General features: G+C 37.5%; 6 protein-coding genes and 1 pseudogene across 9 annotated transcripts in view; 3 read left to right on the forward strand and 4 right to left on the reverse strand.

Moving 5' to 3' along the window:
* The first annotated feature begins 5432 nt into the window (after nt 1–5432).
* Nucleotides 5433–9170, forward strand: LOC132095925 (protein crumbs homolog 1-like; annotated as a pseudogene).
* A 1886-nt stretch (nt 9171–11056) lies between these two features.
* Nucleotides 11057–13645, forward strand: LOC132096810 (alpha-2-HS-glycoprotein-like). The gene is made up of 7 exons (XM_059502420.1): nt 11057–11329; nt 11638–11748; nt 11829–11913; nt 12011–12165; nt 12251–12355; nt 12639–12701; nt 13094–13645. Exons 1-7 carry the CDS (start codon nt 11120–11122, stop codon nt 13427–13429), a joined length of 1065 nt encoding a protein of 354 aa, XP_059358403.1. The 5' UTR covers nt 11057–11119; the 3' UTR covers nt 13430–13645.
* Nucleotides 13646–15356: 1711 nt separating this feature from the next.
* LOC132095926 (uncharacterized) lies at nt 15357–18207 on the reverse strand. The gene is made up of 6 exons (XM_059501016.1): nt 18133–18207; nt 17878–17996; nt 17643–17802; nt 16042–16157; nt 15504–15960; nt 15357–15382 (listed from the first exon to the last, which is right to left on the reverse strand). The coding sequence occupies exons 2-6, from the start codon at nt 17884–17886 to the stop codon at nt 15357–15359; spliced, it is 768 nt and encodes a 255-aa protein (XP_059356999.1). The 5' UTR covers nt 17887–17996; nt 18133–18207.
* A 12139-nt stretch (nt 18208–30346) lies between these two features.
* LOC132096811 (profilin-2-like) lies at nt 30347–35228 on the reverse strand. Of its 2 annotated transcripts, none has more exons than XM_059502423.1 (3): nt 34866–35217; nt 33635–33827; nt 30347–32331 (listed from the first exon to the last, which is right to left on the reverse strand). In XM_059502423.1, exons 1-3 carry the CDS (start codon nt 34992–34994, stop codon nt 32234–32236), a joined length of 420 nt encoding a protein of 139 aa, XP_059358406.1. In that variant the 5' UTR covers nt 34995–35217; the 3' UTR covers nt 30347–32233. The 2 variants fall into 2 exon arrangements, with proteins under 2 accessions (XP_059358406.1, XP_059358407.1); XM_059502424.1 differs by lacking the exon at nt 30347–32331 and adding an exon at nt 32381–32661 and having other exon boundaries at nt 34866–35228.
* A 3122-nt stretch (nt 35229–38350) lies between these two features.
* Nucleotides 38351–53547, forward strand: LOC132096818 (TSC22 domain family protein 2-like). Of its 3 annotated transcripts, XR_009422621.1 has the most exons (5): nt 38351–39987; nt 48153–48227; nt 51425–51476; nt 52265–52649; nt 52757–53547. XR_009422621.1 is itself a non-coding variant. In XM_059502444.1 (4 exons), the coding sequence occupies exons 1-4, from the start codon at nt 38582–38584 to the stop codon at nt 52532–52534; spliced, it is 1803 nt and encodes a 600-aa protein (XP_059358427.1). In that variant the 5' UTR covers nt 38351–38581; the 3' UTR covers nt 52535–53547. The 3 variants fall into 3 exon arrangements, 2 of the variants coding, with proteins under 2 accessions (XP_059358427.1, XP_059358429.1); XM_059502444.1 differs by having other exon boundaries at nt 52265–53547; XM_059502446.1 differs by lacking the exon at nt 48153–48227 and having other exon boundaries at nt 52265–53547.
* Nucleotides 53548–54483: 936 nt separating this feature from the next.
* Nucleotides 54484–59145, reverse strand: LOC132096931 (UAP56-interacting factor-like). Its single transcript, XM_059502616.1, has 8 exons — nt 58984–59145; nt 58583–58690; nt 58121–58305; nt 56878–57084; nt 55886–55941; nt 55335–55409; nt 54978–55083; nt 54484–54622 (listed from the first exon to the last, which is right to left on the reverse strand). The coding sequence occupies exons 1-8, from the start codon at nt 59054–59056 to the stop codon at nt 54521–54523; spliced, it is 912 nt and encodes a 303-aa protein (XP_059358599.1). The 5' UTR covers nt 59057–59145; the 3' UTR covers nt 54484–54520.
* Nucleotides 59146–67573: 8428 nt separating this feature from the next.
* LOC132095886 (neuromedin-U receptor 1-like) overlaps nt 67574–71378 on the reverse strand; it is a 5014-nt gene continuing 1209 nt past the window's right edge. The window contains exon 2 of the mRNA XM_059500979.1: nt 67574–68017. Coding sequence (XP_059356962.1) covers nt 67668–68017 — 350 coding nt within the window. The 3' untranslated portion in view covers nt 67574–67667. The remainder of the gene's footprint in view (nt 68018–71378) is intronic.

A 71378-nucleotide genomic window follows, 5' to 3' on the forward strand; every position in this document is an offset into this window, starting at 1 on the left:
TATTGAGACTATTTATATCTGTATCTATTTTTAGGTGTGCCAGTTGCCACTGTGGGTGGCACAGGCACACCCTGGCACACCCGTGGCTACGCCACTGGTACACATAGCTTCAATGGAGGGACTGAGAGCTCTCGGACTAAATCTAAAATATCTTAAACTGTGTTCTGAAGATAAACGGAGGTCTCACTGGTTTGGAACGACATGAGGGTGAGTTATTAATGACATAATTTAGATTATTGGGTGAACTAACCCTTTAACGCTGTTGAATAAAAATGTGTACTACTGTCATGTTGTTTATTATAAATATTGATAAGTCTAGTCATTCCACTGCTTTATGAATGAATTGAGAATACATAATGGTTTCAAGCAGACTATTGTCTCCATCAATTTAAGAAAATTGTTTATGAGTTTATAGTGCTGATAAAACCTAGTTTTGCATCCCACACATGTATTCATTTTATTGCCATTTTGTTTTTGTGATGTTTCTACTAACACAAGCATCTTAAATGAGGGAAATTATCTAAAAATCCCGAACAACTTTTAAAGAGGAGCTTCAGGACTCTGATATCATCTTTTTTTTCCCTGTGCATCTAAAGCAATTAGGGACACTACTTGTGAAACTGATGTATATGTATATATTCGTTTAATCAAGAAATAGCATAAATGTTTATTTAAAAAATGCATATTATTATTATTTAACTTTAAATTATAGTGTCAAAACTTTTATAAAATAAAGTGTAAATACAAATAAATGTCACATTTATGTTAATAACATCCTAATGGAATCTTGGTCATTTTAAAAGGCAAAATGTTGCTTTACAAAACCATAAAAACAATGAAATATTGGCTTTAACTTGGACTAAATAACTAATGCTCTGTCATTTGTTAGGTCATAATAATGTAATTGGGTCACGCGCATGAATTTAGTGACATGCAGCCTGTAACTTCAGACAGACAGAAGAGTTGACAGTCACATTTTGATTGCAGTTTTGCACCGGGTCGAAGGCAACGGTACAACAAAACAAAACAAACACATACGATCATACGATTAATAAACCTAGCGCCCTGCGAATGAGGACAAAGCAAATCTGATGCGAACTCCCCCTTTCGGCCCCCCATCACAGGGCCCCTACACGACAGGAGTGCGTTGACAAACGACACTAAAATGGCCCGTGGAAAACTGCAAACAGCGACTTATTTTGCAGTTCCAGTCTTACCTTTGAATGCATAGAACATACGGTGGTGTTTTGAAGAGGTCACTTATTTTGCTTTTGTGTACAAATAACAAAATACACATTTTTTAATTATAAGCGCATTGTGTGCTTGTCCCATCGTCCAGGGTTCCGACGTCTCAACAAGCTATTTAGTTATTGGCTAAGAGCGAAACGTCTTCCTGTTTCATAGGTTAAAATATATAGCTCCAAAAAAATTAGCATTTATATAACCTGGAATTTAATTTAAGCTAATAGTGTATATGTTTTAGTTTATAAAAAACAACAACAACAGTAAACACGACGTCGTCCGGTTGAAGCATAGCATTGTGGGTAATGTAGTTGTCTGAATAGCGCAGGTGTAGCCACGCAACTTTCCCGCCTGAAATATCCCGTTCCAGAATGATTCTTCTTTTTCTTTATCCACACACATGATACTTGTTGCATTTGTAGCAGCAGGTAAATATGTTTTCTGTGTTTACTGTCATCTACAAGCGAATAACGATGATTATATGCAACGCTGAGCCTGTAGATGGTTTATTTTGTATTGCGCAGTTAACCTGTTAACAATGTTAACAGTTAACAATGGCGTTAACCTTTGAACCATTTGTAGGAAAATTATGAATACTTGAACACTAGTGAGGGAAACGCTCCCATGAAGGAATGTGTAATTATTTTCTGTGAAACAAAATATATAATAGTTTTAGTGACAAAGACATAAATTGTTAACCAAGTATGAAAAATGTCCACAGGTTTCATGTTAGATTTTTAACAAAACAATTATTCCTACCAAGGGGGCGTCAATTTGCTTTATACATTTACAGAAAAAGTAGAGTACAGTCAGTTTTAGCTTAAAAAGAATATAATAATTAATTATGAATTGCGAAATTATAGGCCAATGGCCAATATTTGTATTTAACCAACTAGTTAGAATAGCCTATTTAATGGAAAAAAACCTAACGATTTGATGTTCAGAACAAAATAACTATCTTTGAGAGAAAAAAATAATAATTCTGAAAGAAATATTATATATTTTTTTATTAAATAACACATACTCCATCTACAGGCCCTGTGATGTGATGTTCTACGAAACAACAAGCTTTAATACACTTTATTTTAATTAACTGTGAAATGGGTTTTCTCTCAGGTACGTGTAAGCTTCATTGTGAAAGTGTTTACCTCACTCCTGTCAACATAGCTCATAGTTAACAATAAATAAATATATATCTTGACTTTATCACTATGTTGGTAAAAACAGTAGGGGGGCGTACCTGCACAAAGTTAGGTATGAATCATTGACAGTATGTCCTGAAGCTGCCTGACAAGTTTGAAAACGAACATTCCAAAAGATTTTGACCAAAGTTCTTATAATTTATTCTAATTCTGATTCTATTCTTCACATTTAAAAATAATCTTTGAAGTCTCAATAGTGGATGAAGCCTTTATAGTAGAGTTCTGCTGTCTAAGAATTGCTCTTGTTGTTTCCGTCCATAAGGTGAGGATCGAGAGCTCTCTCAGATTAGCCGTGGCTCCTGTCTCTGGCCTCACACCAGTTCATTACACATGTAAGTGCATTACCATAATCCCAAAGGATGTGTGAAGCCTCTGAGAAGTCAGTCCATCCTAAACACAGAAGAATGAGGAAGAGCAAAGGAAGTCTGTGAGGGTAATGGTGTTTTACAAAGCTTGTTTTAGGTCTCCTTTCTGTTTAGTCGGTTTATAACGAAAATCATGTCAAGAGCAGGCATTTCTTTCTGGATTGTGCTGTTGCTCTACACAGGTAACAATCCATAAGAGTTTTATTTTGTGGCATAGTCATGAATTACATTAGAAACTTGTCTGTGCTCTTTTGTAGGAGGTTATTGTTAGTAGGCCTGTTAATGTCTTTGATGAAACTACTTGTAGCCTATGAATGCATATTGTTTTTTTTGGTCCATAAATCCTCACATATGTGATTTTAATAGTATTGGAGAGTATGCGATTGCAGTGCTTCTGTTAAAGCAAATCATCATATTTTGCCCAAAATTTCAAGTTTATGAAGCACAAAATCTGTAAAAAAAAAAAAAAAAAGAAAAATCAGTTGACAGAACAGTATTCTTAAGGGTATACATACTGTTGCATTTACTGACTCGGTTAAAGTTGATCTGTGATTTCATTGGACTAATATAAACACAAAAATAATATTGTTTGTACATGCATGTGCAATCATTAAATTGAGTTGATTAAGCTAATTAAATTAAGCGAATATATTATGTAATCATATGATTTAGAATGGTTATAATTTTGGGGCAGACTGAGAAAGTTATAGGTACACCAAAATAAGCTGTATGTACTAATTTAATTATTTATCTTTTATAAGTTCATTATAAAAAAAGGTTTTCAAAGTTATAAATAAAACAAAGAATGAAATGTATTTTACAATAAAAATACAGTATTTTTACTTCAAAATTTGTTGTTGAATTCAGTGTGTTACTTGCATTTTTTCATAATTATTTGTGAATTTTACAAAACATTTCTGAGTTAAAACAAACTAAGCATGTTCAGCAGCCAGTTAGACCCTCAACCAACAAACCTAACATTGTAAACACAAACGGTTTAATATTTTGAGTTGCTATGTTAAGTTTAAGAACATTCCAAATACTATTAAACCATTTTTGATTTTTTTCATACATTTCATTTAAATTGTTATGATCAAAAACAAATGTAATTGAAAAAAATAATAACAAAATCATCATTTGTTGTTCCAAACCAGCATTCAGACTTCTTTCTTTTTTTAAAACACAAGTAGAGTTCAATGTTATTTTGGACCTCACTGACTTTCAATGTATGGACAAAAACAATTGGGAATTTTAGGGTGTGTGTTCCAAGATACACGAAAGTAACACTATTTTTGAAATGGCATGAGGATGAGCAAATGATAGCAATTAAATTTTTTTTACTTTTGTGTGAATGTGATATCTCAGACAGATATAAAAAATCAACTAGTTTTCGTCAATAATGTTGTTTCTTCTCTGCCTCAGGAGTCTGCAGTGAGGAGAATATCGATGATTGTGATATGAACCCATGCATGAACGGTGGTGTGTGCGAGAACCAGGATAGACAATACAAATGTCAATGTTCCCAAACGAGCTATAGTGGACACCTCCTGCTGTAATCCTGCTTGGCTGTGAACGTCATTGGTGCCAGAACGGTGCCACTTGCTATCCATACCTAGACTAAGGACGGCATCGATACAGCTGCATCTGCCCTGAGGGTTACACAGGAACAAAATGCCAGACGTCCACCACCTTCTCCTTTGAAGAAGGAGGATTCATGTAGGTCCAAAGCAACCTCACTAATGCTTTGGAGCCTTTGAATGTCACTCTGAGTTTCCGCACGTTTCGAAACATTAGAAAGATTCCATGGATGTTTAAGAGCAGTGGTTCCCAAACCTGTCCTGGAGTAAAAACATCTGATTCAACTCATCAGCTCATTAACCCATGTGATAATGAGCTGATGAGTTGAATCAAATGTGTTTAATTAGGGAGACAAAGAAAACGTGCAGTGTTGGGGGTACTCCAGGACAGGTTTGGGAACCACTGTTTTAGAGTATAGGACTTCTCTCAGAACTAGCTCCACTTTTGGAACCAATTATTATTCTTTTTTATATATATTTTTATTATGATTTTCACAAACATACAGAAAAAACAAACAACAACAGACAAACAACCCCTTCGTATAAAGACAATCTGTGCAATGTTTAAAATAAAGCATAAAAAAGGGGAGAATGACAATATACAAAAAAATGTCCTACAGAGTGTAATTACCATATAGAAAAATACTGTTACAGATCTGGAATAACCGAATGTCTTTTAGTCCTTGTGGCTTGAACCAATTATTAATGATTACGTTATTTACAATGTTCACAATTCTGAGATAATAATGCTGGACTTGAACCATATCTTTCTTTTTTTGTACAATTGGCTAATCTATCTAAATAATTAAAAATGTTTAAATATTGAAATTTAAAATTATGAAAAACATGATGAATTTTCATATATTATGAATTATACAAATGCTATTTTGTTTGATATTATTAATACTATTACTACTAATACTTAACTCTATATTTAGAAATATTAATTTTTTTATATTTGACTTTGGCACATTATAATTGCACACATTTTGTTGTTGTTATTGATAATAACTGAATAATAATTGAATTAATCTTTATTGTTTAAAATGACAGTATGTACTGTGATGAGTGATTGTGAGTATCTGTTGTAGAGGAATCCCTGCTTGCATGGAGGTGTGTGTTACTCCATGTGGGATGATTTCACGTGCAGCTTTCCACCCAATACAGCAGGACAGCGCTCTGAGGAGGTCCAGTGGTGTGAGCTGTCCCCATGTCCATCCACTGCCGCGTGTCAAGCCCACGCTCAGGGCTTTGAATGTCAGTTTGAACATGTTGTCCTTATTTTAACTATGAATCTTTTTCTTATTGAAAGAAAAGGTTGATGATGTCTCGGCAATACATCTGTGATCCCTATCCAGAGTTCAGTTATGTAATTGATAATTGTCATAGCTATACTGGGGATTTATGAAAGCTTGAAAGATCATCCTTTGTTGGATTTGCCACACCATATGTGCTTGTCCTGAGACGTGCATTTGAGCGTGTTAATGGCATAAACATATGCTGCAGGAAAGAAATTGATTTTGAAATAGATATTTTGGAAGAATTGTTTAATCCAATTTTAAAGTAAAAACTGATAAAAGGGAAGTAAGATATGTAGTTGGTTTTGGAAGCAGCTTCTGAATCGGCTGAGGATTCTGTTTGTATGCTGTATGTGCTATGATAGATCTATGATGAAAAAGCTTGTAATCTTCTGTTTGTGAGTTGCATGCATATTATTATATTTTTAGTACAGAAAAATGTAAGAGAAAAAAATTGCTATAGCACTGATGCTTATGCTTTTACCTGTCTGCTCTGCAGGTTTGGTCAATGTCAGCCTACACAGCAATGGCGATACCTCAGCAGCATTTCAATGCATTTCCATACCAGGCACCAGAACGCGACTCTACTGCATGTTTAGCGCGATTCTCAGTTCATTACCATTTCCATTCACGATGGACACATAGTTTTAGAGCTGCAGGGACAAAAACAAACTTCCTATGTGTATATCCACAGCCTGTATCTGGTGAATGATGGTCAGTGGCACAGGGCAGACTTCAACATGGACAACCCAGTCCTCCAGTCATCCAGATGGAGAATAGTTCTGGACGAGCGCTGGGAGAAACCCTCCGTCTCCTTCACAGCCTCAGGAGATCTGGATTTTCCCCCGAGAAGATGTGGACATCATCTTAGGAGGCTTGGGACCCCATTCAGAGGGTAACTTTGCTGGCTGTCTCGGTTTGGTGGAGATTGGAGGCCTTGCGTTGACATATTACAGTGACATGGAGATGAACCAGCCCAGACCCCAGGAAGAGCAGTTTCTGAGGACTTCTGGGACTCCATACTTTGGCTGCTGGGGATCTAATGTCTGTGAGCCTGATCCTTGCTAGAATGGAGGGGTTTGTGAAGATCTGTTCGACCTTTTCATGTGCCATTGCCCATCTGATTGGGATGGCCAGCATTGTGAATTTACTGTAGATGACTGTGCATCAAACCCGTGTGTTCAGGGAGCCTGCAGAGCGATCTCAGCTGGATACGAGTGCTGTGAAACAGAAGTGGACGTATGCGCCCTCCACAAATGCAGCAATGGTGGAACGTGTCTAAGAGGATTGAAACGCTACTCATGTCTCTGTCCAAGAAACACAACGGGTCCTTTCTGCAGGTGAATATGTTTCCCATGCTCTTAAAAATAAAGGTTCTTTAATTGCATCGATGGTTCCATGAAGAACCTTGAACATCCGTGGAACCTTTCAAATGCAGAAAAATTTCTTTAGATTTTTTAAAATAGTTTAAGAACTTTTCACCGAAAGGTTCTCTGGGAAACCAAAAACGGTTCTTCTATGTAATAATCACTTTTGGTGCCTTTATTTTTAAGAGTGCTGCAATGCATCTCGACAGATGAAGTCTTCAGCAATATCTTGTTAGACATGCATGCATGCATTTAATGTTTCATTAATGTTTTGTTTTAATTTCAGAGAGAGAGTTCCAGAGCTTCCATGGTATATCGACAGGTTTCCGTGAGTTTGATTTCTGAAAATAAATATGAATTATCAAATTGGGGGCTAGAATGAGATTCTTGGAGGTCTGGGGGGAAAAGGCATATTACCACATTACATCTACTTACTATAGTAATAAGTTAAGGGATAGTGTACATCCAGCCAGTAGTTATTGCAGAATAAACCCCAACATGGTGATTGCAAGTAAATAATTACAAATAATACTTATCACACAAGTAAATAATTAAACATGAAATATTAATTTAAATGTAAAAATATTTTATTCGCTCTTTAAACGCAAAGCTTTCACAAAAGAAAAACAGTTCCTAATAAACTAAGTTCAGACATGGCATAATGTACAGTCGAATCACTAATTGCACAACTTTTTTTTACCACATAAATAAAGATGAGGACACAATAAAATATTTGTAAAATCCTTTAGTACCAATAATAAAATGTATATGTCACAATGCACACAATGCAGAGAGGACTCAAATGCAAAGGCAGGTAATTTCTCTTTAATTAACTCAGCAGGTTTTCACAAGGCAAAATAACTCAGGATGCCATCAGGCGACTTCTCAAACAAAAATGTCTTTATAATCAATAACAGAAGAAGGCCGTCACTCCGCCAGTGACGGAGAATCCCGGGAGAGCAGAGAACAGGTCCAGGTCAACGGATGGTGCTACTGGCGACAGTCGACTCACGTTAGCAGGACGCTGAGTAGAGGTTTAGCGGAGAGTCGTTCAACACGCACCAAACAGGACACGACAAGACAGAAGGGGAGAGAGCCAGGCTCAGGTACATATGGGAACATGAGGTAATAATCTGGCGGAGAACAAAGGGGAAAGAAGACTAGAAATAGAGAGTCTAATCAGCGAAAGAAGGTAGAGGTGCAGAGAGGGAATAGAGGGAATAGTGGCCTCATGGGATAGTAAACAGTCCATCAGATGTGTACTTCACTATCTCACTTGAAATAGGTCACCCAGGGACTTCTGGCCTGCTGTTTTATGAATAACTATTACTGTGAATTCAGACATACTACTCTGTTCAAATACTTCACGTCTTTCTTGCTTATAGTATCTCATGCTATATGTTGAGGTTTGCCGTTCACAATCATTACTTTTTGTTTGATCATGCTTTAGAAGTTAGGTGTTAATAGAACAAGTTTATTCTAAGTGTTTTCCTTTTATCTAATTTGTCTCTAGATTCCCTAAACTTCCTGTGTCTTTCTGCGGGAACGAGAGATGGAACTACAGTTGCTCTTCTGTAGAGGATAATTGTGACTGTCTGCCTGGATTCACTGGACAGTGGTAAGAATATGAACCTGCAGAAGTTAAATTGTGTGATATTATAGTAAATATACATGCAAATCTTCCCTAAGCGATCAGACTTAATGGTAGATGATTAAATAAAGGTAGAATCCCATAGACTTGTATAGGAGGCGAGAGCTAGAAAAAAAAGAATTCTGTTTGCTTTTTGGAATGTGTCAGATGGCCTTCAATCGCTGCTGTTCATCGTGTGAATCTCTCTGTCTAAAACGACTGATTTTCTTTGACAGGTGTGAGCTGGAGCTGGACGAATGTGCATCTGACCTCTGTATTAATGGAGGCTTTTGTCACAACCTGATCAACAGGTTCCAGTGTGTGTGTGAGATTAGCTTTGCAGGAGATCACTGTCAGATCGACGTCAGCGACTTCTACGTCTATGTGTTACTGCTCCTGTGGCAGAACATCTTCCAGCTATTGTCATACCTGATCTTGCGTTTAGATGATGATCTAGAGGTTGATTGGAACGTAGCCAATGATGACTAGGACTAAAAATGTTCCTTCTCAAACACTCTGAGGAAGATGTGGGCTAATGTTGAATGGACACAATAGGCAAAGGCCTATACCCTTTAACTGTCACCCCGTCTTGAATACGGAACGCCTACGTTAACTTCACTATATTACAATCAAATCTAATCTAATTTTGACAAACTATATATCGTTGGAAAGGTCTAAGACTCTGAAAATATTTATTTTACCAATGTTTTTTGTTAAAAATTATGTAGGAAAAGTAATAGATTAATTTATGACCAGAATGCACCTTCAATAATCTACATTATAACAGGAGTTTTGACCTTTGTTTAAAAAAAAGACTTCTTCGTTGCCTTTTTCTCTATCACATTTTAGAAATCATCAGAACTTATATATTTACCGAAAACTTAAAATCTCAAAATTCATCCTTTAAAACCCATTTTAAAATCAGAATTTGCATTACCATGTAAATGGTACATCAATATCATGTTACAAAATGTTTTCAGTCATGAATTATACAAATTTAGGTTTGTATCATGCACATTCAAGTCTATCTTCAAAAACGTGAGTGAAAGTTAAGGGGTTTAAATGTTATTAAACGGGAAAGTTGCAATCCATGGTTTTTGGACGAAGAATCAATCTTGAGATGAAGAATCATTCAGTGAGAAAACCGGTATGTGATTGGTTGTTTGCTAATGGAGCACTATAAACAGTGGCTTCTGAAGAATAATTCATAGAAAATTGTTTTGAATAATAGTGATATACGAGAAAGAAAACTCAGATCTGTGCATTTAATAGCACCTGAGAGTGAAAGGCTTTTCATGTGCCTTTCTTTTCCTCATTAATATCTATGCTTGAAAATGTTCTCATACATATATATATATATATATATATATATATATATATATATATATATATATATGAAGCCCAATGTTATAACATACTGTCATATTCTAATGGTAATAAAAGCAGTTTAATATTCATGTGTTTTCACATCATCAAATGTTTCTTTTCTGTCAATATTTAATCCTGGACTTTTAAACCTCAATGATCGATTTTCCATTATCTAACCCTTAGCAGATTTCTTTTGCACAACTATTTACAAAAATTAGAGCATCTAAATAAATATTTCTTTAAATTAATATCAGTTTCAAACTGAATGAACGCCTGTTTTCTGAACAAAAATGCTGAATGTATTTTGCTTTGTTGCTGAGATCAGAATATCACAAATTAAAAGTTATTAAGGTAAATGATCGGTGTTCTTTTTAAAAATGGAATTATGTGGTAATATACACCATAAAATAGCATATTACTTCTCTAGATCAAATCAGGTTTTCAAGCATCCTTTATATTGTTGACCACTGTACAGTATTTGAACTGGATTTCCGCAATAGTCAGGCAAATAGAGTCCCTTCAGAAAAACAAGTTTTTGCATGTAGTTTTGTTTGCTTTTCATTGTGAGGAGTTTGATAAGCACAGCAAAAACACTTGTAGAAGCACCTTTAGAAGTAAGTGGTTGAAATCTAACCAAAGTTAATCAAATCAAAGACTTTTACTTTTTGGATTATATTTGTTAAAACAACATGCATTGCATGAGCACATTCAAATAAATAAATGTAAAAAAAACCCCATTAAATATTGACTGGAGAGGAAGCTGGATGTTTTCAATCCGGCTCCATTCATGTTAGTTTTATCACCAAGGACATGGTCAAAGTTTAAAAGCACCATAGCTTCCCCAATCCAAACTTCAATTTGAACTCCCACTCAAATTGCACAGTTCCATTTGTTTTGGCACCCAAAGATGGTTCACTGGTGTCATTTATGTAACAGAAGCCAGAATATCTTTACATTGACCATGTGGTCAAGACTAAAGTACAATGTATATATCTACCTGTATATATATACAGCAAACCAAACACTTTCTGTCCGCACATTCGCTTCAGGAGACAAGGTTGTTGTTCAGCATGCAGCTCTGTGCTATTCTCACTGTTCTCGGGCTCCTGGTAACAGGGTCATGGTCGCAGGGGGTGATGCCCACCGTTAGCTTGCCCCCCTGTGATTCCCCTGAGGCTGAAGCAGCGGCTCTGGTGGCACAGGGATTCCTCAACGCTCAGCACACACACGGTTACAAATATGTCCTAAATCAAATTGATGAAATCAAGATAGTTTCCACGGTAAGATAAGGGATGATCGTGAATAATGCTTGTGTGATGTGGGTTGTAAAAGTCATGTAGTGTGTGAGAGTAAGTAACATTGGTTTTAAAAATGTAGAGTGTATTATATGACTATTAAATGGTTTAAGAATCTGAATACACTTTACAGAATTTTTTAAAAAAATTTTATAAAGTTTTTGTTGCACACTTGTGATGCGCTTCTGAATATGTAACACTGTGTTCTATACACTTTTTTTAATTAAAATCATCACATAGCACATTTTATCACTTGTATAAATGGGCTTTAAGATTCAAATGTATTTTCGTAGCCACTTCAAGCGGACATATATCATTTGGAACTAGATTTTCTTGAAACTAGTTGTCATGTCTTGGATCCAACACCTGTGAGCCTTTGTCCAGTCAGACAAAAAATTAATACGGTAAGGACTAACTTCATTCATGTGTACTGTCATAAATGTTGTATTGCAGTTAATTAAGTATATTTCTGGTTCTCTTCTAGGCAGTTGAGGCAGATTGTGATTTTGTGCTGACAAATACAACTCAAGGTCTGTCTGTTGTTGCATTCAAGTGTAAAACTGAGACAGGTAAGAGGAAAATACAAATCATTGTAAAAACAGATGCATTTGTTGTCACCTGATCGCAGTGCAGAAAGGAGACGTTTTGTTTTTTTGTTGTGTCTAGAATCAATAGATGAATGCTTAGGCTGCCCTCAACTCGTTCCTTTAAATGACACCGATGGGCTCCAACTCATTAAAACCTCTTTAGATTATTTCAATAAAAATAATACTCTAAACACAAAGTTTGCACTCCTTGAAATTGGACGCATGGGATCCCAGGTATCGTGCATGGAATACTAAAAATTATCCTCAGACATTAAAGCTTCCAATAGACAATATGGTACTGTTTTCTATTTGTTTGCAGATTGTCAGTGGCGGAACCAGGTACTTTGCAGAATATGCCATTATTGGGACGAACTGCACAAGTCAAGATGATGATATATGCATCCCTCAGAATCATGGTGTTGCTGTAAGAATATTGAAATATCTTTGAGTGTGGGAGACTTTGGCTGGTGTGCAACTGTGTAAATGTTTGTGCATCAAAGTCAACATGAAACCAAGTTCTCTTTATTTTTAAACCACACCCCATCCATTTGCCTGACTCCATTCTGCATGCCCACTTTTCATGTCCTACATTTTTCTCCTGTTGAATATCCTTTTTATCCTACAATCAGATTACAGACGCAAAATGGGTTGAACTGTCTTTTGTGTAGACTTCAAAGTGTCTAATCCATATTTATGATTATTTTTAGATTCATGGACTGTGTCTAGCTGAAGGTTCTGCCAGTGGTGTTGACTGCAAAGTATTTGCTCCAGTAAATACCACTTTATTATTCCACATGAATACAATACAATAATTGTAAATATTGAAAATGTAATGGCTTCCTTTAATCAGTATTTGATTTGTGTTTAATCAAACACACAAACTGCAGTGGTAAGTTTATTGTGTTTTCAATTCATCGGAACTTAATTACTGCTCAAAAAATGTAACCGATCATAAAATCGTGTAGACTTGACAGAAATTGCTGGGACAAGTAAAATTGATGTAAACAAAGATGTTATTAAATGTGGTAAAAAAAATCATTCCATTTGGCACCATTATTGGCACAGAAATTTTGTCCCTGATCTATAAACCTCAAACTCAGATTAAGCTAAAGCAGAGTTAAAAACACTATACAACTTTATTAATTCCTTTTATTCATGACAGACCCAAGCAACCAATGCCACAGTGCCAGTCCAAAAGCTTCTGCATGCACACACCTTTGGACCTCAGCACAACCCCGCCATTCATAGCCTCAAACATCACAAGCTGACAGCCCTCCATGACCCCTCAGGAAGTGGTCTGCTCTCTGAAGAATCCATTGAATTGGGGGAGGTCTTGGCAGTGGCATCACCAACGGCAAAGGTAGTTCCTGTTGTAAAGAGGGAAGTCGCTGCACCAGAGGTGCCAGCAGTACCAGCAACACTGTCAGAAAAAGCAACCGTTCTTTCAAAGCCGATTCTCCTTGCTCCCGTTTGTCCAGGAAAAAAGAAACATTTCTGACCTACTCAAATTTCATGAACCAACCCAGATGATATAAACTTGTCTTGAGTTTTGAGGTTGCCACCAAGCTCATAAGTGCAGTCATTCAGGAGTAAATGTTTTAAAACAAAGCAGGTACATGAATAAACAAAACTAGCCTTCTTGTTATGGAAGCAATCAAGTCTGTGCCTCTGTTGTACTGTGGTGCTATAATAAAGTGTTTCCCAGTCTAACATAGATGTTTAGTTATCTGTGTTCAGTGTGTTTTTTCTATAAATAATCAGTTTTCACCTTATAGAAATATGAAATAGTATCCCGCATTAAAAAAAAACCCTGAATGCGGTCACATGATTGATATTGTTCATATATATATATATATATATATATATATATATATATATATATATATATATATATATATATATATATATATATACACACACACACACACACACACACACACACACACAGATTTGTATTCATGTTATCCTTTAAAAATAAATAAGGACTCAACACAAAACTTACAAAAACTGAAAACAAATTAGGGTTTTAAAAAAGGCAGATAACAGTTTTTCCCACTTAAACACTTTATTAGCTGGCACCGTTTCCAGCTCTCCAGAGTCCTTGGTCTACAGTTGATTGATGCCTTATATAACCTATATATAAAAACAAAAATAAAAAGGCACTTTAACAATGGTTATGCTGCACCATTTTGGTCAATGTACAGTATACTGAAAACTGGTTCACCTACCATCTGTTTGAGACCTGGAAAGGAATGAATCCTTGCTGTATTGCACAGCAGGAACCCAGTGAGCGTTAAATAATTTTAGGCCCCTAAAAACAGGATCCACAGATTTTCCATTTGGAGTGAAATACAGCTGAGGGTTCTTTGCTGGCACAGAGTTGCGAATCTGCATCAAGGGATGAAAACTCAGCTGTGGTGGAGGTTTCTCGCCAGGAGTTTCTTCTGGTTTAAGGGATGCAGTTAACGGCTCAAATGGATTGTGTTTATTGGGTGGCTGAGGTAATGACATCTGGGTGAAAGAGTATTTTGTAAGAGAATTAGACCAAGGGGGCTTAGCATTCAAATTAGCAGCTTGATCCCAGTAATTCATAAATGCATTTTTGCTATGAGTTGGCAGCATAGTGAGTTTTAAAGAAATGTCTTGTTGGAACACTTTCTCAAAAGAGGGAGCTTTATTCGGAGCAACTAACACTGGCTGTGTGTCACGCCCCAATGGTGAAACAAACTGCTGCATCGCAGCCTGGTTATCTACAGTGCTTGGGCTGTGGTTTAAATAGACAAGAGGTTCAGCAACTGGTCTATTTTGTGAACGCTCCAAATGACGTATAACAGAAGCAAAATTAGCAGGTTTCATTGTAGACTGTGGAGAGGCAGAAGTTGATTCCAGCTTTCTTAAAATGTAGGGACGCATGGTTGCTTTGAAGTATCAGGGGCATCAGTACTCTTAATGGGGGGTTTCTCCACCAAATATTGCATTGCTGTATGATCTGAAGCTGGTTGTAGTGCTGTTTTTGTGTAGAGTGGGCCATAATTATAACCCTTGCCCTTAATAAGGGAAGAGAGGTTTAAATCTGGATATATAACAGGAGATGACAGCATTTGGCCTGTAATTTTAGTTGTACTAGAAATTTCAAAATTAGATATTTGAAGAGGATTACCAAAATGGTGATGGTTTTGGTGGTGGTACAACACTGAAGGGGGTCCAGGGCAGAAAGCTTGATGGTGAACAGAATGTGCATGGGACGAACTAATTAGAGTTGGGGAAGCCTCTATTGGGGCAGGAGTGTGAACAACTTCAGGAAATGTAGGGAGTGAAGGAGTAGGATGTGTGTTTGGGGCAAAATCAAAGGGTAAGGGTTTATAGGAGGATCCTTAACAACTGTTCAGTATGGAATCTCAGATGTTTGTGGCTTTTTAACTCGTTCAGACCTTTCTGAATATACGGTATACTTGGAAGCAACAGCCTCAGAGTTGAAACCGTATTATTTTTGAGGACAGGTGGCATTTCTAAATGATGTGGTGGGGAGGGTCTGTACCATGGATAGCGGAGCAGTTGTGGCCCTGTTTTACTTTTAGGGGCAGGTGTAAGTGGTTCAGGCTCTGGTTTTGGTAGAGCATGTGGTTCAGAGGGTCTCATTTGGGAGTGATGAGTCCAGTAGGGGACCTGAGGATGTTTTGTGTCAACAGGTGCTTGTGGCCTATGGCTAATAGCAGTTGGGGGACCCACAATTTTGGGACCTTGAGGAAGAATCATTGGTGGTATATTTGGAGGAAAAATGAGAAAAGGGTATCTGGGAAGAACAGGTTTAAAATCTGGCTGGCCATGAATGTAATAAGGGAGGAGAGGAGTGGGAGTGGTTTTAGTAGTTGTAACAGGAGGGAGTGCTGAAGTAAAAGCATGAGGTATAGAAATACGTTCATTTTCATGTACAAAATTAGTTGTATCTATAGGAAGACTAAGTGACAGTTCTGGGCAGGACAGATTAAACTCTCTCTCCACTGCCATGCTGAGAGTGAACATGCCATCCTATAAATCAAGGCAAAATATTAGTGCATTCGAGATGAGTGACTAGGTAAAATTCAGGTAAAAATTAGGATCATCGCATACCTTTGGCTCGGTGCATGGCATAAATGGTGCATTGATGACCACACCTTTTGAATGTGACACCAAGCTGTATCCACATCTAGCTGACCCTTTCAGAAGAGGCTGCCATTCATTCATTACTAGATTTAAGCATTATTATTCAAATTTAGACCTGTAAAGCTCACATCAACCTACAGTCATAGCCAAAAGTTTTGGCAGTGACAAATTTTGTGTTCTGCAAAGTTTGCAGCTTAAGTTGTTGTGGTTTTCATTCACATGGTTTATAGATTATTTTGTAGAGTGGTCAAATGCATTTTAAATAACTGCTAAAAGCTTCATTGGCCAAAAAAAGTTAACTTTTCACAAAAAAAAAATTGCACTGTTTTTGATCCTGACACAAATTGACCAGTCAACACTGATATCAGCAGCACATGTGAAAGTGTGAATGAGTACTAGTCAGGATAAATCATGATCCTACTAAACCGATAGTAAGAGCAGACTGATTGCTATAAAAGGAGGGAGGAAGCACTACCAATCATTGTGTTCTTGTTAGCAATGGTCATCTCAAAAAGAAACCTACAGCCATCATCACTTTGCATCAAAATGGCCTTACAGGCAAGGAAATTGCTACAAAGAATATTGCACTTCAAAGAACCATTTACCAGATCATCAAGAACTTCAAGGAGAGAGGTTTGACTGCAGTGAACAATTCTTCAGGAGGTCCCAGAGTGTCCACCGAGTGCCAGGACCATCTACTCATGAGGAGTCAGCTACAGAATCATGTCTCCAGCAGTGCAGAGTTTGCTCAGTAACTGGAAGCAGGTTGGTGTGAGAGCATCTGTACGCACAGTAAGGCAAATACTTTTGGACAGTGGCCTGGAGTACAGAAAGGGAGCAAAGAAGCCACTTCTCTCCAAGAAAATAATCTAGGACAGACTGAAATTCTGCAGAGCGTTCAAGGATTGGACAGCAGAAGACTGGTGCAAAGATATTTTCTCTGATGAAGCGGTCTTCCGACTGTTTGGAACATCTGTAAAACGAATGTTCTGAGAGAAATAAATGCTACCATGAGTCCTGTTATGTGCCAACAGTTAGGCATCCTGTGACCATCCATGTGTGGGGTTGCTTTTCAACCAAGGGAGTGGGCTTGGTCATAATGCTTCCCCAAAACACTGCCAAGAATAAAGAATGGCATCAAAAAGTGAAGCTTCTTCCATCAATCTATGAGCAATATGGTGATGATCCGTGCAGTTTCCATTTTCAATTACATTGAAATTTTGGATTCGTGGCCAGGTAACTCCCTGGACCTCAATTCTCTATAGAACCTGTGGTCAGTTCTCAAAAGACGAGTGGACAAGCAGAAGCCTACAAATTGTGATAAACTCTGAGAACTAATAATGAAAGAATGGATCACAATAAGTCAGGATTTGGCCCAGAAGCTAATATCCAGCATTTCAGAGTTTATGAAGAACAAGGGTCAACACTGTAAAATGACTTTTGTCAATAAAAGCTTTTAAAACTTATGATACGCTTATTGTTTTTCAGTATGCCATAGAAACGCGGGACTATAATCTACAAATATTGAAACAGCAAACTTTGCAAAACAACGTCACTGCCAAAGTTACCTTTGATCTTCATGTTCTCAGAGACTTTGCCATGCAGCCTCACAATCATGCCATTAGTGTAGCAGGAGACCGTTGGCTCACTTTTTGCCGAGATCAGTGAGGAGCAAGACATTTTGACATGCAATCCCCACCAAAGTAAGGGAAGAACAAAAATGTCTTTCTGAAACCACCAGGGGAATGGTCAGAAAGGATAATATGCGCTATACTTGATTTACATTAAAATATAAATGCAAACCTCATGCATTACGTAACATCCATCATATGGTATAATTAAAACGAAGTCTCTCCAAGTTCTCAAGAACCTATGGCCACATTCTGAGGGCAACTGTGACAATGGAATTGGTGGGACGCTTCCTAAAAGAAATTATAAATAACAGAAGTAATCATTTTGGAAAGCATAAAAAGTTTGAGACACAAAAAGTAAGGCAATGGAGAAACAAGCCTCTCTTCCATGAATCGTCAACGTCATTGAATCTCCATCACAATTCACCTTGGGTGTCATTCCATGTAGCCTTTCCACTGTTGGTGTATGGAGGGTGTTTAGACTGTAAACCTGTCCCCAAAGACAGTGCTTAAAGTGCTTTTAAGGGTTTTGAATTTTAGTGGATAATAGTGGATAGATTAATGAATTGATTGTTGATATGGACTTGATATCAGAAAAAAGTTTATGCGGGCAAAGGACTATAACACTAGCCGAGAGGCACCTGCTTTTGTATACACCCGGCAAGAACTACTAGACCTGGTACAAGGTTCAAAATTCGTGATTAAACATGATATTCCGAAGGATATATTAAGGAGGAGAGACCGCGGAATTAGAGCTGGGGTGAAGAGAAATAAGAAGAGTAGAGAAAGAGCTTGGAAAGAAACCTTTAAACCAGCCCTACCATCTATCAGCATGGGAAATGTTTGCTGTTTGACAAACAACCTCGAAGAACTAGAGACACTTGTCAGGAGCCAGAAAATGTACCGGGAAAGCAGTCTTATATGTCTGACCGAGTCGTGGCTGACGGACAATATTCCTGATCTCGTGACCAGCTTTATTCATTTTTAATGAGGAAGTGGCTTGTGACACAGTGCATTCTGTTGTCGCGCGACTCCAGGCGAAGTACACAGATGCGTTCATTTTTCTTTCTGGTGATTATAACCATGTATCCCTTTCTAACACCCTGTCCACATTTAAGCAGTTTGTTGATTGTACAACACGGGGAGATAAGATCTTGGACCTCTTGTATGCTAACGTGAAAAATGCATACAAATGTGTTGCACTGCCCCCTCTTGGTCGATCTGACCACGATATGGTACATCTTTCTCCCTCTTACACGCCAGTTGTTAAGAGGCAGCCTGTCATTAACAGAACATTAAAATACTGGTCTCCGGAGAGAGAAGAAGCCCTAATGTGCTGTTTTGAAACAACATGCTGGGATGTTTTCTGTGAGGATTATGGGGATGACATTGATGGATTAACAGAATGCATCACCCATTATATTAAATTCTGTAATGATGACATCATGCCTGCCAGAGAAATTCCTAATAATAAACCATGGGTAACTAGCACTCTGAAGCAGGGGCGTAGCCAGAATTTTATTTTTGGGGGGTCCCATCTTAAAATGAGGGGGCAACTCATTATATACACACACACACACACATACATACAGTACATACATGCATATACACATACACATATATACACATACACACATATACACATATATATTATATAAATATACACTATATCTCTTAACACCTATAAATAAAAACAGCTTAACACCTGTTCACATTTAAAACAGCATATTTTTTATACATTTCAGCAGAACAGTCATAACAGCCCACAACATAGCTCGGTGATTATTACCTTTTACATGAGTCTAACATTACGTCGTAGAATCTACGAGGGCAATTATTAAATGATGTCATCATACTCAGTGCAGAAAATCCACCAATTTACGATCCAAAAACAGCTGAATATATACAGCATAAGCAAATATATATACCGCATAAAATCACAACATTTTTACTTAACGGTTTCAGCAGCATACAACATTGCAAGCCATGTGAACTCACTATACCATTTTGGGGAAAAGCAACGATTCTTTCCGGCAAACTCAGTGTAAGTAAATGCGGTCATCACTGGTTGTGAATGCGGTTCATCAATTGTAGACAAATCATTGGGCATGTGTCTGTGTCGTGGAAGTCTTACCGCTACACTCATGTGATGAAATGCGTTTCTGTGTCCTCCTGAGAAGCCTCAGGTGCCACTTCACTCGCTGTCGCAGTGCTGTTTTGAAAAAGCGTAATATTGTACTTTGCGTGACAGCTGCCATTGTCACCGAATATTAATGAACTCTCAAGCGAAGATGACGGCGTCAGTTACGCACAACACGTGACATAGGCTAATCAAATCAAGTTTGTAAACAGCCGCATTTTACCGTGCAGCATTTTGATTGGTCAATCTATCAATCAGACTGACAAATCAACATTTTCTAATTTTACTTATTTTATTTTAAGCAATCGGAAATCTGAGGGGGCCGGACATGTAAATGAGGGGGCCAAGGCCCACCCAGGCCCCCTCGTGGCTACGCCACTGCTCTGAAGGTACTGTTAAATGAAAAGAAAAAGGCTTTCAGAGAGGGTGATAGGGAAAAGGTCAAAGAAATCCAAAGAGTACTGAGGGTGAAGATTAAGGAGGGGAAAGAAGCATACAGGTGCAAATTAGAACAACAATTGCAGCAGGATGGAGTGAAGCAAGATGAGGAAGATCACAGGTATGAAGCAGAAGGGGGGTTCGCTACTTGATGGTGACCAGAACCTGGCTGACGATCTGAATGGATTCTTTAATAGATTTGATAACCCAATGCCACATCAGCCTGCCACACCTGGTCTGCTGCTGCCTGGTGTTGTTTCACTTCCCTCACTCATCCCATCTATGACATCATCCCCCCATTCTCCTATTGGCGACATCACCTCCCAAATGACCTTTCTCTCCCCCATCTCTTCTCCAACTGTAACCCCACCAATGATGCTACATCAATCTCAGGTCAAGGGTGAATTGGACCGTCTGAAGTCAGGGAAAGCAATGGGGCCTGATGATATTGGGCCGAGACTGTTGAGGACATGCTCTACCCAGTTGAGTGGTATTTTTACATACCTGTTTAACCTAAGCCTGTACCTACAAAAGGTCCCGAAATTGTGGAAAACATCTTGTTTGATCCCAATTCCAAAGAAGAGATATCTATCTAACCATAACGATTACAGACCTGTAGCACTCACCTCACATATTATGAAGACGTTTGAGAGACCGGTCTTTTTTTACATCAAGGCCAGTATGACAATTACTTGGATCCTTTGCAGTTTGCATATCAGTCCAACATGGGTGTGGATGATGCCCTTATTTACATGCTACAAAGAACCTATGCACATCTGGACACTCCTGATGCATCTGTGAGGTTCACTTTTTTTGACTTCTCAAGCGCCTTCAACACGATCCAGCCCCAACTGCTGTGTGAGAAGATGAGGAGGATGCAGCTGGATTCATTACTGGTCCAGTGGTGTATGAACTATTTATCCAGTAGACCACAGTACGTGTGTCTGCAGAATAGTGTCTCTAATACTATTCTGAGTAATACGGGGGTGCTGCAAGGAACCATGCTGGCCCCGTTACTGTTTACTATCTATATAGCAGACTTTCAGTACAATAGTGGCAGTTGCTTCCTCCAGAAATTTTCAGACGATACGGTCGTTGTTGGCTTAATTAAAGGAGGTGAAGAGGAGGAGTACAGGAGAACTATTACAGAGTTTGTGTGTTGGAGCAACCACAACTACCTCCAACTTAACATCTCAAAAACAAAGGAAATGGTTGTGGATTTTAGGAAGAGGAAGAAGACACCGACAATCCCAATCACAATCCAGGGCAGTGAAGTGGAGATGGTCTCCAGTCACAGATATCTCGGTGTACAGCTAGATGATAAGCTGGACTGGAAGAGCCACATGGAGACAGTGTATAAAAAGGGTCAAAGCCGACTTTATTTTCTAAGAAGGCTGAGGTCATTTAACATCTGCCGTCCTCTATTGTGCAATGTCTATCAGACAGTGGTGGCAAGTGCTCTGTTCTTTGCTGTGGTGTGCTGGGGAGAGGGTGCTCGCATGGGAGATCTAAATCGAGTTAACAAATTGATTAAGAAAGCAGGCTCGGTTGTGGGAACTGAATTTGATGTGATCGAGCACGTGGCTGAGAAAAGAATGCTATCTAAGCTAAAATCAATCATGGACAATTCCTCACATCCAATCCATGTGCTGGGGTTGATCAATAAGAGCACCTTCAGCCATAGGTTGATTGCACAAAAGTGCAAGTCTAAACGTACCAGGAAGTCCTTTGTACCAGCGGCCATCAGAAGGTTTAATGTGTTATGAATATTCACGTTATTGAATATTCTATTACTTCTGTTATTGAATATTCTGTACTGAAAATGCATCTGTTACTGAATATTCTATATAGGTATTATTATTTATTTTTATTGTTGTTGTTTAACTGTAGATTGGTTGGAAGTAATTTGTTCTGTTAAATGTGGTGTCTGAGTGTTAAGCTGCCGTGACAATATAATTTCCTGTAAAGGATCAATAAAGTATCAACAAACAACAAACAAACAAACAAGGTTGTAGCTTCATCCAGTCTTTTGATAAAACACACAAAAAACGTTAACAGAAAAACAAATTCAGCTTGGAATGGTTAACAGCATGCTATTAAAATGAATATGCATATTCTTTGCACGGAGATTGTATTCAGCAGATCAGAGGGCCATCATTACTACCTGAATCTGATTGGTATGCGTCCTCATCGGGTTGACTGCGTGAACTGAGCTCCGACGAAACACGGACACTATCACCACCCTGTGATTCTGAAGCTTGGTCTTGCCAAATAAGAAGGCACCCGACATGTGCTCCAGGTTTCAGCTTCTCGTCCCCTCGATCAAATGACTCGCTTGTCCGTGCATTTTTATTAAAGGTGCCATCTGTCATATCTGGCAAAAAAATCAGGTCATACTCCACATTCCATACCAGATGGGGGCAGTATGCCTCAATAAAGTGAATTGGTCTACTCTAGAGTAACAAACGAGAAACAGCATAGTCTCTATGCTCCGCCCCTACCTTCACAACAACCCTAGAGCATTGCCGAAGCCTATAAGACAGCGGTTCTCAATTGCAGTCCTCGCGCCCCACTGCTCTGCACATTTTGAACGTTTCTCTTAGAGCTTCAGACATTTGTTCTATTCGAACATAAGTGCCCTGCGAAGTGGTCATCACAGGATATTCACCCATGATTCCAGTTCGAAGTGAACGTAGCTATATGTTCCAATCAAAGTGCATTGAAGTGTGCAAGACGTGAATTTAAATTGTATTGATTTACAGAGGTATATGATGTCACAGTTGTCCATGTTTAAAGACGCTGCACAGCACAAATCAGTGAATGAATGTTTCGATGTGAGGTAAACTTCAACAGATTTCCCCTGCTCAGGGAGTAGGGAGCAATGCACATTTGAAAAACAGTTCATGCACGGAGTTCATTTCTAACGAGCTGATTATCTGAATCAGGTGTGTTAACAAAGAGAAACATGCAAAATATGCAGAGCAGTGGGGCGCGAGGACTGGAATTGAGAACCGCTGCTATAAGAGGACGTTTTGCCTCCAGAGGAACATTGGGTGATGTCAAGTGATTTTGAAACATGACATCTTCAAGCTACTCCCCTTCACCTTTACCAGTGAATATGTTCATATTCGTTTTGTTCATATTACATTGAGTTGTATATACACATTATTGGAATTAAATTAATTTGACAGACAGCATTCTGTCAACATCATTGGTCAACATCAGACAGCTGATGTTGACCAAGCTAGCGTAACCAGAGCTGCCAACTCTCACAAGCATTCACCGTGAGACACACGCAATTGACTCTTTTCACACGCTTTCACGCCACACATCAATTCTCTCACGTACAGAAAAACCACGAAGCAAAGAGGACACGGAGACCAACAGACTAGACAGAGCAGGTTACTTATGATATAAAAATATGGGTAAGTTATAGCTAGCTAATTATCAAACGCAGCTACGGTTAGCCATCGCTAACATTAGCACGTTTATAGAGCACGTTTATTACAGCCTTCGATACATTTCTATGTTATATCTTCCCGAAAAAAATACACAAACATATAAAACAAACTTCTAGCGAAATACTAACAGCATCTAACTTACCAATCCAAAAGAAATGTTGCAAGTTCGGTGTCGAACCTCATTTCTTTCAGGTCCATCAGTTGTCTCCAGCGATTGAAAGCAGTGCCTATGTTTACTCTGGTTCGGCTCCTTTTCTTATCGGATTTGATTTGTGTTTCCGAGCGCGGTTGTTTCCCTGTAGCGGGTGGTGGTCTCTTGCCAAGGGCTTCAACCATCCTTCTGCTTGATTGACATCAGGTTAGATTACGCCCACAAGCCGTGCGAGTTATTCGTGTATTGCAGGTTGGCTGGTGGTTATGTTGCCCGCATACCGCCTCCCATGGCCGAAACTGGTATTACGACACCTGTCGGGCCGGGGCTAGTAATGCTACTGCTAATTAAGGTTGATATCTCTGCAGCACTATAACTTTACATTTTTTTAATGACATCATCGCCCTTATTTCTTCTCATACTTTTGATGAGTGTAGGTAATTTGTTTAATATTTTTAGCTCAATTTTTGCACATGGCACCTTTAAAAGAGCCCGCTGAATCAACACCTTTTCCCTCATTAAATATCACAAAACCACGAACTTTAATAAAGCCAAGCCAAATGAAAACACGTCCGGAATTGTTTCTCTTTAAACACCATTCGCAGGGGCGGATCTAGAAAAATATTGATGGGGTGGCAAGAAGGGGGCAGGAATTTTTGAGGGGTGGCACTGGCAACAAATGGCAGACGTATATACAGGTGCTGGTCATATAATTAGAATATCATCAAAAAGTTGACTTATTTCACTAATTCCATTCAAAAAGTGAAACTTGTATATTATATTCATTCCTTACACACAGACTAAAATATATTTCAAATGTTTATTTCTTTTAATTTTGATGACTATAACTGACAACTAAGGAAAATCCCAAATTCAGTATCTCAGAAAATTAGAATATAACTTAAGACCAAAACAAAGAAAGGATTTTTAGAAATCTTGGCCAACTAAAAAAGAAAATGAAAATGAAAAGTATGATCATGTACAGCACTCAATACTTAGCTGGGGCCCCTTTTGCCTGAATTACTGCAGCAATGCAGCGTGGCATGGAGTCGATCAGTCTGTGGCACTGCTCAGGTGTTAGGAGAGCCCAGGTTGCTCTGATAGTGGCCTTCAGCTCTTCTGCATTCTTGGGTCTGGCATATCACATCTTCCTCTTCACAATACCCCACAGATTTTCTATGGGGTTAAGGTCAGGAGTTTGCTGGCCAATTAAGAACAGGATACCATGGTCCTTAAACCAGGTACTGATAGCTTTGGCACTGTTTGCAGGTGCCAAGTCCTGTTGGAAAATGAAATCTGCATCTCCATAAAGTTGATCAGCAGCAGGAAGCGTGAAGTGCTCTAAAACTTCCTGGAATACGGCTGTGTTGACCTTGGACATCAGAAAACACAGTGGACCAACACCAGCAGATGACATGGCACCCCAAACCATCACTGACTGTGGAAACTACACTGGAAATCAAGCAACGTGGATTGTGTGCCTCTCCTCTCTTCCTACAGACTCTGGGACCCTGTATTCCAAAGGAAATGCAAAATTTACTTTCATCAGAGAACATAACTTTGGACCAAACTTTGGACCATTCAGCAGCAGTCCAGTCCTTTTTGAAGCGAGACGCTTCTGACGCTGTATGTTGTTCAAGAGTGTCTTGACACAAGGAATGCGACAGCTGAAACCCATGTCTTGCATACGTCTGTGCGTAGTGGTTCTTGAAGCACTGAATCCAGATGCAGTCCACTCTTTGTGCATCTTCCCCACATTTTTGAATGGGTTTTGTTTCACAATCCTTTCCAGGGTGCGCTTATCCCTATTGCTTATACACTTTTTTCGACCACATCTTTTCCTTCCCTTTGCCTCTCTATTAAAGTGCTTGGACACAGAGCTCTGTGAACAGCCAGCCTCTTTTGCAATGACCTTTTGTGTCTTGCTCTCCTTTGTGCAAGGTGTCAGTGGTCATCTTTTGGACAACTGTAAGGTCAGCAGTCTGTTTGATACGATTGAATGACGAGAGTTTTATCAAATGAAATGGTGAAATCCTCTCATAGCGCGCTGTGCACGTGTAGCCTACATCGTGTTGATATAGTGAAGAGCTGAAAACACCGCGCGTGCTTCAGTGTGTGTGTGTGTGTGTGTGTGTGTGTGTGTAGTAGAGCACATATTGAGCGCTCATTGTATATAACATGTATAACATGACGTGTATAACAACCAGAGATGGGACCAAGTCACACATGTGCAAGTCTCAAGTAAGTCTCAAGTCTTAACCTTCAAGTCTCAAGTAAGTCCCAAGTATTTTTTTCTTGGGCAAGTCAAGTCCAAGTCAAGTCACCTTATTATTGTAATTTTACCTGCAGAATCTGATCTTAATAAAGTTAAAGACAAGATATAAGTAACAGTAAATTAAAATAATTTGGATTTGCATTGTAAATACTCATGTTCAGTAAAATACATCATGGAATCAAACAAAATTGTAACTTCATAAAATTATTTATTTTTCACTTCTGCCAACAGAAATGTTTTACATTTTCAATATTGAGTCCATAAAACAAATAACAGCTAAACATCCAACAGACTCCTCTCTGAACACCCCCCTCTCTCTCTCTCTCTCAAACGACGTGACGTGACATGACATGACATTCGGCCAAGTATGGTGACCCATACTCAGAATTTGTGCTCTGCATTTAACCCATCCAAAGTGCACACACACAGAGCAGTGAACACACACACACACACACACTGTGAGCACACACCCGGAGCAGTGGGCATCATTTATGCTGCGGGAGCAGTTGGGGGTTCGATGCCTTGCTCAAGGGCACCTAAGTCGTGGTATTGAAGGTGGAGAGAGAACTGTACATGCACTCCCCCCACCTACAATTCCTGCCGGCCTGAGACTCGAACTCACAACCCTTCGATTGCAAGTCCGACTCTCTAACCATTAGGCCACAACTTCCCCTCAAACACAGTTTACATACAACATTAAACTTTCTTACATTTCTCCTCTCTCTCTCTCTCAAGTTCAAGTTGCTTTATTGGCATGACATTTGAGTTACAGTATTGCCAAATTTAGCATTTAGATACAGAATAAAATATGATTTCAATAAAATACAATAAAAATAGCAGCAGCAGATAATATTTCTAATATTAATAATAGTAATTATATAGAATTAAGAATATAAAATAAAACAGTTGAATACAATAAATTATCCCTTTCGTATGGTGTGTATGGTGTCTAAATATTTAGTAGCTATTGTGACTGCCGTCTCATTCTCTCCAAGTATATAGAGTAGTTTCTCTGAGTCATTTAGAGACAAGAATGAAGGATTCAAAGCTTCAAACTGTGGGAAGAATGTTTCTCTTGTAGTGCTGTATTTGGGAAGTGTTTCTCATCCTCTGTTTGATTCAGCTCACAGTGTTTGCACAGTCTCTCTTCTCTCGGTAGCCAGGATCTTTTATGTCTACCAATCTCTGTTTCCAAATCATGATCACTGAGTCCATATTTTGAAAGGATTTGTCTTTCTTTTAATTGCTTGAGTGATAAGTAATTTGCCAGCTTTGTGGTTCTGTTTAGGGCCGAATAACACTGGAGTTTGGTTTGGAGCTCAAATTCATTTTTTTTATTTTTCATCATAATTATACTTCAGATTTTTGTCAATTAGTTTCTGAATGTTGGGGTTGTGATTGGAGTCAGACTCAGTTTGGGTTTCCTTCATCAGGTGAAGCACGAGTGTGTTTCTCTCTCACTCTCTCTCTCTCTCTCTCACACACACACACACACACACACACAATCTCTCTCTCAGAGTACATCCGTAAGTCATAACCTCTATTACAAGGTATTGCACTTGCAAAATATAAGATTCGAGAGTCTTGTCTGCAAGCCGAGCACGATGTGGCCTATCCCACCATGTATGCGCCACCGGTATGCGCGCTCATAATGGAAGCAACGCGGTCGCGACGCGCACGCGGTGCGACACGCTCGACGCCTCAGGGGCGCAACTGCCCGAGCGCTTTGGAAACAATGAGAAAGCGGCGCGACTAGCGATTTCCACGCGTTTTTAGGCGCGAATTATTGACGACAAAAGCGATGACCCTCAGTACCCCTCAAGCAGAGATGTTGATGTGATATCTGATCTAAGTGGGCGTGGTCTGCGTAAGGTAGAGAGGGCATGACTGATGATGTCATGACATGACAACGCGATTCTCAGCCTGCGCTCCAGCTGAGTAATCCATTTTATTTTTTAAAAATAATTTATATATTTTATATTCAAACTGAAAACATAATGTGATTAACACTCAAGTCATTCAAGTCATCCTGTCTCAAGTCAAGTCCCGAGTCTTTAACTTCCAAGTCCGAGTCAAGTCTCAAGTATTTTATTTTTTGTCAAGTCAAGTCACAAGTCTTAAAAATAGCGACTCGAGTCCAAGTCACCAAGTCACAAGTCCCCATGTCTGATAACAACACCTTTAAGATACTAGTTCATATCGAGATTTGATTAAATGTACAGCCTACCTTTTATTTATTCCTTCAAAATGTCCGAATTCCGTGACGTTCTGCTTTATACAGCAAGTTCCATTTGTGACGGAATTCCCCAATCCGTGTCGCTTCGCAAACACAGAGGGTGAATTTATGAATGAATGTGAAAGTTCTGAAACAAAACGAAGTTGTTACGTATCCGCACGCTTTTAAAAGTGGGCAACGTATCACGTATTAGACTACACAACTAGGCTAGCACCGTCCTTTCATTATAGCTTCATTTCTTGATAGATCAATTTTTACCTCTTTCCTCCTGTGTCTCCTCGCGACTCCTGGTTCCCTCGCTTCGCGCGCACTTTTTTTTTTTAGTTTTCCAAACAAATCAGTCTTTTGCCGCTCAGGCGTACTCTCGTGCTGCAGCATTCACTGCAGTCGGACATTGGAGATTCGCGCTCGTAAATTTTCAAATTGGCCATAACTTTTAATTCGTTGCTGCCAACTGGGGTGGCAAGGCTTTCTATTAGGCCACCCGGTAGATCCGCCCCTGGCCATTCGACAAGACCGTTTTGCATACGCAACACATCACTCTAGTGTGTCGCAAAACACACTACAGTGTGTTTTGATGAGTGCGTGAGTATGTGGGCTTATCAAAACTTCACAAAATCATGAGACATATATTTGGTGTGTGTATTGGAACACCCCCTTATAAAGAACAGGTTTGATTACTTTAGTCATTTCCATGAGTACACATCTCAATGTTTAAGCATATAATGATATAATTGATTTTAAGTTTTTGGCTCAAGGTCTGCATTTAAAACACACCAGAGGTGTTCAGCTGGGATTACAGACCAGTCAAGTTCTTCCACACTGACTGAATCAATCATTTCAGTCAGTGTGGAATTAACTAGAATATCATTTTATGCATTTAGATTTGTACACATGGAAATTAGTACCATTGGAAAGTAGTCAACCCTGTTCATTAGAAGGGTGTCCCAATACTTTTATCCAGATAGATAGAGAGTGTATGTTGAGATGAAGACTCCTACGATGACAAGAAATTGTATAGTGCCATCTAAGGCTATGTAATGTATTATATTTCGACCATATTTCTACCTCATGTTTTGGTATTTTTTGTAAAGCCTGTTTAAGACAAAAGCGAGATACTATAGTTTAATTAGAACTATATGATTTTTCTCACATATATGAGCAGCATGTCCCTCTTTTCACTGCTTTTGTTTCAAATTTTGGATTTATTATTATAGTTTTTTTTCACTCAGATGACCATTAACAATTTTGGAGGGTGAACACGTCAATTAAGAAAAAAATTTTTTTTTTTACAAGACATTCTTCAACACACTGCACATATTTGTTTACATGATACTGTTAAGTTTTACGATTGTAAAATGCATTATATTGTTTTGCACTTACACAGTTGTATGACATTAGTAAACAGTACATTTTTCCGTTTAAGCCAGTTCATTGCTTATTTAGCACATTACATTTCAAGATATCTAATGTTTTAAGGGTGTTGTAATCAGATAATACATCCCTTTGTCTGTGTCCCCTCACAGAACTTAAAATAGACTGATCAGGTTTAATCGTTAGGCAAGAAAGATGATCAGATCTTGGTCTTTCATGTGAAACCAGACCAAGACCTTGATGCTGAAATTTGTTTTCACTTTCTTGAACATTGCAGACTGTAGTGAGTCTTCCTATACTAATCTATCTTCGCATTTTACACAATCTTTAGCTTTAAGAAAAGCTTTAAGGGCAATAAGATGAAACCAAGTCATCGGAGTTTGTGTACTTAATGTTTGTAATTATAGCGACCCCTTCAGGATGTCAATCCAAAGATATTCTTTTAATAGCAGTACAGAATCTCACATAATAAACACAGAAGTGCTTGGAAAGACACAATACACTGTCTGTTGACTTGATTTTCTACAAACTTATAGAAAGATGCTCGAAGACAAACACAAGAACAATTTTCTGGTAGGAATAGGTTTATTGATCTGTCTGTAAACAAGGTGGTTAAATCATGGCATTTGTTTTTTTCCCCTTTCCTTCCACGCGAATTGAGTTGAATATCAGCTGGTCAGGTGTAAGAAGGGAGAGAATTGGACCAAATTTGCTTTTAATCTGTACATTTTCCACATGGCCTGGAGGTTGAATTTATACCAAAATCCCAAAGGTGCCACTGAAGAATTGACTTCTCACAAGGCAGCAGTTATAATCCATCTCACAGTAGCAACAGATCAGATCTACATTATGGCACAGGATACACAGCTTTATTTAACAAGTTTCCACAATACAACGGACTTCGACTAGTGGTCTTTTTCCACCTAATACCACCATATCCCAGAAAAAGTTAGTGTACACAGTTTACTTCAGTATCTTTTTTTTTCTCTATTTAATGAAGCATTTGTACCGTGCTATGACAGTTTGATACATCGCAATTAAGTAGTTTACAAGGCAATGACTTCCAAATGGTTTCATTCTTGAAAATAACATTAAAAGTCAAAAATGAATTTATGTATTTTGAGGTGGCGTTAACAATAAGACTGCCATTTCATCTATTCAAGACATTCACGAGAAGAACTCTCAGGTAGTTATATATTTGATTTTTAATTTCAAACTGTTAAGAGCCAGTAATAGTGTTTAATAGAAATGAGCTTGGTGTTACATTGTGTATCTGAAGTGTTGAGAATTTAGTGTTATAAAGTCGGCAACAGATGAAGCTAGCAGTCATCCTTCACAACAACAGTTTGGAGAAATTCTGTTAATCCCACTGGATGCATCAAAAAATTGGTCCTATTAGAGAACCCAAAGTGAAATGGACAGAACCAGAGGTACATTGGGGTGGATGGCAGCACATTTTGTCAAAAAAAAGAGAAAGAAAAAATAAAAGGACAAACAAAAAGAAAAACATTTTACAGGAGCTGGCAAACAACAATTATAAGTGCCCGAGCTATTGTAGTGATGGAATGTCCAGACAGAGTCTGGGATGCAAAGACTCTTGGGTAACAACTTAACCCAAAACTTGTAAATGCTGATCTGCCACCACACTCAAAATATTCCAACATTAGACCAATGACTTACAAGACCACATCCAAATACAACAGCAAAAGCATTTGATATAAGGTTCTCAAACTAAAGAAGGTACAGGGCATATAACAGTAGCTGGGGCAAAGGTGGTGCAGTTCATGAGGGCAAGGGCAGAGGGGCTTACTAATTTGATTCAGGATCAAACCGAATAAAGGAAAAAAAATAAAAGTCTTACATGATTGGTTAACTTCATTCTCAAAGCTGAGAAAAGGTGGTGTAGTTAGTTACTGGAAAGTGATGATTTTGACCTAAAAGATATGCATGCACTTATTCCATCCTGGACATGCTGTATACAAGGAAGACCACGAGAGCTCAGCAAGGACTCTAAGCACTCGAGAGGCATCAATCTAAGCTGGTTCATTAGCAGTGCCTAAGGAAAAAAATTGGACCACGTAGTGACTATTTACTTGTGAATTTACACAAATCCCGGGTTGTCCAATTTTTTTTGAAAAAATTCTTCATTTTACATCTATGGTTATGTACAGTAGTGTTCGTGATTGAACCTTCATGAAACCAACATGCTTGATTTACTGTGGCACAAAAAAAGATTTAAATTAAAGGACATGGAGCATTGAACAAAAGAAAACCTTCATAAAAAAAAAAAAACTGGAAAGATATATCTGGAGAAAGAACGATGCATCTACTAACTGTTTCTGGTAGTGCTGTCAAGTTGACAAAAAGGGGGCGAGGATGAGAGTGAGTGGGTGGGAAGTGTGGTGCGGTGTATTAAAGTGAGCTGCTGTGTGGATGGATGGGAAGGGGCAGCTTTAGTATCCAACTTTCCTCAGGTACTCAGCCATGCCAAATGCTTTCTTGTTGAGCAATCCTCCGTGGATACCTTCCTTTCCCATGACTACAACCAACACTGGAGTACATAAGAAAAAAAAAAAAGATGACAAATGAACAAAACTGAAAAGGAAAGGAAAAAAAGTCCCCCCCCCCTCGATAACACGGGGACATTATAGGATATTATCACCACTCTTCCCTTGATTGCTATTAAATTTTTTCAAGACATTAACTGCTTGAAGGAGAAAGCTTAACAGCAAACTTCTTTCTTCTTTCTGTCCCTCAAGTGAAACTAAACAAGCTTAATTACATTAGAACCCTGAATCCCTCAAGTATTTTGCCATTGAGTATGCCTTCTTATTCAATCCGCCTCCATGGACCCCTTCTTTGCCCATTACAAGAACCAAGACTGAAAGAGAAGAAATAGAAAAGGGGAAGTTGAGAAGTGTGGAGGTTAGGAAAAAAGGAAACAATCATGAAACAAGAGGAGAAAGAGAATCACAATTGCAAATCAGAAGTGTTTGCATGCGCATGCGTTCCACCATTTAAAGCAACCAAGTAGAGGAAAGTGATTCAGAGTATTTGACAAAGAAGTCTGAAGCTGGCTGCTTGAGTTTTGTCATGACATTTTAGTGTACAGGAAAGAGGAAATAGCAAGAGGAATTTGACGCTGCCACATTCCAAAGGACCTTCGAGCCACCCCACACACCCTAAATCCCTTTGAAACGGAGTTACCTTGCTACGATATCTCTGGAAGACTTTCGTAGGACCACACTGACACTATATCATCTATTAAGCATGTGCTAAAACACACTGAGCATAATAAAACTTTGGCCATGGGTGTCAGATCTTTAAAACTTACTATTTGGATTGACTTTTGCCCTTTACCTGACATAGATAATAGGGTGTTATGGGTTGTTTACCACACAAGTGAAAAGATTGATAGCCCAGACCCCAATTCATTAAACAGTGTTAAGCTGAAGGGAAATCTCAGAAAATTGATAGATTAAGAAAAGCTTGTACATGCACAGCGCTGAAATCCAGCTCTTGGAAGTTTTTTTAGAGAGTAGGGGACCTTAAAAATATACTTTTGGCATCTGATTATTCTTATATTCAAAGAGGACCACAAAGGCAGACTGTATGAGTGGGCACATCTGAGCATTAAAAATAATTTTCCTGGTGAAAGTTGGTGAAATAAAAATGTTAAAATCGTAAGGAATTAAGACTTTCCCCAGGGTCGCCTCAGGCTAATCTATACTAATACTTGTTCTGAGCAGACTCAGATCCCTAATTAAATTAATCTATAGATTAATAATGTGCTTGTCGCAAACGATCTGAATATATCTGTGCGCTAAATGAAACATTTCATATGTACGGTTTACCTTTGCCAGCTCTGCCTATGGAAACATTGTATGTTGGCTCGCCATTGTGACTCTTTGTCCTGATGTCCATCGTCCAGTCCCCTTCCACATGAAGACTGTCTCTGATCACGGAGCACTTCTTTTTCCCTAAAGTCAGCCCACTGGTGAAGAAGCCCTCTCGGTCTTTGCCGACAATGACATCGATTTCATCAGGCTGAAAAATTAAGGACACTTATTTTAATATTCACATCTTTAAGTAAGATCTAGTATCGTGCAGGTCACACAAGCTGTATAATTATACTTCTGTTGAAAACCTGAAAGGATTATTTGCATGCATTAGCACTGCTTGAGTGCAACCAATCTGACCCACTCTGGGAGTATTCAAAGTAATTGCAATTGAGGTTAAACCCCTTTTTTCCCTTCTTTTTTACCGTAACGGCAAAACTAGCTCGAAATGTTCACATACTAAAACCGTGATCTTTCACAGGCGACAGGACGCCATCTATGTGTTCCTTTCTGGAAAACTTGAAGCACGCGCGCCTCTGTCTGAACTTCCTCCTCTCGTGGCCTAAGACTGCAGCTTATCTCAAGACTGATCAGACCGAGGCCGAGCTCTGGAACAATCCCGGGCTTATTAATAATCTAGGGAGGGCATCCATGCATCTCAAGCAATGATAAAATATAAAAACACAATGCGTGGATATTGCACAATTCGTTATTGCTGAATAATGCGAAGGGAAATGTGTGATTTAATCAAAGCCAGACCCGTTTACATTCAATTGAAGTCGTCGAAATGTACAGAAAACCTGCTTTGCGGGTTCGGCCATACAGCGGTTGCACTTTAACTAGGGTCGTTAGATAAGCATAATGTGTTTGATTGTGATATGAGTAATGAAGTCTCGAGGCCGTGGCCACAGCCCTGAGCATTCATCCCGGCCTCGATCCATTCAGCAGACACACTTAAGTTCAATCCGTCCTCTCGCTTTTATGGGAAAAATATGAGACTCGGATGTACCTTCGAGGCTTTACAAGTGATAAAACGCTAACGCTAATTAATTTAATTGTAAGATGTATGCTTGAAACGGTTATTTCGCGCTGGGCACGAGACCGGCTCCCCGTGCACGCGTGCTAAAGAGGACTAGCTTGCTAACACCCGAATCTCTCCGCTCGCATAAACACACAAATTACACCCCGTATTCAATGGAAACGAAGCTTTAACCGCACCGCGGGTGCTAATCTAGTAAAATCTTACCGTTATACCGCTAAAAGTACCACCTTCTGACGATGCCCAAACGTATTTGGCGTCCGAGTAGCCAACAATGGCGGTATCCTGGCAGCTGCCGTCGGCCATCAGGTTATCCACGTAGCTTTGCCAAGACATTTTTCTGTGATTTGAAAGGTTATAAAGGACGAGCTGCAGCCAGTGGAGTGGATTTAACGCTACAAGTGCTAAAGGTTGCGCGGATGGAGGGATTTGGCGTGTCCTGTGCTGTCTGGCTCGCTGAGGCTCGTCAGAAATCTCAGCTCTGGAAGGAAAGAAAGCCGACGGACTGAGACCTGAGACAGCGCCTGGGTGTAGTCCCGCGCTATATCCCTCCGCGCAGACGACTTACCGCCGCCACTGCGACGCTGCACGAAAATAGTCCCTCTGCTGTCAAAGCGCCAGCTCGAGCTCATTATCACTACTTTAACAACACTTAGTTTCTAAGGTAAAATTTGCAAATCGCTTAAATGTATAGTTCATCCAAAAAAGAAGAAGAAGAAAAAAAAATAGTTCATCATTTACTCACCCTCATGCTTTCCAAACCTGTATGACACACAAATAACGATATTTATTGGTATGTTTGTAACCAAATAATTTTGGTTACAGACTTCAAATACGGGTTATTATAGTTTAGAACTAAATAAATGTTCGTTACTTGAAATGAAATACGTTAACTCAAATAAAATATATATTTAAAAAAACATATTTTTGTTAATCTAATCGTCACAACAACAACATTTCTCATTTTCATTTAGTTTAGCTTGACGTATAAATATATAGACATATTTAAAAAACAACTAATGAAAATGGAAAAAAAAAAGGCCCAGTAAATAATTAAAACTTAAATAAAACTAAAATTTAACATGTGACCCTGGACCACAAGTCTTAAGGGTCAGTTTACTGAAATTGAGATTTAAACATCAAACACATGAAACAAATATTTAAATATCTGAAAGCTTGAATAAATAATAAATAATATTTCCATTGATGTATGGTTTGTTATGATCTGGAATCTAAGGGTGCAAAAAAGAAAAAAAAATAGGTCCAAATGAAGTTCTTAGCGATGCATATTACTAATTAAAAATTAAGTTTTGATATATTTAAGTTAGGACTTTTTACAAAATATCTTCATGGGACATGATCCTTACTTAATATCCTAATGATTTTTGTCATAAAAGAAAAACAGTAATTTTGTCCCATACAATGTTGTATTGTTGGCTTTTACTACAAATATTCCTGTGCTACTTATGGCTGGTTTTGTCCTCCAGGGTCACATATCAAAATAAAAACGAATGCAAAATATGAATAAAAACTATAATGTTATGCCATGTGAATGATTAAGGTCCACTGTAGTCATTTAACATCTAACAAATAAAATAAAAACTTAAAAGTAAATTTTTTTAACTCAGGTTTTTTTTCACACCACTCACATCTATTGTCATCGATGTCAGTACATGTGGTAAAACGGTGACAAAGCAAGTAAACCATGACATATTAATATTAACAAAGCCAATCATTTGGCAGGCACACCCATTGCCTAAGTCCTTTTATCTCAACTGACTTTTTCGAGAAAGCCAAGGAACATTATTGTAACCACCTGACTGTGTCACTCCTCTAAATCCAACAGATGAATTCATTTAAAAAGTAGTAACATTTTAGCTGCTTTTAGGCACATTATTAAAAAGGGAATTGAAGGATAAGGATATAAGGCACATAAAAATGACAGATTTTACTAAACTTTTGGTAGAAAACACATTTTCTGAAATTTGGTAGAAGCAGAGCTCGAAGAACCGAATATGCAATAAATCTTTGAAAAGTCCAGAAGCTGAGAGGCTCCTCACTGTTGAACTAAACCACTTCCTGCTATTCCTCAAAGTAGGTTAATGGTCATGAATTAACTGTGGGTTATTTCTATATTACACGTGACATGTGGAAAAAGCAATTATTATACTTCAGTATCCTTCGGACCAAAAAGAATGATAAAATACAGCCATCAGATGATTCCAGAATGTTCAAGAGATGACATTAAAGCAGAAGTCTGTGTGTGCAGAATGCAATTTCTCCACCTGCTGGTCAAAGTTGATGTTCTGCACAATGCCACTGCACTATGATAGCCAAAAAATAATAAAATAAAATAAATCTATCAATATGATAACAACACTGGACGATGGCAGCTAGAAAGGAAGTACTTCAGATGAATATACAATATGATATGTGTATGTCTTAGAAGAACTGAACAACACTTTTCAACTGCAGTCACACAGATAAGTTGTCACAATCTTTTAATCTAAGTAACTATTGAGTTTTTCCATTTGTAATTTTAAGTAAAAAAAATTATATAAAATTATTTAAAAAAATTATAATTTTTAATATAAAATTATATATATATATGTGTGTGTGCAAATGTCTATTTTCTCCAACTGTGGTTTTATATGTTGGTCTTGTTCTCTCTTAAATTTGATTTATTTATTTACTGCGAATTATGTTCAAAATATCCTTATATTTCAGTATTAGCTGCTGGGGGGAAAACATGAATATATTCAGACAAGAGAAAAATTTTTAGATTTTAAGAACAAAGTTACAACTGTCAAAAAAGTTGTTTTATATAAATGTTTTATGCGTCATATTTATATACAGTTTATTTTTTATACAGTTTCTATTGGCTAAAGTAGTTCTTGATAGATAGATAGATAGATAGATAGATAGATAGATGGATAGATGGATAGATGGATAGATAGATAGATAGATAGATAGATGGATAGATGGATGGATGGATAGACAATATCTACGTATAGATAGCTAGCTTACCCCATATATTGATGCTTATTATTTTTGCATATAATTGTGTAAACCCTTGAAAGCTTTTATGAACACAAGACTTAAGCGGACTTTCGAAAATAAATGACTGTTGACTAATATTTACAGTAGCCTACAAGTGAATAAAAAAAAAAGATTAAAAAAAATGCGACAAGCAGCCCTGGCCACCTCAATCATTTTGTTTATACTCACATATTTTGCGTAGCGCTAAACTAACCGTTTTATAATGAGTTTTGACATTACGAGTGTTATTTTCGCGTTTTAATCATATGTTTAAATAAGCGCTTATCGAAAAAGAAAGGGTAAAGGTGTTTACGCCACTACACTAGTTTAACGTAGGATCCGTATTCACCATCCTATTTACGCGCCATGCCTGTTGCGCTCGTTTCCCAGCATGCATCGCGAATTTACATAGCCATCTTGTCGGGAGGTAATTTTTTTTTAGATTTGCTGTTTCCGAAGTCTGGTAACGTTAGTTATAGTTAGCTAAAAACTTTAATTTCAAACCGTTTTCGTGATTGTTTTTTAACTACGCCGGTATCTAGTTGGCGAGTGTGGTGACGTATTAGGCGGCGTTCAAACAAGCCCGTTCAGGATGTGTTTGATTCTCATCTGTAGGTAGAGAAGTGAGAGGCAGCAGGGGGAGTGAACACAACCGAGCTCCGATCGCCAGCATATGAGGATAAACTAATAACCGACACGTCACCTCGCGCACACCGCTCGCAGAGGTTGTGTTCGTCCGCCACGCGCGCGTCGAAAATGCAACAGGAGAGAAGAGGAAGACGGATGACGCACGACCGTCGCGGAAAACTGTGAAATTTGGGGCAACTGTTTGCTGTTTTGTCAAGTCAGCGGCGTCTTTAAGGTGTCTCAAAGAGCTGTTAAGCATGTCTAAGATGCCGGCCAAGAAGAAGAGCTGCTTTCAGATCACGAGTGTGACTCAGGCTCAAGTCGCGGCGAACAGCGTGACCGACGACACTGAGAGCCTGGATGACCCGGATGAGTCCCGGACTGAGGACGTGTCCTCCGAGATCTTTGACACGGGCAGGAATGAGGTATGCGACAGGAGCTCCTCAGAGGAGATTCTGAATAATGTGGGGGACTCAGAGGGCCAGACCCCCCAGAACGGCGGGTTTGTCCCGCGAAACCCCAGTCAGGCCTCTGGGACTCAAACAGTCACTAGTTCAACAAGCGCCACGACTATAACCAGCTGCAGCTCTCGCTTCAGGGTCATTAAGCTTGACCACGGCACCGGAGAGCCCTTCAGGAGGGGCCGGTGGACCTGTATGGAGTTTTACGAAAAAGACCCCGAGGGCTCTGTGATGAGCAGGACTGTGGATAGTATAAGACACACCAATGTGATTGAGCCCGGAGTGGATAGAGACAGCGGCCTCGGGGCCACCGTCGGCTCCATAATGGCTCCTGATGTAAATTCAGACGGGTCGTGTTTCCATCATAATCTAGAACAGCACGGCTTCAGCGTGGCCCTGGGGTCCGGGTCACCGGAGTCCTTTAGTAATAAGCCAGTGCCTCCGTCAGCTCAGCACGAGGGAGGACACCCGGGTGCCCACCTTCAGAAATCTCCCAGCATCCCTCCGTCTCCTCAAGTGCAGCCGCTGCTTTATCAACCCCAGCCTATTACCCACCAACTGCAAAGCCAGCCGGCTCTGGTATCAACCAGTCAGCCTGATTTCGGCCAGCGCAGCCTGCCCATCACAGTCACCCAGACTCTCCCTGGGGTGAGCCTTTCTTCCGGACATGTCCTCAGTCAGGGGTCGTCCCCTCATCCGACGCCAGCCACAGGAGGTGTGCAGGTTCTGGGTACATTAGAAATGTCTGGAGTCCCTGGAGGTGTTCCCTTAGGGAGCGCACCGCTGTCGCCTGTCCCGAATCTGGCGGTGGGGCTGTTGAGCAGTGGTGCCACGATGCCCTCCATTCAGCATCAGCAGCAAATGCTGGCCCAATACCAGGCCTCAGGAGTAATGCACGGTTTATCGACTGCTCTGCAAAGCACTCAGAGCTTTCCCGGAGCACCAGTGACGCTCGCAGTAGGGTCACCCAATGCCTCCGCACACAGCCAGGCTTCCCAGGCTCCCCACAATGGGACAGCAGCAGGAATGGGCCCCAGTGTCTTCAGCCAGATGGATGAGAGTCAGAGGATGTCTGGTGCGTCTGCGCAGGTTCACAGTAAAGACATGATGAAGCCCTTAATCACAGAAGGCCTGCAGTTGCACAGTCCGGCTGTCAACACTTTTTTCGGGATACCCATTCCCATTGATGGGGAGGACGACAGGTGAGGTGCCACTGGTGATCTGAATGATTGCGGGGTCTTCACTCTCATGCAGGGTTCCCACAGTCATAGAAAACTCGTTGGAATGATTATATAGTGGATTTCATTAACTAGAATTTGTTCTGTGCAATCTCTATTGAAAGAATTAATATATAAAACTTTAACCATTGATCATGGAATTCGGTCAAAAGGTGTGGGAACCCTAATCTTCTTTTGTCTTGATTTAGTTTAGCTCTAGATGATGTATTTTTTTTTAAAAGCAATACACACAGGTAAGATTGTTTGATATTAATTGGAATATTTTTTTTTAATGGGCAAAGTGAAATGTCAACAAATGTAGATGAACAAAAATGTAGCATGCATTTTGAATGATATTCAGCAGCATAAGAGTCATTTGCTGCTTCATCTTGGTAATTTTCCATGCGGTGTTCGTAGCATTAATGTGCAGATCTCTGTGTGTGCCTGCTGTGGTTGTTTTGTGAGGAATGCAGTAACATGATGATTGATGTTTGGTTGTTCTCATGACAGTTGTGACATTTCTTGCTGTTTCACTACCAGTCAAAAGTTTGGACACACCCACTCCTTTCTTTATGGATATACATATACATCTTTTTTTTTTTTTTTGCATGATTTGTATAACTAAAGTAATTTAAAACAATTGAATTATGTGAGGTGCTTAATACACAGAAATGTTGAAGCAACCTCATATAATCTGGTTTCCAGCTCTGGGCTGCGTTTCTGGATAATGATTGGTCTTAGCGCTTAAGAGCGTTTTCTACGAGTCATTTTATGAACGTTCGTTATTGTTTCACACGTGCATTTCCCAAAAATGCACTTAACACCATCGCATGAAGCTGTGCTTTAAGTGCTACTTAGGAGTCACTTTCCATCTGTCAAGTGCTGAAATGTTAATTTATAGAATGACTCGTAATTGCAGTATACGCTGATTTATTTAACTGTTAACCTAATGCTACGTTCCAGAGAGCTGTTATAATTTTATTATATAATATTTATTATATAATTATTATTTTTTTTCAAATACAGCTATTCAAGTCATTTGGTGAATTTGTTATTTATATATATTTTTTTCATATTGCAATATATATCGCAGAAAGACAGTGTCATGCAGCCCTAGCTTAAGATTCTTTTGGGAAACGCAGCGCTGTTCATTATTTTTAGCCATCTTCATGAGTTGCATCCTGCTATTGAAAAAAGATTAAATAGACAAATATGAATCTAAGAACAAATTTAATGACCTTTTGACTGGTCATATCTTCTGATGTTCTTATCAAGTTGTTTACATTTCCACCAAAGTTTAATAGTGATGTTGGATTTTTATTTGTTGGTAATGAAGTTGGAAAATTTGGTTGGAAATTTAGCTTAATATATACACTACTGTTCAAAAGTTTGTGGTCCGTAAAAGGCTGCATTTATTTGATCAAAATACAGTAAACTGCAATATTGTGAAATATTATTACAATTTAAAATAACTGCTTTCTATTTGAATATATTTGACCATTTTCAGCATCATTCCTCCAGTCGTCAGTGTCACATGATCCTCCAGAAGTCATTCTAAAATGCTGATTTGCAGCATTTTTTATTTTTATCAATGGTGAAAACCATTGTGCTGTCAGAATTAGAAAATGAAAAGAGCCATTATGTGAAACATTTTAACATTGTAAATGTATGTCACTTCTGATAAATGTAATAATGCATACTTGCTGATTTTTTTTTTTTTTTAAATTTATTTAAAGAAAAATGCATATAAAAAGTACAAATATTGCTGACCCCAAATTGTTGAAAAGTGTATAAGACAAGTTGTTTTCAAAGTGACGTGAGGTTGCATTTTGATAAGATATGGTTACTGTACTACTATGACAATCTGTCAGAGCCCTAAAAACAAACATTCAAACAAAAATGTTTCTTGTTTGTTTCCGGATGTCACAAGCATGACAGAAATGGCAGTGACTATAAAATGCTTTCTCAATTGAAAAGCGACAGTGCATATCTGGTGACACAGTTTCAGTTGAGAAGTGTCACTGCTCGTCTTCCTCTTAGATGCTCGACTTTCGGTTCCAGCGTTGCAAGTTGTACACAATATATCATCTTGTTGGCATACTCAAGAGGAAATGGTGAACTGTCAAGAGTTTGAGATGACTCTGTGGCTTTAACTAACTTGGTGCTAGTCTGAAAAAAAGTAGATTGAGCAGGCAGTGGTCGTAAATGCAAGAGCTGGATCTCAGTGCAATTCCGCCTACGTGCCATTCTCAATCGCCCGCCCGGGCTAAAGACGCTTGTCTCTGGTGACACCTTTTGTAGCTGATATGCTGGGGGGCCTGTGATAGTGAAGGCCTATCATGTAGCGAACAGTAGTCCTTCCCCTATCTTTCACTTCTAGAGATAAGGTTGCTTCACTACATGGTTAAAAACATTTATTCTTTTCTTTCTTGATTGCTCTTTTAAAAGACACAGACAGTCATCACACCCTGTTTATGACTCTCTAAAGACATGTTTTTCTCATTATGCATCTTCTTTATGTCTAGGGGCATGAGTGTCCTTGATCATCTGACAGGCGGTTGTTCAGATAACATGAGTGATTTCCTCAAGAAGATGGCACTCCTGTTCAGGAATGACTGAAATATGCCATGCATCTGTCTTTGTTCCCCATCTAGCATCATGAAAGTCTTTAAAATTGTATATTTAGCAGCCACTGTTTCTTTTGTTGTACAGTGCTGTAGGGCTGCATGATAAATTGCATGCGATTAATTTAATTTGTATCTTGTCGGTAAAGCCGGTTCTGTAATCAGTGGTAAATCAATATCAGCAGCGCGCTTTCACATAGAGCAGCATTTACTACACAGAGCCGTTGTTCACTGACAAGCTGCGCAAAATATGATTCGTGGTTTTGTGCAGCTTGTCAGTGAACGACGGCTCTCTAGATTTGTATATTTGGTTTGGAACACGTCGCGGATGTTTTGGTTCACACCTGAAATATTTAATCAGTGCAAATGTAGTTTAATGTTTCTAGCACATTTTTTTCACATTAGTTTTTTGGGGATATAATATATTTTTTGTAATAATTAAAATAAGGTGTATAAGTTTAAACAACATTGTTTTTTTTGTTTTTTTACCAAAATCAAATGTAAACCAAACTAAAAATTACACTACTGCTCAAATGTTTGTGGTCAATAATAATAATAATAATTATAATAATAATAATAATAATAAAAAACATTTATCCAGCAAGAAAACGTTAAATTGATCAAAAGAAGATTTTTTTAAAATACGTTTTCTTTTCATCAAAGATTTCTGAAAGGAATGTTTCCCCCAAAATATTAACATTGATAATAATAAGAAATGTTTCTTTAGCACTAAATATTAGACTGATTTCTGAAGATCATGTGACAATGAAGACTGGAGTAATGATGCTGAAAATTCAGCTTTGGATCACAAGAATATATATTTTTTAAATATATTAAAATAAAAAGTTACTTTAAATTGTAATAATATATATTTTTTTACAACATTACTGTTTTTACTGTATATTTTTTTATCAAATAAATGTGGCCGTGGTAAACAGAAGAGACTTTACTCAAAAACATTAAACACTCATACTGACCTCAAACTTGAATGGTAATATCAAGTATTTCCATTGTGACATGACAACTTCATTAAAGTTAAATGCATTTATTGCTACCAATTCTCATTGCAGTTGTATGCATTTGGCCCAATGCAGTAAATTACTGTAATTACTGTTTCCCTCTTTAAAAAAATAAAAACAACAAAAAAAATTACTGTGATTTGGTGATGAGAAAGCAAGGGGGTAAATGTGCTTAATTTCAATTAAAATGTCACAAAGCAAATTAGAAAATAATTTTTTTTTGTTTCTTTTGATTTGGTTTGTGTGAAATCTGACATAGACCTGTTGTTTGAAATCCACCCAATTAGCTCAACCAACAAAACACTGATTGCATCACGCAGTCATTCACAACACAGACCAGGTCCAAGTCCTGTGGCGTAACAGTTCATAATTACTTCGTCCCATATGTGATGTTTTTTGACATTGTAAGTCTTAGGATTATGAGTCTTAACATCTGAAAGTGTTTTTGATGAATTAGCTCATTGTGCAAGTTGAGATCAGATTGTGCCCCATCTGCTGGTTAGTTTCGGTTTTTGCCTTTTCAGAGAATGATGGTGTATGTTGGCATATAACATCCCCTGACAGATCTCCAGTTATGTAAGCCTGACCAATAGATGACAACGATTAGCTTTAAAAGGTTAAAGCCTTAAGCTGACATTATCTTCAGCTTTCAGGAATAGCGTAGTTTTGTTTCTTGATTTAAAACAATTGTTTTGCAGTGAAGTGTCATACATTTGATGCATGCGTCTCAATCTCTCAACAGCAGCACAAGTCACAGTGTACCTTCTCACCCAATCTGTCCATCTTTCTCTGTCTCTCTCTCTAATGCCTCTCATACCTGACAGCGTCTTTGTATCTGGCAGGCATTCACTCTTTCTTTTAAAACACGCTTCTCTCAGCACCTGAAGCAGTACATGAGCTGTCAAACTCTTCAGTACACACTTTTCTGGTACTTCCTGTGGGGGAACTTCTGTAGGCCTTCGCTCACGTAGACTCTTGTGTTGTCATGATCTTTCCGATCTCACTTTTGTGTTAAGAATAAAAGCTGCTGCTTTCGTGTTGTGTAAGCTGCAGTCATCACACTACATTAAGCACAGAACTAATTTGAAGTGCACAAATTGTCGAAAAAGAGTCGCTAAGCTGACATCACAATACTCAAAGCTTAAAAAAATACACCGTGCATACAAATGGAGTACATTTTATACTTTTTGTTGGAATGGATCAATACCACGTTTTTTTCCCCATCCCATACTGATATATAATCCTGAGTTCTATGTAAACTTCTTGATGACTGGGGCTTCCCCTCACCACTCTCTGCTCTCAGAACTGCTTTTCTAGTTTTAATAATCCGTTTATTTGTAATGAATGCACTAAAGCTATTTTTATATTTGATTAGTCTGTTTGTTTTCTTGCTTCTGTTTAGATGTAAGATGAAAAAAAGTAATTCACAATTTATATTTTTTCTCCTATATTTGTTCTATTGTTGACTTGCATATTTTTTCTAATCTTTAATAACAAAGGTAAAATAAAAATAGCTTTATTGTGATTATTAATAAAGCAGTTCTTATTAAGAAAAGCAGTGGAGGAGATGCAAAGTTGCTTGGTGAATATGCTTTGGGATCTTTAATCTTTAACTGTACTCTTTTAAGCTGACTTTGCTGACACTAATGGTGTAGCTCAGTCATTTTTTGGTTGATTCCAACAAATCATAGATCATTTTGTAAACTACTGTTTGTAAATCTGCTTATTGCGACTCATTTTGCCAGCACAGGTCTCACACACATTTAGTTTGGAGATTTTGTTGGGGAGTTCCTGAAAATCCTGAGTTGCACCTGAAATGTTAGGGAATTTTTACTCTAAGATTTTTATTTGTTTGACTGTGAATGATTTTTTATTTTATTTTATTTTTTTTGCTGAATGATCTGGAAAAATTTGGGTGTTCATACTTTTGATTTCCTTTAACAAGAACCATCTCAAACCTCTTTTGTTAACCATTTCACAAATTTTGAGTTTTGGTAAGATGCATTCCCTTTGTTTTTGACCAATTGAATGACTATAAAAATAATAATTAATAATTGTTGTGTTTTTTATTTATATACATAATAAATACACAGAGCACACTTCCATATATTATGTAAACAAACTTATTTTGGATGTGATTAATCGCAATTAATCCTCTGACAGCACTAAATACGAATATTAAGCAAATATTTAGCAATGAAAACAATTTTGTTACTGTAAAATTAAAGTTATATTATTTATGACTTAATTTCTTCATTTAAAAAAAATAATTGTATAATTTTGGTGGGCTGTCGTCAAATCCCATTTTCAGATTGAAGCCCATGATATCAGTGTTTCACAGGGGCTCGAATCACAGTAAAAGAAGCAAGTCTTGAAGTGCATGTGTGTAAAGCACATATTCATTTCATTAAATCACAGCCTGTACAATTTTACAATTGCATTAAGCCATATTGCATATTTCAAAATATCGTGCGGCCCTGTTTAACATTAACAACAACGACACGCACAGTATAAGATGTGTTTCTGATTCGGTCTGATGAGACCCTATCTTACGAAGAAAGATTTGTATCAGACAGACACTGGTTATCGGATTGGCACATCCTTCACTTTTCAATGTTATATGAGTTGTATTTATAATGACATAACTTTGCATACATGTAAAAGCAGAAAGTACGTTGTGCTTTAGATTGCATTATAATTTATAAATAAGGTGTTAAACAGTCTTTTTGTTGGAACCGTCCCTTTAGCAATGTTGGAAGGAATTTTAAAATGACTTGTTTTGGTTGCTTGCATACTACCTTATCTTTATTCTACTTTAAACCTTGTTCTTATAACAAATCCATTTGCTTTGATCCACTTCAGAGTTAAAAATATGACCTTAGTGATAAAGCAGTAATATTTCCTGGAAGCCCACTATTATGGTTACCCTAACCTGGTTACCTTATTTTGATGGTATGTTTTTCATTGGCTCGTGGTTTTACAATCCGATCCAGCTAGCTCATGTGTAACATCATATATACGTTTGGAATCTGCAGAAAACACGTATTTGTCTCAAGTAGCTGTAGAAGCTGTCGAGTGCTTTCTAAAGCAATAATTCTGAAGTTTATTGGATCCAGATATAATCTGCCGTCCCTGTGAGGTTACATGCACGCTGAGAAGTAAAAGAGCTCTTTGGAGGCGTGTGGTTGTGGGGTCTCGGCCTCACCGCAGAGCAGAGCAGCAGGAAAAGCTGTTTGCTCAGAGTCCACACATGCGGTAAATCTACTGTCCCCTCCCATTCCTATATAGAGAGGAGAGGAGGGTCTCCTCTTGCCTCCCATCCCCATATAGTACATTCTGTCCTTTTCCTTTAAGGAAAGGTCCTGGTATTTGGGGGAGATGAAGGTAATCGCCTACTCCATTGAGACTTTATAACAAAAGCTTGAGTGATTTTTCAGCTTTTTGCAACTGACCAATATTTATTTAGATGCTTGGGGTCATAATTCATATCTTTAAATGTCAGTGAGGTTTTTTGAAATTAGAATACATGTTTTGTTTGACTATGACTGGGTTATATACATAAAAATGATCTGAATCTCTGTGCTTTTCAGTATTTTGATTGTTCTAAAATAGCTTTAATAGAGCAATATTGCACGTTTTTGCCAAATGTATACTGTGAAAATTCAAGTAAAAGAGAATTTAAAAATATAAAGCATTGTTCTAAGAGTGTTTTTATTTTATAAATTAATACTTTAATCAAGAATGCAATAATTTTTTTCAAAGTGACAGTGAAGATGTATAGAATGTATACTTGTTTTTTTACTTAAAATATGTGACCCTGGAGCACAAAACCAGTCTCAAGTAGCACAGGAATGTTTGTAGCAACAGTGAAAAATACATTGAATGGGTCAAATTTAAAGATTTTTCTTTTAACCCAAAAATCATTAGGATATTAAGTAAAGATCATGTTCCATGAAGATATTTTTTACATTTCCTACTGTAAACGTATAAAAACCTATTGTTTGATTAGTAATATGAATTAAGAACTTCATTTGGACAACTTTTAAAGGCAATTTTCTCAATATTTAGATTTGTTTCTTTTTTTGCACCCTCAGATTCCAGTTTTTCAAATAGTTGTATACATCAGTGGAAAGACTTTTTTTTTTCAGCTTTCAGATGATGTATAAATCAAAATTTTGAAAAATTGACTCTTATCACTATCTATCTAAATCTATGAATAATCTGATTCTGGCATGGTCATGAAACTTAATGGTCACAAAAGCGAATTGAAAACATAATAATAATCATGCCCTTGCCTAATTTGCATCAGCAAAAACATTGCAAATATATATAGTGGATATCTTTATATATTGCCTGGTTTACCTAAACAGTTTTTTGTTGTTGTTGTTTTAAACACTACAGACTAAGCAGACTACAAAAAACACGCCTCTGATTTCCTCTTTGGCCTCTACTTTTCGTTTCTCACGTAACCTTTTCTGTTTCTCTCTTTCTGCTGGAGGAAGTGCAGGAATCCCTCCACAGCTTTCTTCCAAGCCTTCCAGTCTGCCAGTAGGCTGAAGGACTCAAAGATGACCTGTGATAGGTACAGTAACGGGACGGCCCTGGTGTGAAGGCAAATGAGGGTTGAAGTGTGCTGCATGGGCCAGGCATGGCTTGAGGCTTAAACGGTGCTTTTTGCAGTGGTGCTCAGCGCAAACATAACACGGTGCTCAAACGCAGATTGCAATATTGATAAATGTGGGCTAAAATGTGATATTGAACCATGTTTCAAAAACATTGCTTTTTTACTAACGCAATTAATAAACTGAGTGTTGGGCTGCAAGGCTTTTATACAGCAGAGTGCCACAGTGTCCAGTCAACCCACTTTGCTCCAGAAGTATTTTATGCTTGTGTTACACTTCATTTTACAGTTTGTGTTCTTGCAGTGTACTTATCCAGGAACTACTGGTAACTACATGGGTTAAAGCTAGGTTCAGAGTAAGTACCTACAGTAGTTATTACCCAGTTGTTGTAATTGCTATAATAATAGTACATTGAATGTACATGCAGAACAGGACTGTAAAATAAAGTGCTACTGATCTAAAGGCACAATATGTACGTTTTCGCCACTAGAAGTGGCATTTTCAAAACAATAACATGGGCAAAGCTAGATGAAGCTATAAAGAAAAGAGAAACGATTGGAGAGTTCACGGATGAAGTAATGAATTGCTTTTTTTATCACCTGTACCTTCCATCTGAAATCTCAACTGGTAATGACTCATCTGAACACCTCTGATTGGCCATTGGCATTCATAAACTCAACAGACTTGTGAGTGGTTCATAATGCGCAACACTGTTAAAACGCGTAAAATTAGGGATTTAGTTTGTGTACAGCAGCATTTTTTGTTGTTGTTTTTATTAGGGAAAACCAAGGATCGTGCAGATATTATGCTATTAATTGCGACAAATATTAGGGAGTAACAGGGATGAGTCATTATTTAACATGGGAATTTCTCTTGATTTACAAATCCTTGGGCACTTTTGGGACAATGTAAGTACACAACTGCTTGAAGTATATCACACTGTGCAAGTGGCGTTTGGATATTTTATGACAAAAATTTTATATATTGTGTAAGTCTGTGTGGAAGCGTTTTAGGTTATGAGCAAAACCAGAGACCTAACAATATTATAAACTGATTTGATGGTTCGGTACATATCTCAGGTTTAAGTTCAAGGTTCAATATGGTTGGAAAATTTAAAAATGAATTGAAACGAAAATTTGCCTATAAATTACTTACCCTCAAGTCATCCTAGGTGTATGACTTTTTTTCTTGCAGACGAATCCAGTCGGAGTTACATTAAAAACTGTCTTTGATCTTTCAAGCCGTTACATGGCACTCAGCGGGTGTTGCATGCATCAGTCCAAAAGAAGTTAAATAAAAGGCACCCATCCATTAAAAACAAAGTGTCTAACACGGCTCTGGGGGGTGAACAAAGTCCCCCTGTAGCGAATCGATGCGTTTTTGTAAGAAAAATATCCATATTCAAAATGTAATAATCACTATAATCTAGCATGCGCTCACTGTTGTAAACAGAAGTAGCTCTAAGCTGATGAAGTATGAGGTCAGCGCTGTGCATGTGTCGGTGAGTCTCGTGAAAACCAACGTTTGTTTACAGGAGCAAAGGTAGCAAAGTTTCCTTTAGCAAAGGAAAACCAGTCTCCTCTTGGCTTATCAAAATCCTCCTTCTTTCCAAATCCTCATTTCGTACTTCCAATTAGTGACCGTTGTTTTGATTTCTCCGCTGCGCTTACACATTCGTCACTTCTGAGTGGCACATCACTGACCTCCATACGTCATCTGCCTGGAGCTGCTTCAGTGTACAACTGTGAGCGCAAGCTAGATTAAAGTGATTATTACATTTTAAATATGGTTATTTTTCTTTAAAACGCACATTGATTCGCTACAGAAGGACTTTGTTCACCCACCGGAGGCGTGTGAGTTTTTTTTATATGGTGGAAGGGCGCTTTTTAATTAACTTCTTTTGAACTGATGCATGCAACACCCACTGACTGCCATGAAACAGCTTGGAAGATCAAAGTCAATTTTTTAATATAATCTCAACTGGATTCTTCTGAAAGAAGAAAGTCATAAACACCTAGCATGACATGAGGGTGAGTAACTTATGGGTTAATTTTAATTTTTTGGTGAACTAACCCTTTAACAACTAAGCCCAAACTTAAATGTAATTACTATTTATTTTTAAATTTAATAATCAACAGCAGTATGAACTGAGGCATTTATACAGCGATCTGTCACACTCAATCCAAGAGCATCAAAACGGCATTTATTGCTTGTTTCCTGAAGAAAATAAATGGACAATTTGAAAGATTAAACTTTTTCTTATCAAAAGTAACACTATATAAAACTGTTTCCAACGAAGTTCTACATGAATACATGTACTGTTACACCCCTAATATATATATATATATATATAAATAAATATTCATGTTTGTGTGGCCTGAATCTGCAAGACAGCACTCAAGTTTTTGTCACTTTTGAACTTCTTGACCTTTATGAGACTTTGTAAACTCTTCAGTAGTTATGTATGCATGTGTACATGTGTATGCTTGTGTAAGTTAGCATTACAACAACTTGGAGAGCAATTTAGTCTCCCAAATTGTGTCAGTGTGTTTTTGTGCTAAATGCATTTCCTCTTACCTTTTATGGACCTTTTATGGTTGATGCTTATCTGCTTTTCCTGTGCAAGGAAATTGGAGAGAAAAGTACAAAATGTCTCTAAATCAGTGTCATCGTTTGCTGTCTTTAAAATAGCTGTTTTTCCAGTTGAATATGTTTTTAAATGTAATTTTTTCCTGTGATGGCGAAGCTGAAATTTCAGCGTCATTACTCCGTCATTACAGTCTTCAGTGTCACATGATCCTTCAGAAATCATACTAATATTCTGATTTGCTGCTCAAGGAACATTTATGATTATTATTAATGCTGAAAACAGTTGTGCTGCTTAATATATTTGTGGAAACCTTTCCATTTTTTTCAGGCTTTTTTGACTAGAGGTTCAAATGAACCACAAGTATTTACATACACTTTTGAACGTGTGTGTTTGTGTGCCACAACATAACATACGCAAAGGAAGTTTGGAGAAAGAATCCGCGAAAGAAACAGTGCTGTTTGTTTTTTCTTTAATGTGCAGGTTTTTTAACTTGTGCCAAATGGATATCATGTATTTGAAAGCAGCAGATCTTCTTAATAAGACTTTTTTTTTTTTTTTTTTTTGCAGTGCCTCTGGAGCAAGTGTGGTTGCCATTGATAATAAAATAGAACAAGCAATGGTAAGTTTTTCATTTTGTGCATTTATATACTTTTTATTTTATATATAAAATTTTTAAATTATAATTGTATAATATTTGTAAGTCACTTTGGGTAAAAGCGTCTGCTAAATGACTAAATGTAAATGTATACAAATTTATAATTTACAATCTGCTAAATATTGGAAAAATGTTCAAATGAAACATTTTTCATCAATTTGAACAATTTAAAAGCAATTTTTCACAAAATCTCTAATTTTCTGTTGTAGTACTCACAAATGTAGCAGAACTGATCTGGATCATGTTTGCATTTTCAATGGCCATAATTCTAACATTAAATTCAGGATGAGGTATGAAATAATGTTTTCAGAATCATTCATACCTCAGAGAATTGAACAAATCCTTACAATCTGGCTAAGCGGAAGATGGGAATTATGTATTTGTGGCAGTGTTTCTACCTTAAAAATGGCTGGCATCAGCAAAAAGATACATATTATCAGAAAAACATGACATGTTGGAGAAAAGCAGGTGCTGGGTTTAAAATCAGCATCCCAAAGTTAGTAAGAAACAAGTGCTGGATTTTATTCAGTAGCATCATGCACGACAATGTACACTATAAAATAAAGGTGCTTCACGATGCCATAGACAAACCTTCTTTTGTCTAAATGCTTCCATAAAGAACCTTCAGATTATAAAAAGAAAGAGATGGTTCTTTAGAGAAGTTTTGACTGAATGGTTCTTTGTGGAACCAACAATGGTTCTGTGAATATGCACCATTTTCTGAAATGTCATGTTTTGTCCCCGTTATGCAGGATTTAGTGAAAAGCCATCTGATGTACGCTGTGCGGGAGGAGGTGGAGGTGTTGAAGGAGCAGATCAAGGAGCTCTATGAGAGAAACTCTGTGCTGGAGCGAGAGAACGCAGTGCTCAAGTCTCTGGCCAACAACGAGCAGCTCTCACAGCTCCCCGTCCAGTCCAGCTCCATCGCTCCCGTCCCGGGCCAGCCCCAGCTTCAGATGGACTCCACCCAGAGCGCAGACCCCCCGCCGCCACAGACACAGCCCACCGTCACCTCCACCTGAAGCCTGTGCAGAAACCAGTCTCGTTCACTCGGACCACGCTCACCCCTCCCACCCAAGCTGGAGAAATTGTGAAGAGAGTTATTTTTTTAATAAAGAGAATCCAGCCATGAAAGAGGTGTATTTTTTAGCATAAGAAGCGAGAGTCTATTTTCAGAGCCACCGTACTTCGTGTGATTTCCATTCACCAGTCAATTCAATTGTACTGTCTGTTATTTATTATAGGGCTGCTATTTTCCGAGAGGAACAATGTCACAGAACCCTTCGATCCGACAGCGAGCGAGCGGCAGTCTTACAGTATCGATCATCAATGCAAGCGTAAACGGTGACCGAGTAGCAGTGGGTAGAGTGTAAACACTAACAGCGACGTTTCTCTGTGGATTTAAGAATGTGAACCTGGTGTGAATGTACATTTTGTATAGTGTAAAGATAAAAAGAGCGTAACAAGTTTGTACAGGTTTGTGATCTAAACTGAATCCTCAATGGTCTACCCTGATGAAGAAAGCTTGTAGGATGTTGGAAAAAGAAGTCCGTTGCCATATTCTCCTGCCCCCTACCCTGACGTCTGGTATGTTTTTGGGTCGGGATTGAAAAGAAAAAAGAAAACAAACTGTGAAGTTGTTCAGCCTACTTTGTAACCAAAGATTCAAAGCTGTGTATTGCATTTTTTTGTTAATGCACACTCTATGTAGGTTTTTTTTTTTTTTTCACAACCAACTTTTTTGTTGCTTTTAGGCATGTTCTGCATGATCTGTAAAAGTCAAACCACTTTCTTACCTCATTTGTATTGGGCACTTGTATTGTAAGTAGTGTGTGAATCGTGTCGGTGGGGGAAGGAGATATAGAGGCGATGGCGAGGAGATAAAACAGTTTAGTGTGTGTGAGACGCACTAGCCACAAAATGAAGTGAGCCATGTTTTGTTCATTTAAATGGTGTTTGAATTTCATATGCCAATAGTTTTGTTACATTGCAAATTTTAATGTATTTAAATAAATGCAATATTCAAATTACAAAACTGTGTGTATCTGTGTTTTCATCTGATCCAGCAACATAGTCAAACGCTAATAATAGATGCAAACGAGTAATATTTCACCTGTATTACACCATTTATTTGCATTGTAGTTTCCCCATTACCTACCTAAACGAACCACTATTAAGCTTCAAATGTCTTAAGTAACCAACAATACATTGTATTGGTCAAAACTAGCGATTTTTCTTTCATGCCAAAAGTCATAATCTCCAGATTTTTAAGTAGTTGTGTCTCAGACAAATATTGTCTGATCCTCCTAACAAACTATACATAAATGGATAGCTTGCTTATTTATTCAGCTTTCAGTTTCAAAATTGAGATCGCCCCTTAGGACTGGTTTTGTGGTCCAGGGTCACAACCAACAATTAATTATAAACGTTGCATGAATAAACCATGCAAAAATTGGTTTTAAGACTGGTACATACAAACAATGCATTTAAAGTTTCATCAATAGATATGAAGTTGTCATTAATTAGAATTTGGTTATCAAAAACGAGACCCGTTTCATATTGTTTTTTTAATTGAAATAATATAAAACATCTTTAAACAGTCTTTTTTTTTTTGCTCTACAAAAAGTTTCATACATCTGCTTTATGAAAAAAAAACAAGTCTAATGTTTAAAGTCATAGAGCTGCAACTTCTTTATGCATATAAAAAATAAATAAATATCAGGATGCCATCACATACCAAGGGCTGTTCAGGTGATGACAACATTAACGTAAACTCAGGGACAACAGTTAATTCTTGCTTTGTGAAGACAGAATGGCAGCTTTTTAGAAAAATAAACTAAAAAACAAATCAGTCTCTTCCTCCAGAGAACCGGCATATCCACTCTCTGACGAGTCTCCTCCATTAGGGCTAATCACTTCGAGTCATGAACAGCGTTAGTTCAGCGGTTAGCGTGTTCTGTCCTGTAGGATTGTAGTTGATCTCAGGAACAGGGTCTTAGAGTTCGACTCTAGGCCACAGTGACGAAGCGACCTCCTCTGCTGCTCTGCTGTGCTGCCACCACACGCTGGTCTTTCAGGAGCCGGAAACGCTCATTCAGGGTCACTCCAGTCTGATAGAGAAAAAAACAACTATGAAGATGGCCACCAGGTTCCCCACCGCCGAGGTAAATGTGTTTCTAACAGCTGATCTGGAACAGATTGGGTTTTGTTTCTTCAAAAACGGGAAAGCAAAACACAGACTGAAGTTCAATACTAGAAGAGTTCATATTTGAAGTGCATGTAGATTTAAATTAGTTTTTTGGATTAAAAAAATAAAATAAAAGTGATTCATGAAAATATTTTTTTTCTCTCCACCCTCAGATTTCTATCAAATGAAATCTTATTCATTCAGTTTTCGGATTATGCATCAATTTCAATTTCAAAAAAAGGACTCTTCTGACTGTTTTCATGGTCCAGGGCCACTACCTGTTTCCCAACACTGTTGATATCAAACTGCAGGGCGACTCCTTTAGGAGGTTTCCTCTCGGGCTCCTCTGGAGTCACAGGGTGCAGGGACCAGGACTGAGCCGGCCTGTGCGCAGCGAAACCAAACATTATTACTTCTGTGTTCCCAGACTCACATTCACAACATGCTGGAAAGGTCAAACCTGCCAAACTAACATGACAAGACGGAAACAAATGGATGGGAAATATGTGTGGCATCTTATCTGAGCATCTTTAAAAATACAAAACAAACACCAATCACAAATCCAAATATCTAAATGGCAACCATTGTGTGTCTTATGAAATGGTGCATCTGGTTCTAATCAAATGTAATCATACTCGGGCTGTGTTCTAACTGTGGGGTTGTCTATTGACACAGTGAGGATGCCACTGCTGTTTGTAGGAGTGCGCCACCTGGTGGAGAGGAGAGGACAAATCAGTAAGAGTTACAACAGGAACCAGCTTACTGGTGCATCTGCATTACTTTTCCAACATTTGGAAGTCTCTTCTGCTCACCAAGACTGCATTCATTTCATCAAAAATACAGTACAACAGTAATTCTGTGATATTTATATCAGAAAATATTTTAAAATCTATTCCTGTGATCAAAGCTGAATCTTAGTATTATTACTCCAGTCTTCAGTCATATTTTGTTTGAGGATTAATAAAGTATAAAAGAACACCATTTATTTGAACCGAAATCTTTTGTAACATTGTAAATGTCTTTAATGTCAGTTTGTATAAATTCAATGCAGTCCTGCCCAATAAAACTACTCTGTAAAATAAATAAATAATAATAAATCTTAATAGCCCCAGACTTTTGAACATGATGAAGTTTGACCCAGAAAAAGCAAAAAAATAAAAAAAAAAATTGAATAATGTTTACTTACGAGCGCGTTCTCTGTGTGAGTTGAGTAGACTTTGTCTTGTGAACTTGTGTATGAACCTATTAAAAAACATGAAACTATTAATAGACAGGAAGCCAAATCAGTGCTCTCATATTTTAATTGGCTTAACTTTAAATTCATATTGCTTCTAATAACAGTAGTCATTTAAATAGATTTTCATAGGAACACTGTCACTGAATGAAAACGTATATAAAACTGTTCTTGCTTTACTCTGGACTAACTTTTAACAAGACTTCGATTCAGTGAGTTTATTCAGCGAATGACTGATTTGAAATAAATAGCCTATGGTTTGAATATTGTTGTGATTCATTAAAACAATGGTTCCCAAGAGTGATACACAAACCAGTAACAGATTAATGCCAGTTCTAGGGACGAAAGGACCAGTTTCTTATTTAAACATCACACTTTTCACTGTAACAAGAGCCGATGTATAACACAATACTTGTGGCTTTGAACAGTCATGGTGTACACATTCATTAATATACCGTATTTTTCGGACTATAAGTCGCATTTATTTAGAACCAAGAACCAAAAGAAAACATTACCGTCTACAGCTGCGAGGGCCCTCTCGCGGCTGGAGACGTTAATGTTTTCTCTTGGTTCATTTCTCTTGGTTCATGTCAAATTAATTTTGATAAATAAGTCGCACCTGACTATAAGTCGCAGGACCAGCCAAACTATGAAAAAAAGTGTGACTTATAGTCCGGAAAATACGGTAAATACTACAGAGCAACCATATTCTTAAAAACTTTAACACACAACTTTAAAACACTTTAAGCATGCATGCTACCTACATTACACATTTAAGTGAAGCAAATGGCTCCTTAAATGTGAGGATTGTCACACGATCAGCACCCATGCATGCAGCTTTCTGCCCAGATTACCCCTACATGTGCTAGTGACAAGTTAACAGCTTCTGTGCTTTACACACATCTGTGTGTGAACTCTAGGCAGGAAGTTCATTCGCTTCTTACTTTGATTCCTCTTCTGAAGAGGAAGGTGGCCTGTCGTGCGTCTCTCTGCGTTTGCTGAGCAGTCGGAGTTTTCCTGTACAGAAAAGATGAACAGCAAAAGGCAATCATTTTCACACTGAAACAAGTTCGAAAAAATAAACAAATTAGTGCTGTCGAATGATTAATTGGATACAAAATAAGTTTATTTACATTACATATCTGTCTGTACTGTGTGCATTTATTGTGTGTGTATACACACACACACACACAGTATACATTTAGAAAATATTTCCATGTATAGATTTCTATTCTTTTAATTTATATTATATATAAATATATTTAATATATAAATGTAACATTTTTCTTAAATGTATACATGCATGGGGTGTATTTATATATATACACACACAATATATATGCACAGAGCACACACATATACCATGTAAACAAAAACTTTTATTTTGGATGCAGTTAATCACGATTAATCGTTTGACGGCACTAAAATAAATAAATCTTAATTTCCAATGGATAATAAGTCCCACCCTAATTTCTAAATGTAATTTTCCTGCTTCACTGAGTTACAAATCTTACATTGACATTTTGCCTGTAATATATTTGCTTCATGTATAAGTGTCTTTTTTTATTTTTAAGAAATAAATACTTTTAAGGATGGATTAAATTTATCAAAAGTGGCATTTATAATATTACAAAAGATTTATATTTCAAATAAATGCTGTACTTTTTAACTTTCTATTTATCAAAGATCTCTGGGGAAAAAAAGGATCACAGTTTCCTTTTAACTGAATTTTTTTATTTATTTTGTTACTATTATTATTTTAATGCATTTCAAGGTTGTATTTATTTTGAAATAATTTAACAACCCCAAACCTGAAAGGTATAATTCTGCCTGAAAAGATCCATCCTGGTCTCCTCTGACCATAAAATCTCATCTGAAAATGTAGTTCTTTTTGGCAAATGTATGCTTTCATGTGGACTTGAGTTGTGGCTTCTTCTGCACCACGTTTCTCATGTGCACATGCAACAACTCTTTAACTATAATCTTACCATTTTCTGTGAAGCCGAATAGGTCTGTAAGAAATCAAGCCCTGAGGTTTCTGAGAGTCCATCAGTCTGTTTGGTCTCCTCTGGATCTGCCGCTGGACAAATGGCTGAGATCTCTAAGAGAAGTGAACACACGTGTAAAAGTCACGCCTGAATCTGCTCAAACTCTGACCATGCACTAACTAACTCTCGAGTACATTACCTGGTTGACAGCTGCACTGTTTGGAGCAGGTCTGTTCTGGACGGGTCGGTTGAGTGGATTGATCCCTTTATACAGGACAGCATTTTTTCTCACAGCCAAACCAGTGATGACCCCCTGTCCACGACGCCTGGCCACTGTGGGAGGAAGCTTGCGGTTTCGAGTGAGGCGTTTGTTCACAACAGCTCCTACAGATGGCCAAAACAAAACCAGATGCAGAACATTGTCAGACATGGCTGATTTGCATACAATAATCAGAATCAGAATGAGCTTTATTGCCAGGTGTGTTAACACCTAAATCCAATAAAACGCTGAAAATATTCTAAAAACTGAATTTATTATTATATTGCAGCGGTTGTTAATTTTTTAAAAATGTTAAAACATGCTTAGAAAAAGCGGAAAAGACACTTGGGTTCAATAAAAAAATCATGTGACAATAAAAAGAAGCAAGCATCAAATCCTGACCTCTTCTAAATGGTACAGATTTCTTCCCTTGACCTTTGACCGGGACTCTGCGCTTCGTCCTCGGGGCCTGGAAGTGTTTCTGCTTCTTATTCAGCCGGATAATATCATCTGTTCAATATATTAATACAATACATTTGATCAAATCAAACACTACAGGTCACATCACACAGACTGCTGGTTTGCTCAACTTAAAAAAACAAAGACATTAGCCACTTCAAACTAAAAAAATTATTATGATAAATTAACTTTAATTCAATAAAACTGTCCTAAAATTTGCTTTAAATAAATAACACTCAGGAAATGCTGTCAATATATATCTTTAAACGCGTTTACCAATCAATAAAACACAATCAGTTAATTAGTTACGCGCACACACGGCTAGGGTTTATCTGTGTTATTACCTAAAGACATGTCAACCTTATCGAGTTCCTCTGTACTTCTACTACAAACCGTTTTATAACTAGATTTACTCATTCTGCAGTTCGCGCTGTGATAGAAATGAACACGCAAACAACACACTGACCAGGCGAGCAAGACAACACTAGCCGACTAACCAGCTTTCATTGAGCGCTCAACGGTCCTGCGCATGCGCTGAATTATACACTTTGCGCAGAGGCACTTGGGAAATGTAGTTTGATGAAAAAAAAAAAAAAACACACACACAAAAAACAAGTTGAACCATAGACTGTAAAAAAATATGGACGTAGTGTCTGTGACGTCACCCATAGACTCCTCAATAGCGGTTTTGAAGCGCAAAGTGTGCAGAGCAGGCCGTCGCCATCTTGGCAGCGCGTCACCGCGCGACTCTCCCGGATAATCGAAAATGGGCAAAAAGGCGGGAGCTGATTGCTGAAGCCACGCCCACCTAGCGCGACGGCATTGTCAGCAGCGGCAATCCACCTGTCACTCAAGTGACCACGCCCTTAATTATGCAGAATTTTAAGTCTTAATATAATTTAAACGGATGAGTTTTAAAAAAATTCATCCCCCTCACAGTTGTCATGAAGGGCAAAATTAGCAATATAGACCAAAATCATTTTTTGAACCAGGCTGTAAACATGTTTTTTTCTGCTTTAAAGTTGGGCATTTTAACATGGGGAGTCTATGGGATTGACTCCCTTTTGCAGCCAGCCTCAAGCGGCCAGTCAATGAATTGCAGTTTTTGTCACTTCCTTATTGCCCAGACAGCAAGCAGTTTCGGCCCAGAACCGGCCCACATCTGGCCCGCATCGATTTCACGCAGGCCAGATGTGGGCTGGATCCGGGCCAACACTATATTGCTGTCTGGGTGGCTTCACGAGAGAGAGCGCGAGGTTGCCGCTCGAGTTGAACACATCGCTGACAGAAGCTGCCAAGCTTTGTTAAAAACTGGAAGTTTGGAGCAGTTGTCCCTGACTTTAACCCCCTCAGGATCCCTCTCCAGTGGATTGAGTCAGTTAAGAGACTCCATCCCTCTGACATCCCTTTCATTCAGGTGTGTAGGTCATTATTATATGTCTTGTGCATGTGCTCAGTTCTTGCATGCCATGTGTTCGTGTACTGATTTGCTGTTCTGAGTCAAGGTTGATGCACATAACGTGGTGCCCTGCTGGGAATCGTCTGGGAAGCTGGAATATGGAGCCAGGACAATACGAGGCAAAATAACTAAACTTCTGCCAGAATTCCTCACAGAGATTTATCTTGTGGACACTCATCCAAACTCTGCCTCTCGTACAGTTAATGTTTGATCAAGGATTGCACAGTAGCTGTACCAGAGATGTGCTTGTTCCGTTTTGATGTAAATTTTTATATGGATTCTGACCTGAAGTATGATCATCATGTGTGACCCTGGACCACAAAACCAGTCTTAAGTGTCAATATTTTATTTATAAATTTATACATCATGATAAATGAATATGAGCTGAATAAGCTGAATAAATAAGCTTTCCATAGATGTATGGTTTATTAGGATCGGACAATATTTGGTTGAGATACAACTATTTAAAAATCTGGAATCAGAGGGTGCCAAAAAAAATCAAAATACTGAGAAAATCACCTTTGAAGTTGTCCAAATGAAGTTCTCAGCAATGCATATTACTAATCAAAAATTAAGTTTTGATATATTTACGGAAATTTATTTAATAACTTCATGGAACATGATCTTTACTTATTATTGTTGGCATAAAAGAAAAATCAATTATTTTGACCCATACAGTGTATTTTTGGCTTTGCTATAAATATAACCCAGAGACTTAAGATTGCTTTTGTTCTCCAGGGTCACATATTAATTGTATAAATCAGATTTAAAAAATGTTGATCTTCAAATACATGTATTTAACAAAATAAATGAAATAAAATTTAAAATGATGTTTAAATATGAAAATAACAAGCAAACCAAGCGAGGGGGGTGAGGTGGGGAGAAGAAAAGAAAACTGGGGTAAATGTAGGTTACCATTTCATATGTAGATATTTTTTTATTTTTCAGCTCAGTAGTTTTAGTGGAATGGTAATATTTCTTTATTGATTCATTTTCTTTTATAACTTTAATAATAATAATAATAACAAATATTTTTTTATTGTTGTTGTTAGTTGGTGACAATGCTTATTATAATTATTGTAATTATTTTTATTAATAATAATTGCAACAACAATAAAAGCAATAATACATATTTTTCAGCTTTATTATATTTCATATTTATCTAATATATTTATTTGACATTAAAATAGTATTCTTTAATTGATTTAAATTTCATAATATATAATACATTTATTATTTAATGCTACATTTATTTATAAATGGAATTATTCCCCCCAAATTATAACAATAATAATAAATTAATATATTTATTATTATTATTATTATTTAATTGTTTTTGAAGTAAAAACTGTAGATTTGGAATGATAATATCTAATTATAAAAAAAAATAAGCTACACATATTTAAAGAATAATAATTATTCTTTATTAGAATTAATTTTATTATTATTATTAAAAATAGCAATAGCAACAATAATAATATATTATTTTTGTATTGTTGTTTTATTGAATGGGGAAAAACAGGGTTTCCTTCTCTTTTTTCTTCTCCTTTGCTGATCATTTGCCTGTTGTAATCTGTGAAGCACATGTTATGTTTTGTTTATTGTTAGCATTCTCAAATGCATTATGACTTTAAACCCTGGTTCTACATAAAAGGTGTTTTCCCATCTTCTTCCTTTTTCCAAATCTGTGTTTCAGCCAGTAGATTGGGAGGAGGTGCTGTCGTCTCTCCCCATGGATCCACGCCGGTCAGTTTGCTGCTTTTGATGTTGTTCATGCAGTGCTACAAATGGGGTTCAAAACAATATTGTTGTATTGACAAAAATGTATTTTGTGACCCACTGAAGTCCTGCAGGTTTGGAAAAAAACACGAGAGTGAGAGATTGATTTTTGATCTTTTTTTTACACCATCCACCATTCACGTGTGGTGAAGCAGGTCAAACGAGAGAAGAACGCCAGCGACTCTTTTACTGAGGAGCTGGTGGTGCGCTGGGAGCTCGCTGACAACTTCTGCTTCTACAATCACAACTATGACAACATTTCAGGTGAGCGCTAATCACTCGCAGGCTTTATGCAGCTTTTTTGTGACCAGCTGTGGAACGCTGCACAGGTAACTCAACATTAGACTTTCACTTAAAACACTTTAATCGAAGTGTAGTTTATATATCATAACATTAAACATCAAAGACATCGAAGTGTGGTTTCATAGTATACTATATATCATCAGTAATAAAAAAATGTTTAAGCAGTAAATCCTCATATTAGAATTATTTCTGAAGGATCATGTGACACTGAAAACTGGAGTAATGTTGCTGATAATTCAGCTTTGCATCACAAAAAATTAATTGCATTTTAAAATATATTTTAATAAAAATAGTTCTTTTAAATTTGTGATAATATTTCACAGCATTACAGATTTGACTGCATTTTTTATCAAATAAATGCAGCCCTGGTGAACATAAGAAACTTGTTTCAAAAACTGACCTCTGACTGATTTTTATTTTATTTTATTTGATTATATGAATTATTTTATTCTTGCGGGTTGCATGTGGTCCGTCTGTGGCATCCATGACCAGGGCTGGGCAGTGGGAGCCATCTTTGGCAAAACTTGCTATATGAATTATCCCAGCTGCAAGCGGAAGTTTTAGAGACATCGTATTTAAGGGGACTTTTTTTCTGGCAGACCTTCTTCTGTAGTAAGGGGAAGTTTATTAATAAGATGCTATATTTGTGATGTTGTTTGTTGGTATAAGGGCTGGATTATATGTTTACTTGTGCTAATTCTTTTTTAAATGGATTATAGGACCTATAAGTTTGGTTTGATGTTACAAAGTTTTCTACGATCATGCATTGCAGACTTCAGAAAAGTTGTATGTTATCTGCATTTAATTTTTTTTTTAATGTACAGTGGTGGAAGAATCAATCACCAAAAATAACACATTTTTTACACACTGCCTTTGTTTTATAAACTCACTCAGAATGATCTCACTAGGGGGCCTCAGCGGACTTCTGAGAGGGCCAGAGCATGACTTGATGATGAAAATTATTGAAATGAATTTATATTCAAATACTTAATTCTTAAATGCTAAAAGAGTCAGTATTAATAATGGCTGTTATTTTATTAAAGCATTAACTGGTGGAATTAAACAGTGATGTTTAATTGCATATTTCATGGCAGGTTATAAAAATTAGTGCAGTTCTTATGAAGTGTTTTTGTCACGTCTGGTGATACAAGAAACACGGAGAGATCCAAGTGCAGGTATGTGACTTTATTAAAGGGCAAATCCAAAGGGTAAACAGTCCAGGCATGAGTCGAAACCAAAAACATCCATCCAAACATAAACCAAACAAGAAGACAAGGCAAGGGCAAGAACTGACGGACATGAATTAACATTAACATTAAACAAGGACTCCGTAACACAGACTCAGACAGACCGGGTATAAATACACATAAGGATAAAGGGGAAACAGGAGACAGGTGGGGAACAATCAATTAACTAAACAAGGAGGAAGGTGACCAAATAAGGGAACAGGAAGTGATAAGGTGACAGACACCGTGAGAAAGGAGGACATCTAGTGGAAACCCAGGGACACAACCCAGACACTGTGACAGTTTTCACACACATTAAAATAATCATTATAACAGATACAAGTGTGACAATGACAATTCAACAGATTTTTCTGTTCGTTTTAATGGATAGCTAATGCATTTGACTTAAAGATGCATATTTCATTGAAAGTGTTCGACATTAAGTTAAACTAAAATGATCAGATTTCCAAATATGAAGAAACAAAAAGCATTGAAATAAACGTTATGTAGGAATACAGATGAAAAAGCATTTAAAAACAAGAACATGAGTAACAACAGAAGATGATGAAGATGATGTCGAAATGAGTTCGACAGATCTGTTATCATCATTCCAGAGGAACATCACGATATGCAAACATCTGCAGAATCAACATGACAAGACTACAGCCCTCATCATTCCTTCATATAGAATAGATTTGAAATGTTTGACATTGACTGTGATAGTTCAGAACAGAAGTTGTCTTAAACACAGTGGATCCTTGTGTGTCACTGAACTGCTCACTAGAAGAAGGAACTGCACTTTATAACCACGGAGAACACAACTTATAACAAAAACAAATATACATAATATATATATATCTAATATGATCTCATCAAACCATCACAGTGATATGAAATATGGCATCACTACAGTAGATTTTACAGTCAGTGAGAATGATGGGAAACTTGCTTGGTTACTGGAAACACTTAAGATTTGCAATTACTGTCAATACTCTTCCGTTTTATTGGAGGTCGGAGCATCAGTTTTTTCAGTGGAAACCTCTGTGGCTCCGCTCCACTCACATATGCTGTTCCAGTCCCGTTTTCAGTCTGTGTGTTGGCTGGTGACACGTAAAACTTGATGCTTTGGCTTCTTATGGAACTATTTACATTGGCCGAGAAGAAATATACAAACTAACTGACCAATTTCTTTTAAAGACATATGTTTGGGCTTGTGTTAGACAGGACAGTAGGAGGAGAGGAGAAAGAACTGTACCATGTCAGAAGTTACTTGATATAAATTACTTTTTTTATGTTTTTAATTTTAAAGAAAGGCTTTAGAGGAGCTTGTATCTGAGGACATCATTAAGTGTGTTTACGTGCAATGTAAAACATTGATAGTAATCAAAAAAGTGTTTTTAAAAATTGAGCAACACAAGAAAATGTGTTTTGTATGAGATGTGAAATTATATTGTTTTATCCTACAACCCGAATTCCGGAAAAGTTGGGACGTTTTTTAAATTTTAATAAAATGAAAACTAAAGGAATTTCAAATCACATGAGCCAATATTTTATTCACAATAGAACATAGATAACATAGCAAATGTTTAAACTGAGAAATTTTACACTTTTATCCACTTAATTAGCTCATTTAAAATTTAATGCCTGCTACAGGTCTCAAAAAAGTTGGCACGGGGGCAACAAATGGTTAAAAAAGCAAGCAGTTTTGAAAAGATTCAGCTGGGAGAACATCTAGTGATTAATTAAGTTAATTGATATCAGGTCTGTAACATGATAAGCTATAAAAGCTTTGTCTTAGAGAAGCAGAGTCTCTCAGAAGTAAAGATGGGCAGAGGCTCTCCAATCTGTGAAAGACTGCGTAAAAAAATTGTGGAAAACTTTAAAAACAATGTTCCTCAACGTCAAATTGCAAAGGCTTTGCAAATCTCATCATCTACAGTGCATAACATCATCAAAAGATTCAGAGAAACTGGAGAAATCTCTGTGCGTAAGGGACAAGGCCGGAGACCTTTATTGGATGCCCGTGGTCTTCGGGCTCTCAGACGACACTGCATCACTCATCGGCATGATTGTGTCAATGACATTACTAAATGGGCCCAGGAATACTTTCAGAAACCACTGTCGGTAAACACAATCCGCCGTGCCATCAGCAGATGCCAACTAAAGCTCTATCATGCAAAAAGGAAGCCATATGTGAACATGGTCCAGAAGCGCCGTCGTGTCCTGTGGGCCAAGGCTCATTTAAAATGGACTATTTCAAAGTGGAATAGAGTTTTATGGTCAGACGAGTCCAAATTTGACATTCTTGTTGGAAATCACGGACGCCGTGTCCTCCGGGCTAAAGAGGAGGGAGACCTTCCAGCATGTTATCAGCGTTCAGTTCAAAAGCCAGCATCTCTGATGGTATGGGGGTGCATAAGTGCATACGGTATGGGCAGCTTGCATGTTTTGGAAGGCTCTGTGAATGCTGAAAGGTATATAAAGGTTTTAGAGCAACATATGCTTCCCTCCAAACAACGTCTATTTCAGGGAAGGCCTTGTTTATTTCAGCAGGACAATGCAAAACCACATACTGCAGCTATAACAACAGCATGGCTTCGTCGTAGAAGAGTCCGGGTGCTAACCTGGCCTGCCTGCAGTCCAGATCTTTCACCTATAGAGAACATTTGGCGCATCATTAAACGAAAAATACGTCAAAGACGACCACGAACTCTTCAGCAGCTGGAAATCTATATAAGGCAAGAATGGGACCAAATTCCAACAGCAAAACTCCAGCAACTCATAGCCTCAATGCCCAGACGTCTTCAAACTGTTTTGAAAAGAAAAGGAGATGCTACACCATGGTAAACATGCCCCGTCCCAACTATTTTGAGACCTGTAGCAGAAATCAAAATTGAAATGAGCTCATTTTGTGCATAAAATTGTAAACTTTCTCACTTTAAACATTTGCCATGTTATCTATGTTCTATTGTGAATAAAATATTGGCTCATGTGATTTGAAAGTCTTTTAGTTTTCATTTTATTAAAATTTAAAAAACGTCCCAACTTTTCCGGAATTCGGGTTGTATTTTGATGTCAAAATTTAAAGAAGTTTTTTTGTGCACTCATACTACTGTTAAAATCTATAAATAAATATATAACTGTTAAAAAAATTATACTTTTATTCAGCAAGAATGCATTAAACAAATCAAAAGTGACAGCAAAGACATCTGTGTTGGTACAAAACATTCCTATTGAAAAATGCTGTTCTTTTGAACTTTCCCATCAAAGAATCGTGGGGAAAAAATAACAGTTTCCACAAAATATGAAGCTGCTCAAGAGTTTTCATCACTGATAATAATAAATGTTTCTTGAGCATCAAATCAGCATATTAGAATGATTTCTGAAGGATCATGTGACAGTCTGGAGTAAAGATGCTAAAAATTCAGGAATTAATAACATTTTAATATATATTTACATGGAAAGCAATTATTTCAGTTACACTTTATTTATGGTGTCCTTGTTGCAGAACCTGATTTTACCAAGTGAGACATGTTCCTGGGACAACATCTTTGTTGACCCTGGAACAACATTGTGATTAACCAATCAGATTTGAAGAATGCAAGATTTTGTGAAGTTTACGCTTACAATCACTGTTAGGTGCTTGTACATCAGTGTCATTCTTCTATCATTTCCTCTGATTTTAAGGATCACTCATGGTTAAGGTTAGGTTTAGGTGTAGGGATATGGTCAAGAATACATTTTTTGAGTAAAATGTTGTTCCAGGGTCAACAAAATATGTTGACCTAGGAACACATCTAACTCAGCAATATCAGGACGTTCGTCCTTGTTACACATGTACTTAGTATTATAATAACAATAAATGATGCATAATTACATGCAAGACAAACCCTTATCCTAACCCTGCCCATATAGTAAGTACATGTAGTTAATTAGTACTTAAATGTAGAATTACGCTGAAACAAGAACACAATTTTTGTCAGATTATATTTTCATTTTACTGTATTCTTAATCAAATAAATGCAGCCTTGATGAGCTTTAGAGATTTCGCTAAAAACATTTATAAACTGTACCAACCCCAAACTTTTGAATGGAGGTGTATGCATTGTGTTTGTATATATCTGTGTGTACTGTATATTGGCTTTTTTGCAGTATCTCTGAATATTAATATGATTACATGAGCACTCATTAATGTAACTGTATAAACCGCATTGAATACTTTAACAGCGAAACTATGAATGATAGTATTTGAATAAAATAACTACAGAGTGTGTGGCAGCCCACGAGAGTTGAATTTGACAGAAAACGAGACAGAATTAGAGGCAGAAAAAGAGGCAGAAACAACGCTACGTAATGTGACCTTACTCATTGAGAGCTGACGATGGTCTTTTTGACACACCACCTCACGGAACATTTCTCTGAAGCGTGAAGACATGAGGTTATACAGGATGGGGTTGACCACTGAGCTCAAGTAGAAGAAGACACCAGAAAGAAGATGCACATACTCAAAGACATGGTGGTTCTCTGCAGTCCAGTCATCAATGTAGCTCCACATGACACGATCGATGTGAAACGGGGCCCAGCAGATCCCAAACACAATCACCAATGCACCTGTCCAATACACAGCAAGTGTGTTAGAAATGACATATTAAAGTAAATGTGTACAATAAATTCAGTTCAACACCAACTAACAATAATAAACAAAACAAATGTTATCTTTTAATAATATTATATTAATTAGTTGTTTTCAAAGATAAGTGGATCATGTTCATAGATAAAGAGATTAACATTTAGGAGACTGAACCTGATACATTCACTAAAAATCACCAAAACACAGGTTATGTATTCACTCTCAGGCCATCCAAGATGTAGATGAGCTTGTTTCTTCATGTAATCAGACCTGGAGAAATTTAGTGTTACATCACTTGCTCACCAACGAATGCTCTGCAGTGAATGAGTGCCGTCAGAATGAGAGTCCAAACAGCTGATAAAAACATCACAATAATCCACAAGTAATCCACACCACTCCAGTCCATCAATTAACATCCTGTGAAATGAAAATATGTGTGTGTGTTTGTAAGAAATAAATCCATCATTAAGGCATTTTGACTTAAACCATTGCTTCTGGCCAAAATGTAACCTCCGGTGAAAAAGTCCATCCCCTGTTTTCTCTTACATTAAAATCCACCAACATATTTGCTTAGAACCGTTTTGGACTATTTTTGCATATTTCTCTGCTGATTTAGATGAGACGACTTTTAAGCCACATTATGGACAGCAGACTTTAAAGTTTGAAGTTAAAACATCTTGATGAGGAATTTATTTCGTACAAACACACAGCTTTTCACAAGACGTTAATTGAAGAACTGGAGTGCTGTGGATTATTGTGATGTTTTCATCAGCTGTTTGACTCTCATTCTGACGGCACCCATTCACTGCAGGGGATCCATTGATGAGCAAGTGATGTAATGCTACATTTCTCCAAATTTGTTTGGATGAGAAACAAACTCATCTGCATTAAATGGCCTAAGGGTGAGTACATTTTCAGCAAAAAAGTCATTTTGGGGAACTATTCCTTTAACAGTCATTGCAAAAATAGGCTATGAAAAGTAAAGTTAGTTCTGAGAAAAGCTCTAACATCATTTGTTTGCAGATGACACTATGTGTTATCTAATGCAATGACATTCACACATTTTAAGTGTCCAGATCTATTAAACAAACTGTTACTCCTGGCACACATCTGCACTACTGACAGTGTTTATGAACTTGAGAATACATGACCAGATCTGAAGTATTTTGTTTGTATCTCAGTATCAAAGTACATGTTGAAATCAGTTGAAGAAGGCCACACAGCGTAGTGCTGACCAGTTATTACAATAAGCCAGATGCAGATGCAGACGCTATTACTAAATCAGATCCCCTTTGTATTTATAATAACATGTTATGTGGCTGATAAAGCACAGATTAGTATTTTCAGGACAGATGCTAAAAGCTCACGCATAGGACAACAATGTGTCATAGTGACAAATCTGACTCTTTATTTCTTATTCTAGCATAAAATTAAGAAAAGAAAACTTGAATTTTTCAGCTCTGAATAATGAACATTGGAAGACTGTTATTAATGTTCATCCAAACGGCTCATAATGAATCCTGAGTTGCTAGGTTTTGTGATTTCACAATGTGCATTTCTAAACCTTGGGTTAACATTCTTTTTTAATATTTACAAGATTAATAGCATCGACTAGATAAGTATGAGAAGCATGCAATATTTTGCTTATTCATCTGTGGAAATATTGCAACATAAGTCTACTTCAGTTGTTTTAAAGGAATAGTTCACCTAGACCAGTGGTCTCCAACATGGTGCCCGCGGGCACCTGGTAGCCCGCGTGGAGTCTCTGAGTCGCCCGTCGAGCACGTTCTATAAATAGCCTGAATTGTAATCTTTCTTTTTTTTTTTATGATAATGGCATAAAATGAGAAAATAACTATTGGTGACATTTTATATACCATTAAAACATAATAAAATAATTCAATAATTTAAAATATTTAGAATCTGCACGTCTCTCTCTCTCTCTCTCTCTCTCGCTCTTCGTCTTGCGCGCGCGCACCTCTCTTGTTCTCTCTGCGTATCGCGCGGCAGAGGAGCAGCGTTTTAATTTAGTTAAACACAGATATTATGTTGCTTTTCTAATTTTACATGCAAGTATGTAAAGTATATCATTCAGTCACTATTTCATATTTATGCCGTTGTTCTTTCTCCCTTTCCCCCCGTGATTTTGTCTATATCGCGAATATAAGACGACCCCCCATTTTTTAGGACAAAAAAACTTGTCTTATATTCGGGTATATACGGTAATTATATATTCAATTGTCATAATATTTAACAATATTACTGTTTGTTGTTGTATTTTTCAAAACTTGAAACTTTGTGTGTGTGTGTGTGTGTGTGTGTGTGTGTGTGTGTGTGCGTGTGTGTGTGCCTGTATCAAACAAGTAGCCCTCAAGACTATTTTATCCCTTCAGGGAGCCCTCGCTCACAAAAAGGTTGGAGACCCCTGACCTAGACATTTAAATGGGTCACAAAATTTAAGAAGCAATTTATTTCTTATGTTATTATGTTGACAAACCTGATATTATGCATCTTGTCACGCCATACTGATGAACCCAAATTCAAAACTATAAAACGTTCCTCAACCCAGTGTTAAAAGTGGCATTAATGTCAACATGAAGATAAAATGGACCCTTTTTACTTTCTTAATACATATTTGTGATCTTATTATGCAAATGACTCCAAAATAAAACAATTTTGTCTGATAACACTTTAAATTAGGGAACATTCACTCTTAAATAGCATATTACAGGCTGTTTATTAGTACTATAAAGCACATGTTTATGTCTTATTCTGCATTTTTTATTCCTCAACCTTATACCTTAACATAACTACTACAACATCTACCTTACGTCATATCAATAAGCAGCAAATTATGTCTGTTTACACTTGGAAATATAAAAAGAAAATGGGTTGTGAATGTTCTTTTATGTTGCCTCTGAATGATTAGTTCATCCAATAATGAAAGTTTGCTGAAAATGTATTGACTCTCAGGCCATTCAAGATGTAGATGAGTTTGTTTCTTCATGAGATCAGATTTGGAGAGATATAGCATACCATCACCTGCTCATCAATGAATCATCTGCAGTGAATGGGTGCCATCAGAATAAGAGTCCAAACAGCTGATAAAAACATTGCAACAATCCACAATAAATCCAAAGCACTCCAGTCCATCATTAAGTTCTTATTAACTTCAAACTGTTGCCTCTGGGTTAAATAAGAGTCAATTACCCGTAATATTATTATCTCAACTCATCTGAATCAGTAGAGAAATATACAAAGATCAACCACCATTTACAAGTGCAAACAGTCCAGCTCTATGCACAAATATGTTGGTGGATTTTTTTTGCTGTGAGAGAAAAC

This window comes from Carassius carassius, chromosome 20, assembly GCF_963082965.1.
Source record: "Carassius carassius chromosome 20, fCarCar2.1, whole genome shotgun sequence".
Taxonomy (NCBI): Eukaryota; Metazoa; Chordata; class Actinopteri; order Cypriniformes; family Cyprinidae; genus Carassius; species Carassius carassius.

Coding starts and splice junctions, on each gene's coding strand:
- LOC132096818 (XM_059502444.1), top strand. CDS start 38,582: ATGTCTAAGATGCCGGCCAAGAAGAAGAGCTGCTTTCAGATCACGAGT. Junction 39,988..48,152: donor ATTGATGGGGAGGACGACAG/GTGAGGTGCCAC, acceptor GAGGAAGTGCAG/GAATCCCTCCACAGCTTTCT. Junction 51,477..52,264: donor ATAAAATAGAACAAGCAATG/GTAAGTTTTTCA, acceptor CCCGTTATGCAG/GATTTAGTGAAAAGCCATCT.
- LOC132096810 (XM_059502420.1), top strand. CDS start 11,120: ATGCAGCTCTGTGCTATTCTCACTGTTCTCGGGCTCCTGGTAACAGGG. Junction 11,749..11,828: donor TCAGACAAAAAATTAATACG/GTAAGGACTAAC, acceptor GTTCTCTTCTAG/GCAGTTGAGGCAGATTGTGA. Junction 12,356..12,638: donor CTCAGAATCATGGTGTTGCT/GTAAGAATATTG, acceptor GATTATTTTTAG/ATTCATGGACTGTGTCTAGC.
- LOC132096811 (XM_059502423.1), bottom strand. CDS start 34,994: ATGTCTTGGCAAAGCTACGTGGATAACCTGATGGCCGACGGCAGCTGC. Junction 33,828..34,865: donor GTACTTTTAGCGGTATAACG/GTAAGATTTTAC, acceptor TTAATTTTTCAG/CCTGATGAAATCGATGTCAT. Junction 32,332..33,634: donor CATAGGCAGAGCTGGCAAAG/GTAAACCGTACA, acceptor TATGTACTCCAG/TGTTGGTTGTAGTCATGGGA.
- LOC132095926 (XM_059501016.1), bottom strand. Junction 16,158..17,642: donor TGAGAACATGAAGATCAAAG/GTAACTTTGGCA, acceptor GCTTAAATCTAG/TAATGAATGAATGGCAGCCT. Junction 15,383..15,503: donor ACTTACACCTGCCCCTAAAA/GTAAAACAGGGC, acceptor GTTGCTTCCAAG/TATACCGTATATTCAGAAAG.
- LOC132096931 (XM_059502616.1), bottom strand. CDS start 59,056: ATGAGTAAATCTAGTTATAAAACGGTTTGTAGTAGAAGTACAGAGGAA. Junction 57,085..58,120: donor ACAGTGCAGCTGTCAACCAG/GTAATGTACTCG, acceptor AAATGCACACAG/TACAGACAGATATGTAATGT. Junction 55,942..56,877: donor TCTTCAGAAGAGGAATCAAA/GTAAGAAGCGAA, acceptor GTTTTTTAATAG/GTTCATACACAAGTTCACAA.